This window comes from Sarcophilus harrisii, chromosome 1, assembly GCF_902635505.1.
Source record: "Sarcophilus harrisii chromosome 1, mSarHar1.11, whole genome shotgun sequence".
NCBI classification, from domain to species: Eukaryota; Metazoa; Chordata; class Mammalia; order Dasyuromorphia; family Dasyuridae; genus Sarcophilus; species Sarcophilus harrisii.
Window position 1 is genome coordinate 360,488,107 of NC_045426.1, and position 72,089 is coordinate 360,560,195.

Genomic DNA, 72,089 nt, shown 5'->3' on the forward strand with positions numbered 1-72,089 from the left:
GGATAACCTATAAACACCCAAAATAAAAAGGAAATTTAATATTGATAATATTGCAGAACCTAACAGCCTTCATAACACCATTTTTCTGAGAAACAGCCCTTAATTTCAACACAAAGTAACAGTGCTGTCCCTATAATTTTAGTCCAGAAACAACTTCTTTCCCAGTTGAGGAGAAACAAGGATTCTGAAAATCAGGGTTATGGGAGAATAAGACATGAGTTCCATGAGCTCAAAAAGAAGGCAGGGAGGGGGTGGGGCTGGGAGGCTTGCTGGAAAGAATGTTTCATCAACATATTGGGATATTACTCCTGTAATTACACCTCTTAGTGGACTTCAAGCTCTCAGCAGCTTTCACAAAGGAGATGTAGAAGGCCAAAGCTACGCTCTTATGGAAAAAAGGCAAGTAATGGCTTAAACGGTTCAGCAGCAGCCTTTATTTTGAAGTGTCATTGTAACTTAATGTCATATTACTTGTATAACAAATTCCAGAGATTTCTTTTTTTTTATTTGTTTTTAATGGTATGGCTGAACTCAGATTAAACACAATGGGAAAGAGAGGTGCAAGAGATTAGCAGTCAGGTATGATTTGTGCCCTACCAACAATGAAATTTTTTAAGTCTATCATTCTGTAACCAATTCTAGTACTAAAGAAAAGATAATGAAACATGCTTACCTCCTCTCTGTTAAGAGGTGAAGGGACTTGAAGGTAAAGAATGTTGCATTCCTCTATTAGTTGGTTTTGCTTAACTGTTTTTCTTTGGTATATTTAACCCTGTTTGCCTCATTTTCCTCATCTGAAAAATGAACTGGAGAAGGAAATGACAATCTACTTCAGTATCTTTGCCAAGAAAACCTCAAATGGGATCACGATGAGTTGGACACAACTGAAAAAGGTTCTACAACAACAAAAATGGTTCTATGTCCAGACAAGGAAGAAGGGATAAGTATATGGAGGAAAAACTATATTGTTTTAAAAAAATCTCATTAAAACTTTTTTTTAAAGACTGGTTAATGAGTTTATGTATTAAGTTTGAATAAAAGGCTTTCTGATGAAAATCTCCCATCCTTTAACTTTAATAATGGATCAAAATATCAACTGTTAGCCAGGACTAATATAATTTAATATCCTGTGACTGACTGAAAAACAAAATTCAAAGAAAGTTGCTGGGTCTATCAATCTGACATGATGTAGCCTATAAAAGGTCAAGGCAGGAGCAGAAATCTTACAAATTTGGGGATTTTAGTGTTATCTTGATCTATTCCTACCTATTTTTTCTAATCTTTGTGCTTCTCTGGTCTTCATGTCTTCTTTGAAATAACAGGAGAATTTACAGGCAGGGGGAAAAAATGAATATAGAGAAATCAAGAAAAAAACACTTCTCTTCATTCTCCTAGAATAATTCAGAGAGCAAAAGAAATCCTAAAATTTAGTTTCCCAGAGGCTAGAAGGAAGAGAAGGGAGAATTATTTCTCTATAAATTCTCTATAAATAGACAACTATGTGATTTAGTGGATAGAATATAGGGCCTAAAGTCAGGAAGTCAGGAAGCTGATTTAAAATCTAGTCTCAGTATTACCTATGTGACTCTGGACAAGTATTAACATTTATTTACTTTGAGAAGGAAATGGCAAATTACTCTGGAATTTTGCCAAGAAAACCTCATGAACAGTATTGGCATGCTATGGTCCATGGGGTCACAAAAAGTCAGACACAACTGAACAATAATAATTCATATATAATATTCCCAACTAAGGAATACAGAAAAATAATGATTTTAATATACTTGTGAATTGTCATAATAATAAGGAAAATATTTTAAGTGTGTAGAGGGAATACTTTATACTAGAGGCAGCTAGACCTACTGGATTTGAAGTCAGGAAGTACTGAGTTCAAATCCTACTAAGATGCTTATTATGTTTCCCTGGGCAAATCACTTAACCATTTGGTACCTTAGTTTCCTCATCTGTAAGATGGGGATAATAAAAAAAAAAAATAGTATTTATTTCCCGGAGTTTTTGTAAGGAACAATAAGATAATATTTTAAAGTATTTTATAAACCTTAGTGTTATAAAAATGCAAGCTTTTTTGTGTGTATATATATAACTACCAGATCTCAAACTATATTATAAAACTACATCACAATTATCAAAATTATATCACAATATGGAAATCTGCAAATATTTTCAGATAGAATTGTGTTAGTTGTTTCTACTGAGCAGTGAATATTCTTTCTCTTTCTTTTTCAAACTTTTTATCAAGAGACAACTCTCTAGATAAAGGAGGAATGGATATATTTGGAAATGATTATGATGTTAAAAAAAAAAATGTTCAAGAAAAATGGGATTTTTTAGACTGCAATATATTGGGGAGGAAAAATCTAAAACCAGTGTAAAACTATAATACTATCATGGAGATACCTGTTCCCATCATAATCATCAATTAAATTAAATTAAATAAGAAAAAATACATTCAAATTCTAATGATGTCAAACAGAATAATTCACCAGAAAAAAACAGGGAAGAGAAAAAGGATTAGTAAGTTCATTACATATGGGCAAGACTGCAGACAATTTTATTATCCTGTAGTCTTTGTGCCTCCTTAGTTGAGTTACAAAATAAGTAATACCTAAAAAGAGCAGATTCAGTTAAGTGCAATCAAGCAAGTATTTGTCTGAATGTCTATTATGTATTTGTATCATGCTTCACAATAAGGGAAGATATGAAAATATCAATGTATGTTCAAAGTTCATTCAATAAATATTTAGTAAGCATATATCATGGGATCTGAACTCTGCTAAGTGATATGAGGAGACATAAATACATATATATATATATATATATATATATATGTGTGTGTGTGTGTATATATATATACACACCTATATATATATTTGACATTCATTCAATAAACATTAAATGTCTTACATATAATGCACTGTATTAGATGCTAAAAGAGATAATTTAAAACTAAAAAAGAGAAATGGCACTTGACCTCAGTGTGCTTACTTATAGAAGAAGACTTAACCTCAGTGTGCTTACTTATAGAAGAAGAAAGACTTAAATACACAAAAAAAAAAAGAGGATAATTTAAAATAATATGTAATCAAGTCTCAAAATATGTTCATGTATGTATATATAGGTGTGTATATGAATATTGGTTCAGATCCCACCTCTGACACTCTGTGATCTTGGACAAGTCATTTTACAAGCTACTCTCTAAGACTAGAAAGTTACAGGGAAGGCAGTGATCTGCACTGAGAGAAGTTCCACCTGCCTTCAAAAAAGAAATTACAGGTCCCAATTGTATTCTAATCCCTATTCCTATTCCTATTCCTAGATATTATGTTCCAAAAGTCTTAAAGTTTTAGCTTTTGTAGGGTTTTTTTGTTGTTGTTGTTTAGGATTTAAGTTTTAGGCTTTAATAATTTTAGAAATATGCTATAAAATTACACACACACACACACACACACACACACACACACACTTACTTGACTTGAGGGGGAGGAAATGGGACATACCTGTGGCTCCAAGAAACATGTGCAGTGGCCCTATCCTGGAGGCAGATGAGCTAAACCAAGTTGAGGGTAACCTATAGGTCTCAAATCTGTGAGTTGGGGCTTTCTACCCCAACCATTGAAGACTTCCTCCAGTGGAATGGACGGATAAGAACAATTTGCTCCAACAGCCATGAAGGTAGCTGAGTGCTGATCAGACATCAAAGATACCAAGGTTATCCACTGTATCTCAACCATACCAAATATCTTTTATCTTGCCATTAGGTTTCAGACTCTGGAGGAAAAAGTGAGACTGAGGACTCTGTGCAACTCTGCTTCATTTCAATTCACTTGAAAGTCAAGATATTACCTGTAGTCAGTTAGTGGTCTTCTTAAAAAATAAAGGATAAATAATATTTTATAATCATAAAAGACTATGATGTAAAAACAAAAGACATCAATAAAAATAATTTTTAAAAAAAGTTCAAGCAGAATGTGACAGAACTAAAGCTATGCTTTAGGAAAATTCTCCAATTAGTAGTATAATCTCTATATTATAGAAGATGGTCTGAAAGAAAGCAAGACTAAAAGCAAAGAAAACAGTTATGAAGCTTTTATTTTAGAGCTCAATGTTGCAGTGGATAGAATGCCAAGAATAAGGAGTTCAAATCTGGCTTCAGACACTTCCTAGCTGTGTGATGCTGGGCAAGTCCCTTAACACTCTTTGCTCAGTTTACTCATCTGTAAAATAAGCTAGAGAAAGAAAACCCCAAATAGGATCATGAAAAGTTGGATAAGACTGAAAATAATTGAATAAAAACAAATGGAAACTGGAAAGAATTGATATGTTAGAACTTGAGGAATTAATTTCATTTGATAATAGATTAGCTATCAGGGAGGATTTGCTGCCTTTTATCCTTATATACATTAACTATTCTACTTCTTTGACCATTCTTTTTCTGTCTGTTGTTAAGCTAGTTCTTTTTATATGTCTTGGGTAGTTGGGTACTACAGTGGATAGAGCTTTGTGTATAATCAGGAAGACTTGAGTTTCAATAGAGCCTCAGATACTTATTAGCCTAATATATCATGCTTAGTCTTAATTATTTTTTTTGTTTTTTTTCCTTATAGCTTTTTATTTACAAGATAGATGCATGGGTAATTTTTCAGCATTGATCTTTGCAAAACCTTCTATTCCAACTTTCCCCCTCCTTCCTCCCCACCACCTCCTCCAGATGGCAGGTAAACCAATACATGTTAAATATGTTAAAGTATATGTTAAATACAATATATGTATATATATCCAGTTATTTTGTTGCACAAGAAAAATCGGATTTAGAAATAAGGTAAAATTAGCTAAGGAAATCAAAAATGCAGACAAAAACAGAGGGAGTGGAAACGCTATGTTATGGTTCACACTCATTTCCCAGAGTTCTTTTGCTGGGTGCAGCTGGTTCTCTTCATTATTGAACAAATGGAACTGATTTGATTCATCTCATTGTTGAAGAGAGCTACATCCATCAGAATTGATCATCATATAGTATTGTTGTTGAAGTGTATAATGATCTGGTCCTGCTCATTTCACTCAGCATCAGTTCATGTAAGTCTCTCCAGGCCTTTCTAAAATCATCCTGTTGGTCATTTCTTTTTTTTTTTTTTTTAATTATAGTAACTTTTTATTGACAGAATCCATGCCAGGCTAATTTTTTTACAACATTATCCCTTGCACTCACTTCTGTTCCGATTTTTCCCTCCCACCCTCCACCCCCCACCCCCTCCCCTAGATGGCAAGCAGTCCTATATTTGTTGAATATGTCCTAGTATATCCTAGATACAATGTATGTGTGCAGATCCAAACAGTTTTCTTGTTGCACAGGGAGAATTGGATTCAGAAGGTAGAAATAACCCGGGAAGAAAAACAAAAATGCAAACAGTTTACATTCCTTTCCCAGTGTTTTTTTCTTTGGGAGTAGCTGCTTCTGTCCATCATTGATCAATTGAAACTGAATTAGGTCTCTTTGTCAAAGAAATCCACTTCCATCAGATTACATCTTCATACAGTATCGTTGTTGACGTATATAATGATCTCTTGGTTCTGCTCATTTCACTTAGCATCCATCAGTTCATTTAAGTCTCTCCAAGCCTCTCTGTATTCATCTTGCTGGTCATTTCTTACAGAACAATAATATTCCATAACATTCATATACCACAATTTACCCAACCATTCTCCAATGGATGGGCATCCACTCAGTTTCCAGTTTCTGGCCACTACAAAGAGGGCTGCCACAAACATTCTTGCACATACAGGACCCTTTCCCTTTTTTTTTTTTTTTTTTTTTTTTAAATTTAATAGCCTTTTATTTACAGGATATATACATGGGTAACTTTACAGCATTAACAATTGCCAAACCTCTTGTTCCAATTTTTCACCTCTTACCCCCCTCCCCCTCCCCTAGATGGCAGGATGACCAGTAGATGTTAAATATATTAAAATATAACTTAGATACACAATAAGTATACATGACCAAAACATTATTTTGCTGTACAAAAAGAATCAGACTCTGAATTATTGTACAATTAGCTTGTGAAGGAAATCAAAAATGCATGTGTGCATAAATATAGGGATTGGGAATTCAATGTAATGGTTTTTAGTCATCTCCCAGAGTTCTTTTTCTGGGCATAGCTAGTTCAGTTCATTACTGCTCCATTAGAAATGATTTGGTTGATCTCGTTGCTGAGGATGGCCTGGTCCATCAGAACTGGTCATCATATAGTATTGTTGTTGAAGTATATAATGATCTCCTGGTCCTGCTCATTTCACTCAGCATCAGTTCGTGTAAGTCTCTCCAGGCCTTTCTGAAATTATCCTGTTGGTCATTTCTTACAGAACAGTAATATTCCATAATATTCATATACCACAATTTATTCAGCCATTCTCCAACTGATGGACATCCATTCAGTTTCCAGTTTTTAGCCACTACAAAAAGGGCTGCCACAAACATTCGTGCACATACAGGTCCCTTTCCCTTCTTTAAAATCTCTTTGGGATATAAGCCCGGTAGTAACACTGCTGGATCAAAGGGTATGCACAGTTTGATAACTTTTTGAGCATAGTTCCCAAATTGTTCTCCAGAATGACTGAATGTATTCACAATTCCACCAACAATGTATTGGTGTTCCTGTTTTCCCACATCCCCTCCAACATTCCACATCATCTTTCCCTATCATTCTAACCAATCTGAGAGGTATGTAGTGCTATTTCAGAGTTGTCTTAATTTGCATTTCTCTCATTAATAATAACTTGGAACATCTTTTCATATGGCTAGAAATAGTTTCAATTTATTTATCTGAAAATTGTCTGTTCATATCCTTTGACCATTTATCAATTGGAGAATGGCTTGATTTCTTATTAGAGTCAACGCTCTATATATTTTGGAAATATATCAGAACCTTTGACTGCAAAAATGTTTTCCCAGTTTATTGTATCCCTTCTAATCGTGTCTGCATTAGTTTTGTTTGTACAAAAGCTTTTTAATTTGATATCAAAATTTTCTATTTTGTGATCAATAATGATCTCTAGTTCTTTGGTCACAAATTCCTTACTCCTCCACAGGTCTAAGAAGTTAACTATCCTATGTTCTAATTTATTTATAATCTCATTCTTTATGCCTAGATCATGAACTCATTTTGAACTTATCTGGTATACAGTGTTAAGTGTGGATCAATGCCTAGTTTCTGCCAATCTAATTTCCAATTTTCCCAGCAGTTTTTATCAAATAGTGAATTCTTATCCCAAAAGCTGGGGTCTTTGGGTTTGTCAAACACTAAATTATTACAACTATTAACTATTTTGTCCTGTGAACCTAATCTATTCCACTGATCAACTAGTTTATTTCTTAGCCAATACCAAATGGTTTGGGTGACCACTGCTTTATAATATAGCTTTAGATCTGGTACAGCTAGGCCACCTTCATTTGATTTTTTTTTTTCATTAGTTCCCTTGAAAATCTTGACCTTTTGTTCTTCCAGATGAATTTTATTATTTTTTCTAGGTCATTAAAACAGTTTTGGGGAAGTTTGATTGGAATAGCACTAAATAAATAGATTAGTTTAAATAGTATTGTTATCTTTATTATATTTGCTCAACCTATCAAAGAGCACTTAATATTTTTCCAATTGGTTAGATCTGACTTTATTTGTATGGAAAGTGTTTTATAGTTTTGCTCATATAGTTCCTGATTTTTCCCTTGGCAGATAGATTCCCAAATATTTTATACTATCGACTGTTACTTTAAATGGAATTTCTCTTTGTATCTCTGTTGGATTTTGTTAGTGATATATAAGAATGCTGATGATTTATGTGGGTTTATTTTGTATCCTGCAACTTTGCTAAAGGTGTGGAGTATTTCTAATAGCTTTTTAGTAGAATCTCTGGGGTTCTCTAAGTATATCATCATATCATCTGCAAAGAATAATAATTTGGTTTCCTCATTACCTACTCTATTTCCTTTAATCTCTTTCTCAACTCTCATTCCCAAAGCTAACATTTCTAATACAATATTGAATAGTAATGGTGATAGTGGGCAACATTGTTTCACTCCTGATCTTATTGGGAATGGTTCTAGTTTATCCCCATTACATATGATGCTTATTGATGGTTTTAAATAGATACTACTGGGATAGTCTTAATAATTAAAGTCTTAGATAACAAAATCATAAAAACAAACAAAAAAGCTACTAATTTAAGCCTACTTCTTCACTTCATTCAGATTTATAATTCTGATTATCCCATTTGGAGCTTTTGAATCATTCTTGGCAATACTGGAAATTTTTCCATAGATTCTTCTGAGAATAAAAGGCTTATCCCTTCTAATAAGGAAATTGAATTTTGAAATTTACAAGCCAAATATGAGAGAAACCCCTTATTTTCCTAAAATGAATTTGAGATCTATACATTATTGACCTATATAAATGGGGCACCGTAAACTGCCATTCTGTCAAACAGTTCAAAATAATGGGTTCAGAAATGATTTGGAGCTTTAAGTCTCTCATTCTTTTTCCTCTAATTTATCCTGTTATATACATACCATCACCAGATTAGTATTCTACCCTTTTTAACCATTTATTCATCTTTCTTTCTTAGCATGGCACCCAAGGTCCTATATAATCTGGCTCTGATCTGCTAATCTAGACTCATTTCCTCTGTTTCATGGGATATTTAAACTTTTTTGTTATCATGAATCTTTGTGGCAAACTAGTGAAGCCTATGGACCCCTATTCAGAGTGATGAATATGCACAGTGATTCTCCTAATCTCCAGTGCCCAAAGGCCACGTATGTTACATTTCAGCCCTCCCTTAAAGTTCCCTGGTATCCTTTAAGGGGGGGTTAGAATTATCTGTTCTCTACAGCATTGACTCAAGCCCCCATCAACTGCGTTTCTCAATGTTAAGAGTTTCCCAAGCATCCCAGTTCTACTTAACCATTTAACAGACAGATTAGCTTTCACAAAGTAATAATTGCTTCAAAGGCATAATAAGAACAAACATACAAAGATTTCCTCTAATATCTGGGGAAGATACAGTCCTCCTTTACACCATTTCACTCTTTGGATTCTCCATTTTACTCAGTTCCCATGTACCATGGTACCACCAAATACCAATTCCAAAATCCCTCTGAGTTTATATCCTGATATTTTGCCTTTAAGGGCTTCCCTGCTAGGCTGTCAGCACTCATTTGTCCTGAGATCCTAGCTCTAGGGGGGCTGTCACTCCATGTCTGGGTATTCCACTGCCTAGAACCAAAATAGACCAAGGATTCAAACCTCATTCTCGGGGCCTAAAAAAAAAAAGGAGGAAGTCCTACCTACCCAGTTTAGTTCATGGTGCCTTTGCAATGGGTGAATAGTGTTGTAGATACTGCCAAAAAGAACATGACTCCCAATGTGGTATTTTTATAGACACATTTTGTTCCAAATGTGAAAGAGGATGTTCTCCCCATGTAGTAAGGGATGTCTTTTCTTAGAATCAGGCTCATTACCATTTCTCACATGGGTGCCTCCATCTTAGGAGACTGGAGAATGCACAAAGTACAATTATACATAAAGTATAATACATAGGATTACAAAGAAAATCAAATATATTGAAATATATTTATCAAAATGGTAAAAAAAAATAACAAATTTGTGATGTGATAATATATCTAGTGGCAGGTCTAATAGCTAACACAAGTTCAAGGTAGTGATGTATATAAATGATACTTAAAGATATCTATGACAATTGCAATACGATATGAAAATGTTATTTCTAAGGTGATAAAGTCACAGGTACTGCTAATATTACTGTGGTTTGTTGCTTATATTGAAAAATTGAAGTTAATAACTAAATTTCAATTAGAGGTTAGTGAATATATTTTTTTCTCTTGACTCCTTGACTCCCTGAAATCTATTTCTGCACACCAAGTTAAGAAATCCTGCTTGATTTAAACCCTCCACATTAGTCAAACTGGCAATCTTATTATCTTTTGAGACAGCTTTCCTACTTTTGTACCTCTATATTCACTATTTCTTGCAAGTGGACTTTTCTCTGCTGATCCAAATTTTACCCATTCTCAATGTCTAATTCACATTTTGCCTGCTTCCAGATAACCTAAGGGTACCCTATATCTTCTTCATATGAGCTCAACAGCATTACTACCTTGTATTTTCATTCAAGTGTCTACAGCATGCTACTTTGATAGGTCATTGCAGCATACAGGTATCCTTGAGTTCTGCAAGGCTATGCCAACACAATACATGCTTTATCTAGCAAGACCTATCTAAGGTAGAAAGACTTCCAGTGTCCATCTAGTAAAAATTCATAGGAGCAGCCCAGCTAAGTTTGGAGAGCTCAACCCCAGACAGGAGGTCATGAGATAAAGAATTTTTTGGGCAAAGCAACTAATGGCAGAGGGGTTACAATATACATTTATGTGGAGGGAATGTCATGCCAATAAAATCAAAGACCTTTGCAAGTACTGACCTATATATGTGTCACTAACTTGATCACAAACACCCCTTTAGACTTAACATGCTATTTCTCATGGAAGAGGTGCTCAATATATATATGTTGATGTCTCTTCAATAATGCTTGTACAAGAGACTTTCCAGGCCTGTGGTATTTTTCCTTGAGAAAATATTAAGAGATTTGATACTGAGAATCTTACTCCACAGTTTTTTAAGTATGAACATTGATTTTCATAACAGAAGCACTATTAAATGCTGAACCTTAAGTGTGCTAATATAGACATGTCAAAGTAGTTTGTCTTGCCTTATTACAAATATATTAATTATATTGGGAAATTCTGTTGCTAAATTTCATTTGTAAAATGAGGTTTTAAAACCAATCTGTATTGACCTCTTAGGATTATCATAAAACTTAAATAGGATAAGAGATATGCTCTACAAACTTTAAAGTACTGTAGACTTATTATTAATTATTATTATTATTAATATCATTATAAGAGGGAGGAAAGGGAATAAACATTTTATTAAAGACCTACTATGTGCCAGACCCTATGTAAAGTACTTTACAAATCTTACTTCATTTTCACAGCAACTCTGTAAGATAATTATTAACCCCATTTTCTAGTTGAGTTGAGGCAGACAGAGGTTAAATGATTTGCTCAGGGCCACATAGCTAGGAAGAGTCTAAGCCGGCCCGGCAGGGGTCCTCAAACTTTTTAAATAGGGGGCCAGTTCATTGTCCCTCAGACTGTTGGAGAGCCGGACTATAGTAAAAACAAAAACTTTTGTGGGTCTTTAAATAAACAAACTTCCTAGCCCTGGGTGAGGGGGATAAATGTCCTCAGCTGCCGCATCTGGCCAGCAGGCTGTAGTTTGAGGACCCCTGAAGGCTATCTTTGAACTCAGGTCTTCTTGAGAGGCCCAATTCTCTATTCATTGCCTAGCTGTCCCATGACATTTCTCTTTCTGGTTCTCCTTCTTATGTGAACTTTCCTATTCAGTTTCCAATACTAGACTATTATATACAACCTACTCAGGTATATACCTAGGCTCTGTCCTGAGCTCTATTCTTTCCATATATATATATGCCTTTTTTTCTCTGACCAAATCTGTGGTTTTATCAAGGTACGGAACTCCTGCTAAGGTAACTCAGAGCGCTGCCTGTGATCATTGGGAAGTTAAATGATTTCACCAAGATTTCACAGCCATTACATAGCAGACAGAAAACTTGAGTCAAGTTTTTTAGGGTGGCTCTATAAAGATATTTTAATTTTTTATTTCATACTTTCAAACATCAAATAAAATGATCATTTCCAAATACCACACTGCCTCTCATTTGAGAACTATTTTTAACTCTAAATTTTATTTATATGCCTTGAGTCCTATTAGATACACAAAAATCATTTTTGTGTTAATGACGCATTTTGCTTCAATACTATTACTTTCCAGTAGAATTACCAGAATTGTTTGGTACGTTAGTTTGGGGTTTGTTTTTTGGGTTTGGGTTTTGTTTTGTTTTAGGGGGTTTTTTTGGAAAAAGAAAAGATTAGATCAAGTTCAGGAGATAGACTTGCTATTCTTTGCTAGGCCTAATTCAGCAGGTGCTCAGATAGTTTAGGTTCAGTAATGGAACAAAATGAGACACTAATAAGTCAAGCAAAAGTTAACAAGATAAGATTTGTCTAGTGATAAAAGGTATGTAACAAGGATAAGCACAAAGTTAATTTAATTGAGTGAAGCTACCATTATATCTAAGCAGTTAAAGATCTTCCAGCCCCTTGAGCTCCTAATGCCACTCTGTACTCAGGCAATGAGGAAGTGACACCAGGAGTATGAGCTCTTAGTCTCCCCTTAAGCCAGCTAAGTCTTAAGGAATGTCTCAATACCTTTTAAAAAAAAAAAAAAAGATTAGCCTAACCTATAGTTTGGGATCATGAGGACAGGAGTTAAGATATAGCTCCATGTCTGAAGGATGTAGAGAAATAGTTTGAAGATATTTTTATTTTTGACTTTCAGTTGCAATGGCTACTGCTATAGAAATTGAATGTAACTTTAAGAATGATTAATGTTTATATCATTATGAGCACAATAACCTGTTTTTTTATTTCAACTTTACAAACACCAAATAAAATTATTTCCATATACAACAAGAGCCTTTTAAAAATCCCTTGATATGAATATGAATAGACTACCAGTCAACCACATTAGTTCTCTAGGGGAAAATGCACATTTTTCACCTAATTGTTCCTATGGCACTGATAGTCTCAATGTGAATCATAAAAATCTAGCCTGAGGGAATTTTTATTTTGTAATGACTTTAGCACCCATCTGATAATGAGAACCAAATGTCTTTCAGTTGTACAGAGATCTGGATAAATAAGCAGGTCACTAGTTTAAGATTAGTTTTCAGCAAACAGCAAAAATCACCTAGCCTGTATAATGAAAATTCAGAATTATTTTCTTACAAAATAAAGCAATTCATAATTGGACTAGTGTATAAACAATATCCCATGTTCATTCTTCTATAAGATATTTGTGGATGAAGGTTGGAGAATATTCTTAAGATAATAAGAAAAGCATACTTGCCAATTCTGTTATCTTGACTTCAGGAAATTCACTTTCTAGTATTATGAGACAACTCACTTTCCAAAATTAAATTATCATAGAGAAATGATTAATCCTAAGAAAATGAAAGCTCAAAGAATTAAATATTTTTACATCTCTGAATGATCTGGGAGTCATTCACATATAGGAGGTAATTGAAATCATTTGGAGAATGAACTCCCTGAGGGAATTAGTTCAGAGGGAGAAATAGGCCAGGGACTGAACCTTTAGAAAAGATTTCTAGCTAAAGAGAATCAGCCCCATCTTCTATATATACTTTCTTAGACTCTTGAGGTTCTCTTTCTTTCTGCCTCTCAAATGGCTCCTTTTCTGTTTCTTTTACTGTCAATGGTTACTTATAACTTTATATTTAGTGTATAATTACATATGTACATATTGTCTCCTCTGATAGAATATAATTTTCCCTCACAGAATATAATTTTTCTGACAGTAGAGACTGTTTCATCTTGTCTTTGTAGCTCCAGGTCGATTGTTTATTTCTCAGACTTGCTTTTCCATAGCCTAAGTCCATGCTTTGGCAACAACTGTTCCCCATGCTAGGGATATATTTTTCCTCATCTCCAACTGTAAGAATATTCAGCTTCCTTCAAGGTTCAACTGAGAGATCATCTCCTATGGGAAACCTATTTTAATCTCAAGCAACAAGCATTTGTTAAAATTCCTCCTATGTGGAAGATTAAATGTTAGTGATAGAAAGGTGAAAACATGGCTCCTGCCCTCAGGAAGCAAACATTCTAATGCCAGAGAAAACATGAAAACTATTATATACATGCATACATATGTATAGAGGGACAAAATGTGATGTGAAAGAAAAGGCATTAGCAGTACCATTACTGGGAAAGTTTTGCAGCAAGCTGGATTTGAATCTTGAAGCCAGGGAAATTGGCAAAGAGACAGTCACAGAATCCAGAAACAGTCTGGCGTAAGACCACCAAAAAAAAAAAAAAAAAGTATAGTGACACTAAATTATAGAGTACATGGAAAGGTAAAAAGGACTCACGTTGTGAAGGATTTTAAAAATAAATTTTATATTTGATCCTGGAGTAACAAAGAACCACTAGAGTTTTGGTTTTTTTTTTTTTAAATAACTTTTTATTGACAGATTACCATGCCAGGGTAATTTTTTACAACATTATCCCTTGCACTCACTTCTGTTCTGATTTTTCCCCTCCCTCCCTCCACCCTCTCCCCCAGATGGCAAGCAGTACTATACATGTTAAATAGGTTACAGTATATCCTAGATACAATATATGTGTGCAGAACTGGACAGTTCTCTTGTTGCACAGGAAGAATTGGAATCAGAAGGTATAAATAATCCGGAAAGAAAAACAAAAATGCAGTTTACATTCATTTCCCAGTGTTCTTTCTTTGGGTGTAGCTGCTTTTGTCCATCCTTGATCAATTGAAACTAAGTTAGATCTTCTCTTTTTTGAAGTAATCCACTTCCATCAGAATACATTGTTGTATTTAATCACATTTTCCAGTACCAAAGTTCATTACTGTGTTTAATCTGTTTTTCTTTGTGTGTTATTCTTTTCTATATTACTGTAGTCATGTATATGATCATCCATGTTCTGCTTTTCCCTTTATTGATACTTTATAAAAGTAGAAAAGATATTTGGAAGGTTATCTAGAGCGTCAACAAAGGCCACAGTGCTAGATTGATAGAAGGGGATAGTTGGTTTTTAGAGAAAAGAGTTGTTTTACTTTATATATTATTTGAAGTGACTGCAGAATATTCAAGTTATCTAGTTGGTAACTGGAATTCTGTGGTTCTTTTCAAACACCATGATAAATATTTGGTTGATTGATTCTGACACTTGTTGGTGGGGAGGGGATGTTTTAGAGGTCTAAAATGTTACATTATCTTTTCTGGGATCCTTTTTACTTAACTGTTTTTGTTATCAGAAGAGGGTTGACAGTATTGGAAATGATTGTGGTATTTTTCTTAAAAGCATTAATTAAATTTTAAAAAGGACTTTTAAAAATGTGAGTTTTAGGATTATATATAAAGTTTATCATAGAAATAAAAATCGCATTCATGGGAATGGATTAGATTTCAGAGGAAAGAAATGTTGCAAGAAGCCCCAGTAAGCAAAAGATATCCAGTATAGATCTTACCTTGATGCTCTCACTGAACTCAAAATGTGTCCAGAATCAGTGTGATATTCTATTTTTCATCTTGACCTACAGAATTTCCTGGCTGTGAAGAAAGAAGATATCCTTGGTTGTAGATCTAAGATCCAAACCTTGGTAAACAATGCCTTGGAGTTGAGCACTAGGAATCCTTCAGTCTGTCTACACACACACACACACACACACACACACACACATCCTTTTCTCTTAATGTGTTTGAATAGCAAGTTGCTTTTTTACATTGGTTTGAACGCTTTTCAGTAACACTGTTAGAACTAGATTAAAAAAAAGAGGAACCAAAAGTCAACTTACCATTTAATTTGATATATTTTACTGCTAACTTATGACAAAGTTCAATAGTGCAAAGACAAGGCACCCTAATTTCTAAGCCCAATGTTTTTCCTGTACCACCAATTATATGCTGGGGAATACCTGTAATTTCAGCCCAAGGAATTTTTATTTTAATGGGCAAAAAAGAAACTACTGAAAGTTTCTGAAAGAAAAATTATGTAAACACCTAGGTAGTACTTGCTCCCTGATAGCCAAACCTAAAGGAGTTTAAACTCTATTAAGATATTAATTAATGAATGGGAAAATTGTTACTAAGTACCAACCATTGTGCTTAGCATTTGGGATACAAACAGAAATGCAAAAGTAGTCTTCATTAATTTACATTTTAAACAGAAAGACTACCTAGGGGGAGTAGTGTGTGTTATGAAGGTGTCAGTTATTATCAGAACCCAATTCCTGCCTCATTAAATCACGTTAGACTTCAGTCTTGGGGTTACAGACTCAATTGCACAAGGAAGGGAGACAACAGGCGCTGGATTCCCAGGATAAATACCCATCAACAAATATTTATTTGTAGAATAAGTAGAAGTAGAATGAGGTAAGTATATAAAAAAAAAAAAAAGTGCTAGAAGGCATGATGTTCAGATTCATAAGCAGAAAGGACTAAAACAAAAACAGTAAGTTTTCACTAACTTCATACTCTAGGACTAAAAACATTCATAAAAATACTAGTTGTCAGACAATTTTCAGATGATGAAATTAAAGCCAACTATAGTCAAATGAAAAACTGCTCTAAAATCACTATTAGAGAAATGCAAATTAAAACAACTCTGAGGTACCATCTCACACCTCTCAGATTGGCTAAAATGACAGGAAAAGATGATAAATGTTGGAGGGGATATGGAGAAACTGGGACACTAATACATTGTTGATGGAGTTGCAATCTAATCAACCATTCTGGAGAGCAATTTGGACTGTGCCCAAAGGGCTATCAAAATGTGCATACTTTTCGATCCAGCAGTGTCTCTCCTGGGTATGTACCCCCCAAGGAAATCATAAAGGAGGGAAAAGGACCCACATGTGCAAAAATGTTTGTAGCAGCTCTTTTTGTGGTAGCAAACAATTGGAAAAGGAGTATATGCCCATCAATTGGGGAATGGCTAAACAAGTTGTGGTATATGAAAGTAATGGAATATTACTGTTCTTTCAAAAGAGAACAGGCTTATTATAAGAAAGGCCTGGAAAGATTTACACGAACTGATATAAGCGAAACAAGCAGAACCCAGAAATACATTGTACACGTAACAGCAAGAATATACAATAGTCAACTATGAAAGATTTGGTTCTTATCAGTGGTTCAAGTGATCCAAGGCAATTCCAATACACTGGATAGAAAATGCCATCTGCATCCAGAAAAAGAACTAGGGAGAATCAACACATGCTGTGTTCACATGTTTTTCTGTTTTTTTTTTTCCCTCTCCCATAGTTTCTCCCCTTTGTTCAGATTTGTCTTTCCCAATATGATTCATAAAGCAATGTGTATTAAAAGCAAATTAATTTTTAAAAATACTAGAGTCAGTCAAATGTTTCACAATATTACAAGAAGATTTAGTAGAGAAAAGCAATATTTCATTAAAAATTCTCTAGTTATGGATTTGGTGCACAAAAAAATTTTTTTAATTCAACATATGCATATATATTTATACTGATATTGTGCTGCACACAAAAAAAATCAAATCAAACCAGTAAAAAAAAAAAAGAGAGAACCAAAATAAAATGCAAACAACAACAAAAAGAGTGAAAATACTATGTTGTCAACCACACTCAGCTCCCACAGTCCTCTCTCTGGGTATAGATGGCTCTCTTCATCACTGAACAATTGGAATTGGTTTGAATCATCTCACTGTTGAAGAGAGCCTCACCAATCAGAATTGATCATTGCATAATAATCTTGTTGTATAATGATCTCCTGGTTTTGCTCATTTCATTTAGCATCAGTTCATGTAAATCTCTCCAGGACACTCTGAAATCCTGCTGGTCATTTCTTACAGAACAATAATATTTTATAACATTCATATACCATAATTTATTCAGCCATTCTCCAATTGATGGGCATCCATTCAGTTTCCAGTTTCTTGCCACAACCCAAAAGGGTTGCAACAAACATTTTTGCAGATATGCACAAAAACTTTCAAGAAAAAAAAAAGGAATTCCAAACATCTATATGCAATCACTCACAAAAGTATTTTCTTAAAGTTGTTTGATAAACAATGTTTAATATACTAATTTTATAATCAATTAGGAATGCTCATGAGTTGGTTTATTTATGGCACTAATAATCAAATAAGAATGTAGTAATGATACATGAAAATGCATTTTTCATTTGGGACTAAAATACCAGATTATATTGATTACACTAAAATTCTGATAAACTTTTTTTTTTTTTTAATATCCATTATATATGTCAAGAAAATGAAACTTTTTTATCCTTTATCCCTGTGAGGCCTCTTGGGAACATCTATTCTCAAAGTCTCCCTCTTTCCTCTTTCTATCCCCTTTCTTCCCCCATAAAAAAAGTCTGACAGGATTTCCTTGTTCCAATGTAGAAGAAAATGGTAACAGGCAACTTTTGTTTGGTTGTAGGAAGAACTCCCCAATGCCGAAGTGATGCTAAATAAATAACAGATGAATCAGGCAAGGGGAAGCAGTTATGCTAAAGAGTCTGGAGGTCCTGAACCCTAAACTTCTAGTTCTCAACACTGATGGAATTTCCCCTGGAACACCCTGGGAGTTGCCATAATGTTTTATTTAGTTTACTTCCTTAAACACATTTATGTTTCAGGAACTTTTCAGATTTAAGTCAGGGTTATAAATTAATTTGAGATAACAAATTCTATTGTAGAGGTAAAACAACAGATTCTCTAAATACCTATGTAAAATACACTCGGCTTATTTATCAGTATTTTAATTATTTAATCTAGTCTGCATATGCAGAATAATTACTACCTATATTTTCTTAAGGCACCAAATATTTAGTTGCGTGATATCACTTAAATTTCGAAGTGAATAAAAAAGGATTAAAAAAAGGGGGTGAGGTAAATCAATAAATATTTATACCATATGTAGGGGGAGAGGAGTGATAGCTTTTAAAAAATGACATAACACATCACCCTAGGGTTAAAAACAAAAACAAAAAACAAAAAATCACTTCTTCATTAAAGAATTAGTTGGCAGCCCAATATCACGTACAGCACTATAACTTGAGGTCCAAGGAAAGCACAATTGAAGCAGCACAAATAGACTTGTGGGGTAGAGAGCAACCTAAAAAATTCTTAAGAGTTTGGTTTTGTTTGGGGGAGAAGTTAAGGGGTAGAACTATCAAAGCAAACGCAAACCTTCCCAAAAAGTTAAGAAATTGAAAGAGTAAGTGATAAAGTACAGAGCAAAGAACATACCGGATGTAGGGGGTGGGATCAGACAAAGGAGGGTGTGAGGAAGGGGAGAGCAAGGGGTTCAGCAGACCTTGGTGCAAAACCTAACTTGTGTGGATGTAGCTAGTCGTCTGTGATTCTTGTTCTGGGATCTGGGAATTAAAAGAAGAAAATTTGTAATAACTGTATTCAAATACACTTGGTTTCCTTTGAAATCCAGTATATTTTATTTTGTTCACTTTAAAACAGCATTCTATAAAGGAGAGTCCACTAGTAGCACAGAAAAAGTTAACTGCTTTAAGGGCTAAGGGTTGTTCCCTCATCTATAAAGTAAGTGAAGTGGGCTGGTTTGGCTTTTTCCCAACTCTAAGCGCTACGATCCCATTTCTCTATTATTAAAGGCTCTGGAAAGCTGCGAAGTGCTCGGTCCGGGGACGGGAACTGACCCAGCATCTCCTCCCGGCTGCCACGGCGAGCGCAGGGGACACCGCGGCCTGCGAGGCCCGGGAGCAGCTCACCGGTACAGCCCGCCAAGGCGCCCTCCCACGGAGCCAAACCCGGGGAGAAAGGGAAGAGGAAACTTTGGGAAAGAAGGGGCCTCGCACCTCGGAGGATTAAGATAGCCCGGAGGTTCTCTCCGAGTTGAAGCCCGGGAGTGTCCGGTACCCAGGGACCTATGCCGGAGCACCATGACCAGCCCAGCGTGGGAGGGCCCGCATCCGGAGCTCCCCGAATCCCGCCTCCCGGCTCACTCCGTCTCCGCCAGGCGGGGAAATCCCGCCGCAACTGCCCGCCCCAAAGCGATAGGCTACCGGAGAGCCCAGGATCCCCTCAGTGGGGAAAGCCGCCGCCTCGGCTCTCGCCAGGGAAGCCCCACCCTCTCTCTAAGGGCCCCGCCCAAGCCCCCTCGGCGCCCTAAGGCGAGTCGACCCCACCTGACCTGCGCGTGTGAGAGGCGTGGGAAGAGGAGCAAACCCGACCCGCCCGCCCCTAGTTCAGGAAGCCCCTTCCCCTTCCCCTCCCCGCCACCCCGGCGACAGAGGGGACACTTCGTCCCTCCTCCTTTCCCCGCCCACGCCCGCTAACGTCACAAAGAGTGACGTGGAGGGAGAACAATCACAATCTTTCTCCCTATCTTAGTCGGGGGTGGAGGGCGGGGCAAGGGGAGAGAGCGGAAGGAGAAGGGTTCGGCCTTCTCGTCGAAACCCAGCCGTCCAATCAGTGAGCCCAGGGCGGGAAGGGGGTGGGGCCCCAAAAGGGGGGGTGGGGGTGGGGCAAGGGACAGGGTAAGGTTCTCCGGGCGGTGGGCGGGCGGCCGGCGCTTGAAAGCGGCCAATCAGCGCGCGCCGGCTTCATTCGGAGGGAGGCGTGGGGCGTCGCCTCCGCCGCGCGCGCCGGGGGCTGGTTGGGGCCATGAAACAAAAGAAACCCTGAGAGAGGAGCCGCAGCCGCTGCCGCCGCCCGCCTGCCCGCCCGCCCGCCGGCTACTGCCCCCACCCCCAGCCACCCCGCCTTCTCCTTCCCTCTCCTGTCCTTCCCTGCTACCGTCCCTCCTCCTCCTCCTCCTCCTCCGGTCCCCGAGCGGTGCGGACGCTCTCCGGCCGCCGCTGCCGGCTCCCCTGAGAAAAGGTGTTTGCGCTTTAAGCAGGGCCCGGGCCCGGTCGGTCATGGGGCTCGCCGCCCGCCTCGCCTGACACGGTCTCCCGCCGCCGCCATTGACAGCGCGCTGCTGCCGCCGCCGCCGCCGCCGCGATGCCGAGCGGCAGCTCCGCGGCCCTGGCCCTGGCGGCGGCCCCGGCCCCCCTGCCGCAGCCTCAGCCGCCGCCCCCGCCTCCCCCCCCGCCGCTACCGCCGCCGCCCCCCGGAGGTCCGGAGCCCGAGCGGGACGGGCTCCTGCTGCGGGAGCGCCTGGCCGCGCTAGGCCTCGACGACCCTCGCCAGGCGGACACCACCGACCCGTCGCTCCGGGCCGCGGTGGCGGCGGCTCAAGCTCAGGCCCGGAGGATGGTGGGGCTGTCCCCGGAGGAGCGGGCTCACCCCGGCCGGCCCGGGGCCCCGGAGACGGCGGAGCTGGAGCTGGAGCTAGAGGAGGAGGAGGAAGCAGAGGTGGACGGGGACCTGCTGGAGGAGGAGGAGCTGGAAGAGGAGGACGAGGAGGAGGAGGACCAGGACCGGCCGCCGCTGCTGCTGCTTTCGCCGCCCGCCGCCGCCGCCTCCCAAAGCCATCCAATTTCGGGCGGGTCCCTGGGCTCGGTGCTGCTCCCTGCCCCAGGCTTCGACGCTCGGGAGGCGGCGGCGGCGGCGGCGGCGGCCGGGGTGCTGTACGGAGGGGACGATCCCCAAGGCATGATGGCGGCGATGCTGTCCCACGCCTACGGCCCCGGCGGCTGCGGGGGGGCGGCGGCCGCAGCGGCGGCAGCGGCCGCGCTGAACGGGGAGCAGGCGGCTCTCCTCCGGAGAAAGAGCGTCAACACCACTGAGTGCGTCCCGGTGCCCAGCTCCGAGCACGTCGCCGAGATCGTCGGTCGCCAGGGTGAGTAGCGGCCGGGCCACCGGGGCGGGGTGGGGACAAAGGAGCGGGGAGCCGGGCGGGCGTGGCGAAGAGGAGGAGAAACGCTCGGGGGCCTCCCCCCTCCGAGATCCGCCGGCTCCCCCCAGAGCTTTCGGGGACGGGGAGGGTGCTCAGGTCGGGGCGCTCCGGGCTAAGATGCTCGCCTGGCCGGGGGTTTGGAGAGGAGGGGGACTTTGGGTTTAGAATGCAGATACCCCTTTTATGTTGCTTCTGCTAAAAGATATTCAACTCCCCCCCCCCCCCCCCCCCTTCCGGGAAAGCGGGATGAGTTACAACTTTGCATGTCCGTGATCGGAGGTGGTAAAAGGCCGGTTAGGTGGGAAGTGGACGCGCGGATTCGGGGAAGAGTCCGACGTGCAGATGACTGAGGTTTCCCTGAACTTCCTCGTGAAAGACCGAGCTTCACTTTTTCAGTGTTCTTTACGTAGTCTCTGCTGGCTGGGGCTTGAAAAAGCAGACGGTACGGAACGAGTTAACTTTGAGATGAAGGCAATGTTGGTGGGATACATTTTTCCCTTTTCTTCTGAAACTTGCTATTTGAGGAATTACCTCTTCCCAGATGATCTGTACAGGATACTTAAGTATGTTTCCAAAGTGCTTCGTGCAGATACACAATATCTTGGTTTGTTGTTTGTTTTTTTTGAGAACACGATTAAATATGCCTATAATGGCAACTGTAACAGATGCACTCCAGTTAACAAGAGGTTCATAAATGTGTGTATTTAAACAGAATTCTGTAAATTCTCCTTTTGCCTTCACCTCAGTACTTCACACAAACTCCTCCCACATTGTTCAAACAAAGAACCTATGTCTCACATTCCAGGAGTAGATTTGTGAAGGTAGAGGGAATGTAAGGCCTTGTGCACTTCAAAATTATGCATCTTTTTGGCAAAGAGCAGATGCTATTTGTGTAGCCTGTATGAACTGAAGAAATAGAAGTTATCCAGAGGCGCCTATCAGAGTTGGCTACATTTTTAACTAGGTGGATCTTTCGCCTTACCCACTTTTCTTGCTCTGCCTGGCTGACAGCATTGTTGGGGTCAAATGAAAAGAGATGGTGGCGCTGCAGCCCAAATGAGCTCATCTTTCCCAAGTGGTCTAAAGTACACATAAATAAGAGGTCTATTAAAATGGTGGCTTCAGATGTCAGGATTTTCTCACTTCATTCCTTTAGGATTTTAAAAGGAAAAATCATGAAATTTATAGCGATTAGGTGGGTCATTGCAAGCTTCCCTGTGATGTGGTACCATTTAGAGTTAAACTGAAAAGGAGTCCTACAGTTTTAGATTAACCAATGAGATTCTTTATTTGAAAATACTAGTCAATGATATTCCAACCCTTCTTTTTACAAAGGAGGAAACTTGAGATTTGAAGTGCCTTGTTTCTGTGTAAATTGGCAAAATCTAGATTTTTCAACCCAAAATTCACTACACTAAGGCTTTTTGTATGAAAAATTTAACATGAGGGATTGTGCTTTATTCTCAAGATTTCTGAGATGGGGGGGGAGGCTGAGAAGGAGGAAAGGAGGAACTGGGAACAATTTAGTTTCTATCCTCAGACCTTATAAAATCTATGTGAAAGAATCCATGTACTTAAATTACTACAATACAAAGCAGTATATCAGTATAAAATGGTTAGCCAGAATGGAATGAGATTTTTGAGGTAAGTTTTTAGTCAATTCACTATTGCTAAGGGTGGTGGTAGTCCCACTAGAATGTGACCTGAGTCTTAAAGGATGAGGAAAGATTTTTATATTTGGAGATAAGACAAAACAAAGATGTGAGCACATATGGCAAGAAGATGTGAAAGAATTGCAGGGTTTAATGAATATAGATATAGTTCACTTTAACTGTAAAGTAGTGCTCTTAAATCAGTTACTAATAGCTAAAGCTGGAGAAGAAGGGTAAATGCAACTGAATCATGCAACTGTCTAGATGAAGTGGGGACATTTATTATTATACAATTCCTATTAAGCAGTGGACTAAGTGCTATTTTTTCAGGATATTAGTTTGAAAGTTTTGAACAGCAGTACACTTTTTTTAAGTTTTAATAGTTGATCTCATTGACTTTCCCCTTTGTTTTAAAATATTATAAAGTTGACACTAATCAGGTTTTCATTCACAGTACTATCTAAAACCTATAAACCAAACAAACCGGAATCATTAAACCAGACTTCTCATGAGATTGAAGCTCTGTTTTGCCTCCTTTTGGGTGACAGGGTGAACAAAATTTCCAAATCAAAAGTACAGACTATAAAATTCATGGTTTGATAAAGGAATGAATACTACAATTTCAAAGTTATTGTTGAAAATTGGAGAGTGCTCCTTTCTTTAAATCTTTTTCTGGAGTATATAGTAATCAAAGCTATGGTGTTATTAACTAGGAAACAACATCATGTCTTCGGATGTAGATACAGTTTAAACTAAGTACTTGTAGTTTAATTATTTTTCCACTTAATATTGTCACACCTTTGGGGGAAATGGTAAATTTCATAGTATCAGATATCTCATTTTAGAGCAGAGATTCATTTCCCTTCTCATAGTTTATACCATTCCATTGGCATGGGCCTAATTTGGTGTTTTGTCAATGACAAGCTCCAGTAACAAAAGTATTTCTTACTAGAGGAGAAGATCTATAATGCTTTTCAAAAACATATTAACTTTGAACATTGTAGCAAACTATGGCTTTTAAGCCAGATCTGGCAAATCTGAGCTAAGGGTGGTTTTTACCTTTACCAACCACTGCCCTCTAGGGTTTATAACAATCACCTAATTTCATAAGATCATAGATTTAATCTAGATGGCATTGAGTCCAGCCAGCCTTCTCCTTTCACAAAAAGGCTGAAGTGGATTTCTTGCCTAAGGGATCATTAGCCCAGTGGAATTTGAACTCAAATCTTCCAGACTCTCAAATTCAAGGTTTTGTCTAATATCTCTCTATTTTTAAGTGACTAGAGCTAGCTTATTTGTTCTATTCTTGGAGATTGTTTTAATAGAAAAGAAATTTTGTCCTAAAGAGTATATATTCCTGCCATTTATTAATTACCAGAAGTCACCATGCTATTTGACATTGCTTAATTGCTTCTGCAAATTATGTCACAAATCGAGACATTTATGACTTCAATTAAGAAAGAGGTAGTAGAATGAAATGATAAAGAGACTTTCCATGTCTATTAGTGTCTTTGAAAAATTTAAAAAGAAAAACAAAACTTACCTCAACAGTATATGGGTGTTTGTAAATGTTTAATTGGTTTGGGAGCATTTGGGTTTTTTTCTCTCATTTTGAAATGAAAAGTAATATGGACTGTAATTAAAAGAGAGGGTAGGACTCTTATTAAATGTATAAAGGCTCTGAAATTGATTTATGAAAAAAATGTCATGGTACTTTAGTAAACTGCCCCTCTAAAATTAGTAAAATTTGTAGGCTCTTGTTAAGTATTAGTTAAACTTAAGAGTTAGTTTGACTTAAAGAGATTGTCCCTTATGCCAGTGTTCCCTTTCTTTCCTCAAATTAGGCTGATTACTTACACTACCATCCCTTATGCTTGCAGAGGGAGTTGCTGGTTTTGTTTTTGCATCCTGAATCCCTAACACTTAATCCTGTTTGTTGGATTTTGGACTATCATGAACAAGCATTTATTAAACTCCTAATTATGTATCAGATACTGTAATTTTTAAGAGAAGACCCTAGCAGCTGGAGAAAGTGGAAAAACTATGGGTGTTGAGTGAAGCCAGGGAAACTGAGGCAAGGGTTTTTTAAGCATGAGGAATAGCCATTACAAAATCATGGAAAAAAGGTAGAATAAAATGTTCTAGGAACAGCAAGTAGACCACTGTAGTTGGGTCATAATGTGTGGAGGGGGGTGTAAAGTGTTAAAAGAGAAAAGTAGCATGTTATGAATGGTAGGCAGGATTTTATGTTGGATCCAGTAGGATGCCATTGTAATTTTCTGGGTAGAGAGTAATATGGACAGTCAAATCTAATCATTTGATCAGGGAGATACAAAACTGACTGTAAGAGGACAAGTGGTAAAATTATCAACAGTAGATTTCAATTGTCAAGTAATGTTAAAATAATGGTGGTTGTTTTATCACTTAGTAAGTCAAGGTCTTGCTTAAGATACGATCAGTCATTAAACATTTTTAAGTGCCTACTTTGTGCCAGGCGCTGTGCTAATCTTGGGGTTGTGAGGGCAAAATACAGTCCCTTCCCTCAAGGAGCTCACAATCTAATGGTAGAGGCAATCGGCAAATAAATACGTACAAACAAGCTGTAAGCCGCAAGGAAAATAGGAAATAATTATCGGAGAGAAGGCATTAAAATTAAGAGGGGTAGATCAGTTTTTAGTTGGGGATTAAAAAGGAAGTCAGTAGGTGGAGATAAATAAGAAGTGCTTCCAGGCATGGGGGACAGCTAGAGAGAATGCCCAGTCTTGTCTGAGAGCAGCCTGGAAGCTTTTAGTTAGGGCTAAGAAAAAGATTGGTAAGGAGGGGGGGAGAGAAAGAGGAACTTTGCCCAAAAGAGGATTTTGTATTATTTTTATTAATGAATATAAGATATTTGTAAAGCTTGTAGATGGAAGAGAGTTCTTTAAATTCTCTTCCAACATTATATTCTACAAATGGAACATTATTTGCCTGTTGACCCACTGGTATGGTATGTGTTTGTTGCTGCTGTAGGTCTAAATAATTGTTTCAAAGTAATTACTTCAACTTTCTTCCCAATTTCCTAGGGTAATTCTAGTTAGGACTCTCTTTGTGGATCACCTTTCAATTTTTAGCATAGCTAACCTGTAGTTAATTACTACACACTATTAATAATTATCTTAGTCCACAAGATTGTCAGGGTTTAGAATTGGGAGAAACTTTAAAGTTAATCTAGACTAATCCCCTCATTTTACAAATGAGACACTTGGAACTTCCAAGTCTTCCTCAAGGACACACTAGTAATAAATTATAAAATCTCAGATCCACTCCATAACTGAACAAAAATCTTGCTCTGCAGCAAGAGTGGAATGTCCAGCCCATGGGCTATGTAAGGCCCTTGAAATTAGTTTGCTAAAGCAACCACAAGTGATGATGTACTGGAAGCTAGGTACAGTAACCTCCCACTGCTGGAGTTGTATAAAACTTGATAATTTTGCACGCCTTGTGAATGATGTTATATATCCAAGTGGCCCTTAGTTAAAAAAAAGTTCCCCACTCCTTTTCCACAGCATACCTAACAAATAGTCCTAGTCTTTGCTTGAAGATTTCCTTCCATAAAAAAAGGAAACCATTACCTCTTGAGACATCTGTTATTGAATCAACTGCAATTCACAAAAAAAAAAAAAAGTTTTTTCCTCATTGCAAGCCTAAATTTTCCTGTTTAAAATTTCTGCCTATTTGTAGATGGTCTTTCTGGGACCAAGCTATACTCTCACCAGAAGGGCCTTCACATATTTGGAAGACAGCAATCATGTTCTACTCTGCCTCTCTTCTCCAATTAACTGTAATCTTATCTTCTCCAGTTTAAATGTTCCCATTTCCTTCAACTGATCTTTGATTTGCTCTCAGGGCTCTTTGTGATCTTAGTTGTCCTCCCTTTGGCCACTGTTCCATTTGCTTTTGTGGCCTTTTCAATGGTAGTACTATAGATAGAGCTCTGGGCTTCTGGGCTGGAGTTAAAAAGATGAGTTCAAATGTGGCCTCAGACACTCAACTCTAGGTGTGTGACTCGGGGGGAAGGAGGGGAGGGCGGGGAAAATCACTGTTTGCCTCAGTTTCCTAAATTGTAAACTGGAGAATAAGCACTTAGCTCACAGGATTATGAGGATCAAATAAGGTAGTATTTATAAAAGGCTTAGTTACAGGGCCTGATGCATAGTTGATGTTTAATAAATGCTTATAGTATATTATTATTATTAATAAACTCTCCAAACTTTCCCTAGCTTGTGCATGTAAACTTACTTTAATTATTCATAGACCCCAAATTTGTGATGTATTTGAGTATTTCCTCCATTTATGCAGCCCAAACATTCGGTTTTTATCTTCATTCCTATTATCTTTTGTTTTCTTATCTTTTAAGATATTTTTGGAATTTGACTCTTGCCATCCATTGTTAACTATTTCTCCTGTATTTGTCATCTTAAAATTCCTTTTAAGTGCCCTATCATAGATGAAGATTTGAAATTTAGCACAAATTCCTGGATTAGAGTTTAAATTTCTATACCCTGTTGACCATTTTATGTGATTGGCTGAAACAATAGTTGCAGTTTTAACTCGTGTGTGTGTGTGTGTGTGTGTGTGTGTGTGTGTGTGTGTGTGTGTGTGTTTTGTGCATTTTTCACATTACTTTAAAATTTTGAAGTTTGACAAGAAAATGTGAATAGGGCTAACTTGATGGCTTGAATTACATTATCAGAAATAATCTCTGGGGAAAATGTTCTTTTAAAAACTATATCATAGTTTTTATATAACTCATTCTTAATTTAAGAGGAAGAGAAAAGAATTAAGAAGAAAGGATGACCTAATGGATAAGGACTGAAAGCAGGGAAAAGACCTGAGTTCAAGTCTAATTTTTTAGTGAATGTTGATTGATTGATTAGCCCATGCTAAGTCTTATAATTCTGTGCTAGGCCCAGCTCATTGATCTCTAGGCATATCTGAGATTTTATTTTATTTTATTTAAAGGGAATTTCCTTGAAGTTCCTTAAACACTATAAAATCATAGATTCAGTTTCTATTTCAATTTATTCACTATTGATAAAGAGTTTGTATTGTTAGTAGAAAAGATAACACTGTACTAGGTTAATTATTGATTTAAGATATTTTAGTAAGGCTTGTAGAAATCAGCTTTAAGAAATATACCTCTGGAATATATAAATTTTATCTTAATAGATCACTAGCAAACTATTGGGAAAGACCTAGTGCGAATAATTGTTTTGCAAGTGGGTGGAGATTCTATTGCCATTTCTTCCTGTCTTGTTCAGCTAATGAACAATATTATTCACAGGAGAGGAAGTGGAAAATAAAAACAATTGCATTTGAAGAGTGTTTTCTCTACCCCCTAGTTACCAGCCATCTGGAAAATTATTCAAGAAGTTCAAATGTCTGAGAATTCTTCTGTATGAGATTGGCACCTATTTGTCTACCCCCTGACCTTTCTAAGGGATATACTTCTTGGTTTGCTCTATTTAATATTAATAAAACTGTAAATCAGTAATAATTTGGGTCCACTATTATATGTATATTTTGTATATTTTTACAATTTATCACAGTGATACTGTGAACTTGAAGGAAGAACTTTGCCACAAGAAAATGCTTCCTGCGGTTTTGGAAAGTAGTGTTTGAATATGAAATATTTTGTTCTTTAAGCAAATTGAATGTTTTCTAAAAATTAATCTAATTCATTTAGTAGTTTCTGGAATGTGATTATTTTAATTTCACCAAAATATAAATCATGAACATCAAATTCCCTTCCTCTTTCTATTCTTTCATATACAATATTAGTATAGTGTAATTTACATTTAACTCCATATTCTATTAAGTTTTGCCAAATTCTCTGATGTGTTTAGCAAGTCTCCATAACTTCTCTGAGCTTCATATGGAAAGGAGAAAGTGTCTACCCCATCGATTTCAAAAGGAAGTTCTAGGGATCAGTAGAAGTGTGAAAGCACTTTTTTGCTATACAGTTGTGAGGTTGCAGCTTCTAAATTACTTAGAAGAATAAATCTGATTTTAATCACTATCCTTAATTTTTTCATCACTAAGCTGCTTGCTGCTTCATCTTTTTTCCCCTTTCCAAAATTCTGTATCATTTTCCCCCAAGCACACTTATTATCATAATTCTAGCAATTTGTCCAGCTTAATATTTGAGTAACTACTAGATATCTATCACTTTTCCTTCTGCTGTTGCCTTAGTACAGAGGGGGAAAAAATGCCCATTGTCCGGGATCTTGTAGTTTACAAGAAAACAAGAAAATGGATTGAAAGTTGATGTTCATTAAAAGAGAGGAGTCAAAACGTGGCCACCTGCAACTTCCCAAGTGTTAGCAGAACCAGATTACAAGTAATTGGAAAATCTTTTTTTTAATAAATAAGAAATGCAATAAAACATAAGAAATGTTATATTTTAAAACTATCAATATGCAATCTGCACTACAATGTAGTACTATATATAAATTTACAAAGGTACTAATCAAGAAAATTTGAACTTTTGGAAAATTTGGCTCTATGAATTCTTGAATCATCTCTTCTTCGGAATTTTAAGGAGTAGTACAGAACAATTTTCATGGCTTTTGTTTAAAATAAACTTCATTCTTGTTTATTTTTAGTGGCCATTATGTTTTTTACTTGCCTCTAGTGCTATCAATGGTTAACATAGATATGTACAAAGATTAACTCTAGTGATTTTGTGTTTGAAAATAATTTTCTAATATTATTGCTGATAATCTTAAGCATAATGATGTGAATGAGTGTACAAATGAATGCAATATTGTTATACAGTAACTTTGGTACTCTGTTAATTTAGTAATTCCAATAGGAAGGCTTCTCTTAATAGAAACTCTTTACTGGTTATTCTATGTAAATATAATAGAACTTCTTTTTAATATTCTTTAATCATGTCTTTGTGCATATCTTCTTTCTCCTTCTCTCCCCAAATAGACTTTTAGCTCCTTGAGGTGTGTTGACTATTGTTTTTAGTTCTCCAGAGTGAATTGCACAGGTAGTAAGCATTTAAATGCTTGAATTGAATTTTGTTGAATGCTAACATTGGAGTGAGTATAGAGAGAATGTATTTCTGTATCTTCGAATTTGTGCTGTTATAAGAATAATAGGAAATAACTTGGATACATATACATATATGGCCATATATGGCATATGGTCTAATCTGAAGTAAAGCTGAAAACCAACCAATAAAGATAAAACTATATAGTGGACTTTTTTTTTTTATAATTGAATCTTATTGTAGTAAGAATTTGAGAAATATTAATTAATTGACATCTGAGAGTAGGGGGAAGATTTAAATAAGCCTACAAAAAAAGTTATCCATTTTTACAATTATTTTTCTCTTCCTTTAGCTCATTTTTCTAGTTGTTTGTTTTGCTTTTTAACCTGGTCAAGATATTTTTGGTATAATGGAAAAGACTAAAATGTCTTCTTACCTGCCCTTTTCTACCTAATCAAATGAGATCATATTGCAATGTAAATGCATTGCCTTAATGATGAAAATAAATGGTAAGAGATCATTTCTTTTTATATTGCTAGATTGTTTTTATGCTGTCTAAAGGAATAGGAATAGAGACTAATTTTGTTGACATAGGAAACTCCTTTTACCAATGTCAGTCTGTACCTTTTTCTGCATTTTATAATTTCAGAGAATTGACTGCCTATAGCATTGAGGTTAAGTGTCTTGTCTACAATTACAGCTAGTATGGGTCTAAGACTTAGGACAGATAATTGCTCATTAGAATTTCAAGTGTTACTTTCAGATAGTAATTTGATCCAACAAGTATTTTTTAAATGGCTGTTATGAAGCCAACATTGTGACAGACTGGGGATACAAAGACATAGTATAGTCCCTGTCCTTCAAGAAACCTGGTATGCATATATATGTGTGTAATAGAATAAACATTTTTTAAAAGTTTGGTATGTCAGATTTTGGGGGCTAAAAGAAACAACATGGTAATTTATATGCTTTTTTTTTTTTTAATTAATGTTTATTTGGAATCTTAAATTTCTAAGCAAGGGGATTGAAATGGTTTGAGATTATTGAGGTAAGTCAGATTGTCTACTGTTGAAAGTGATATTTCTGTAAAATTGCATTTTATATATATATAAACAAAAAGGCATAAAAATACATTTTTATCTACTGTGGTTAAGCATACATTTTATAGGTTAGAATAGTAAAACCACTGGCTACATCTCAGAAGTTAAACAAAGATCAGCATAAAATGTTTGCAAAATGAAATAGTACTTTTCCCTTAATTTTCATTTATTAATTTGAATAGTTAGTGCTCCATTCAACCTATTTATTAGATTCTTTGTACTTTCTACATAGATTGAAATTGATTTCAGATAAGATGGTAGCTAGGTCCCCCAACATTCTGGGCATTGAAGTAAAAACAAATAATATTTTGCCCTGATTCTCTCCTAGAAATAAACTTCCTTGCACCTTATTTGAAACTCTGGGATATCTTTTAATTGCCATCTTGATTCAAAACCGAAGGAATTTCATCCACTCCGGAAGAATATATCATTTCAGAGCCACAACTTTGTTATTTTCTTCTTTTAATGTATGTTTATACAGTATCTAATAAAACTGAGTCCAATTTATTTCCTCAGAAGATGTTGGCGGATTCCTTGTGTTTCTATGGTGTTTTTTCGAAACACAATTACACTTATTTTCACATTAGCCTCACAGTAAATTTATGACTTAGATAAGGCAAGTTGTTGGTTGTATCCCATGTTACAGATGAATTACCTAAACTTATTTGATAGGTGATTGGCAAAGACAAATCAAATTTGGTCTGTTGTTGCTAACCCTTTGTTCTTTGAACTAGACAGACAATACTGATAATCTCTAATGTGATAACTGAAAAATACTTAATTCTTAAAATTTTAATTTAAGAAAATTGTGTTTTTATATATTTTTTTAAAGCATGGTTTACTAAATTAGAAAACTATTCTAAATTGGGCTTACTCTTTTGGGATGACATAGGGTGAGAGATACTGAGTATCTCTCACTTAAACTTCCAATTAGGTCCCAACTATTCAGTGAGTTTTGTTTTGTATCATAAATTGTTTTGTGAGTTTTTATTTTTTCCCAAAAAGATTGGGGAAAGGGAATATAATGAGAAATTGTCTCAACTAATTCACATTTGTTAGATCACACAAACTTGCAAAAAAATTTTTGGTCTTTTTAATAAAAATTATGAGGGAATAAGTTCAGAAATTCTGCTAGTCTAAATTTCCACTCTTATACAATAGATACTATGTATGAGTTGAAGAGCCAGGAATAAGAGTGGTGGGCCTGAAATCAAGAAGACTCATTCTTCCTGAGTTTAGATTTCATATACTTACTGTGTTATGCTGGACCAAGTTGCTTAACCTCAGTTCCCTCATCTATAAAATGATCTGGAGAAGGAAATGGCAAATTATTTCACTATCATTGCCATGAAATTTCCAAATGGGTTTACAAAGAGGACATAACTGAAAACCAGCTAAACAAAATGAGAAGATGAAGACCTGTTCTTTTTTTAACAAGGGAAAACAGTTTGCCTGGACAACCTAATTCATTGTTGGTAATGCTTAAAGCAAGTGCTAAAGGTATTATCTATGTGTAGATGAAAAGAGGTGAATTACTGACAGTATAGAGGGAATAAAGTTCATAGCCTCTTAGAACATCGGTTAGCAAATTCATGAATCGGCCTCTTTTTTACAATTTTATGTTGTCAAATATTTAATTTCTTTTGTGCTACTTCTATTAACTAAATTAAAATATTTGTAAAGAAAACTTTGTTAGCTTTTTGGTTATTGTCAGTTTTTCAGATTCATATCGTTTATCATATAGGATATTCTAATTTTAAACGCAGATTCGCTATCAAAGATCAATTTGCTAGCGTTTACTAAGCAGCTATCACTGTGGGTGATGAATTTGTGATGAATTTTATGGATAGAAAAAAAAGAACAAAAAATTGTAGAGGAGAGACATCATGCAAAAAATGAATATACAACTAGATATATAAAAAATAAGTTGAAGGTAATCATTTAAAAGGATAGGGGGATTCTGAAAAGCCTTCTTGCTGAATGTGAGATTTTGGGCAGAACCTAAAAGAAAGCCAGAAAAGCCAAGAGGTGGCAATGCTGTCAGAAAATTCCAGGTTTGTGGGATTGGATAATCAAAAAGTCCAGAGTCAGGAATTTGTCTTGTGATAGGAATATTAGTAATTATGGTGGGGAGACGAGGATCTATAGGAGTTAATAAACATTAAGTGCCTACTCTGTTCCAAGCCTGGAGCTTTGGGATCTAAAGAAAGGTATTTAGACCTTGCCCTCAAGGTGTTTACTATTTTTTGGGAGAGAAGAAGAGGGGAAAAGTAGGAAGGTGAAAGGTTACTTGAAGATGGGGTTGGGAGACTTTATGGTCCTGATGTGGGAAATGATCTGAGAAAGTGATAGTTTTCCAGAATTTTTTTCATATTGCAAAAAGAGTTTCTGGAAATGATGAAGTCCATCACTCCTACATCCCACAAAAGAGGGGCTTACAACCCTTTGGGAGCCATAAATTTGGGAAACAATCCTCTAGCACTATATGCTAATAATAGGTTAACTTGCTTATAGCTATACCCAGAAGTTCAAATAGTGATTGTGTTTGCTTCCATTTGTGAATTTTGGGGGCAGGGGGTGGATTTTGTTCTTAAGTATTGTAAAAGGTGGCACTGAAGACTTAGAAGTAAACATAGTATTTCCACTACATTTGTGAAGTAGCATTTTAATGATAAATCACTTACTCTCTGCCTTTCCACTTTGTAAGTGGGAAAACAGTTAACCTATGATAAACTGTTCAAAGTAGCTAGTTTGTTAGGAAGTGCCATTTTAGTATGTAATAGCACATAGTATTGAAAGCAATTGTACAATTATTTTCTAGTTTTTCCCCCAACTTTTCTATTGTATTAGTTGAATTTAAGATTTTCAGAGAATAATCCTTATATAAACATACTTATTCACTAAGGCATTAGTCAAATTTTGAGGCATTTTGACATTCTGTGCTAAATACACATTTGACTTTAAAATTCTGTTTGTTTTTTTAACTCCTTTATATTGTAAGATGTCGGTGGATTTGTCAGTTGCCAGTTTTACAATTTGGAGGCAGCTGGTAGTACCGTGATAGAGAACTAAAGAGTCAAGGAGATGGGAGTTCAAATTTGGCCATAAACATTTATTAGCTATGTAAAGCTGGAAAATCATTTTATCTCTTTTACCTTAGTTTCCTTAGCTATAAAATGGGAATAATAATAAATAGAAACTATTTTTTGAGGTTATTGTAAGACTAAATGAGTGGGTTGTGTTTTGTGGTTCCTTGTTTGTATGTTTGTTTTTGCTTGAGAGCAGGAACTGCCTTTCTTTTTATCCCTAGGGTTTAAGCACATTGTGCCTGGCACATCAGCTGGTCCTTATTGACTTGATAACTCTCCTAAGAATCCCTATCACTTGTGTTGTTCTTTAGAAACTTTAGTGATTTTCCCCCCATTATCTTTAGAATTGTTTTTCTTAGTCTGATTTCCATCCTATCTTTTCAAGTCAATTATGAAAGTACACTTTGTCTCACACTGTGCTGTTGAAAAATGACTACTTACTGTGCTCCTGAACACCATTTCCATTTTCTACCTCTGTAGTTTCAGTGGCTATCCACTGAAATCACTTAGCAAAAGTTTCTACTTGGTGCCAGACATTGTGTTGACTGACACAACGGTGTCATACAGTGGTGGGTACAAAGAAAGTCCCACCTCCGCCCAAAAAAATCTAATCCTGCTTTTTAAGGAGCTTACAATGTAGGGTAGGCACATGCAAACAGCTATGAACAAACATGATATATGCAGGATAAATTAGAGATAATAGGAGAGAGCAGGATAAATTAAAGACAGTGGAAGACTGGAAAAGTAGGAAAGGATCTGTCTTATTTTTCTGAGTCTATAGAAGATAAGATACTTTTTGCTACTGTTTCTCCACAGAAGCTGTTTCCCAGCATGATAAATGCAGGGAGTAGTCTGAAAGCATTGCTATTCCAAAAGTTTTTAGGGTCAGGCTCCTGAGTTGTCTACTTGGTCGGGGGGAGGAGGGGGAGGCAGTATTAGATGCATTGGTACTATGACTTGCCTGGCACATTCTGTCTCTTCCTGAGGGTGTTTAAATATAGAGCAGCAGCCCTGCAGTCATGAGGACCCGAGTTCAAATTTGGGCTCAGATACTTAACACTTCCTAGCTGTGTGACTCTGGGCAAGTCACTTAACCCTAATTGCCTTAGGAAAAAGAAAATCCTTTCCCTAGAATCAAGATTTATACAGCCTTTACAGTAGTAAAGTATTAAAAAAAAGTATTAAAGTAGTAAAAGTATTCCTGGTTTTGTTGCTGTGTCATCTTTTGGGCTAACTAACACCCAGAAATAAGAAAAGTCAAGTCTAAAGCTCAGCAAGTACCCAGAGTATTCCAAAAGAAGTTAAAAGACAAGGCTGAGACTTAGATCTTACTTGATCTAGTGCTATCTCAACTTCCATATACTTCACTCAATATAAAAGCTATAAATCAAGCTCCCTTGATGTTTTTACTCTGTTTTCTTGTCTGCTTTTCCTTGATTGATAACCTTATCCAGTTAACCTAATTGTCACACACACACACACGCGCGCACACACACACACACACACACACACAACATTCCTACAAACTATCTACCTTTATTACTTTCTAAGCTTTACAAAAAACTTAGAGATTTACTAGGCACAAGATCACCAGTTACTTTTTTCCCTTAATCTTTTTGCTATTTTATTGCTCCTGTACACAAGAAATTTTTATCTTATATAAGACAGAATTCAGTAACTCCCCCGGTAATATAAAAATTGGTTTTCTATATATCAAATGTGGTAAACATTTTTTTTAATCATCAAAAGTGTTGACCTTGAAAAAAGGTGAGATGGAGCAAGGAAAGGAAATTAAACATTAGACGTTCCATGAAGCAAAAAAAAAAAAGGAAAAAATAATAACCAAAATTTTTTTTCTAGAAATGAATTTAATCACTTAAAATTGTGTTGAATTAGTATAAGTATTAAAAGTGCCATTCCTTTTATGCTGACATTGTGTAAGATTCTGTTATGAAATTTTGAATGATCTGCTTCTCTGAATCTGTTATGTTATTATGGCCTGAATGAATCAGTCTGTGTGCTTTTCATGATCCAGCTTTCTGACCTTGGAATTCAGTGAGTATTATCATAAAGTCCTTATTAAAGATATACAGAAGGCTGTTTAATATTGATTACAGATTCTCTCTTCTTTACCCCTAGTTTGAGCTGGATGCAGAATAAAAAGTAAAACACTATGCCTTTCAGATCTGATGGTGGTATAATAGAAATTTGATAAAATATTTGCTATGCACTTCTTTAGTCTTTGTTTTCACTTTGGGGGGGAGAGGGCACTGCAGTTTTGGTATATAAGAATTGGGATAGAACACATAACTAAAATAATTCACTCCTTTCCTCAATCTATCTTCCACATATATATCTGAAAATCTCAACCCCTTGCTTATAAAAAGTAGAGTGGCTCCTTATTGCCTTTCAGATAAGGAACAAACTTCTGTTTTTGGTTAAAGTCCTTCATACTTTGGCTCCAACCTCTTTCCAGACTTTTCTCATATCCCACTCTCCCTTCACACCCACTTTGTGCTCCAACCAAATAACCCTACTGACCACTCACCAAATAACATGATATTCACATGTTATCTTTTTTTTGCACAGATCCCAACTCCCCAAAATGTTCTCTTTCTTTGCCTTTTCTTACCAGAATCTCTCACTTTAAAGCTAAACTCAGACCTTGATCTTTTTAGTTCTATGTGTTCTTTGGCTTTCTGCCTACAAAACTACTTTGTATTTATTTTATGTATTTGTAGCTAGTACTTACATGCACATTTTCTACTAGGAAAATTTGTAAGATCCTTGAATGGTGTTAGGGAACTACAGAAAAGGTTGTGGGTTTTTTGTTTTGTTTCTGTTTTGTCTTTGTATTCTCCATGTGCTAGACACAGAATCAAATAAATTCTTATTGAATTGAAAGAAACATATTGTAATTATAAGTTGTTAACTTAGTTTTCCTATCTGTAACAGTGTTTGTCGTGTCTTGTTATTGACATTGTATTCATAAAACAAAATGAATTTTTTAAAGAGCAAGACCTAGGAAAATCTTTCACAAATTATTGACCTTGAATTAATTAGCATCTCTACTTTAAAATCTATAGTGTATGAGTATTTCAAAGAACCATGTACTCAAGCCACTTAGGCTATGTCTTCTTTATAACATTTACAGTTTTCAAGTAGTTTTTGGATCAACATTCTATAAATTACTGTATTAGAGATATTACTAGAATTGTAGAGTTTTTAGCCAACATAAACTGTAACAGGATAAACTCTTGGGTGATCCAGATTGTCAGTTTGGACCGGGGGGGGTGGGGGGGGGGTGGTGGAAGCCACTCATGTTCTCTCTTATATCAATGATTGTTATTATAATTCTAACTGCTGAGTCCAAGAATGTTATGTTCATAATGGTTACACATACCTTATTATTTAATTATGGGTATTTTCCTAAAAGTTGACCCTCTCCTAGCACCCTTAGTTTTGAAGTGCTATTCATCATTCTCACAAGAATCTATTTCTGCTTGGACAAGGTCTCTAATAGTCAGTCATCTATTCCTGAACATGAGAGCCATTCTCCAATCCTGTTTCTCTAATTTCTTATCTATATTTCTAGAATAGTTGATAGAAAAAGGCATTTTGTTTTTTATTTCTGCTATTTAGTTAAAATAGGTATTAGTTACTAAATGATTCCTTGATTTCTGGTAATTTTCTAGTATTCAAAATAGGAAAATATTAACAGTTTTCATTCCCATACAAGTCATTTATCATTACAAAACATTGAAAAAAGTGTTAAATCTTGGATACCCTCCCCCTTCCACTAAAGGCTCTTCTTTTCTTCTTTCTCTAACAGGTTGTAAAATTAAAGCACTAAGGGCCAAGACAAATACATATATCAAAACACCTGTTCGTGGTGAAGAACCTATTTTTGTTGTCACTGGACGGAAAGAAGATGTAGCCATGGCTAAAAGGGAAATTCTCTCAGCTGCTGAGCACTTCTCCATGATTCGAGCATCTCGTAACAAAAATGGTCCTGCACTGGGGGGGTTGCCATGCACACCCAACTTGCCAGGTCAGACCACAGTCCAAGTCAGGGTACCTTACCGTGTTGTAGGACTGGTGGTTGGACCCAAAGGAGCAACAATTAAAAGGATTCAGCAGCAGACCCACACATATATAGTTACTCCAAGCAGAGATAAGGAGCCTGTCTTTGAGGTGACAGGTATGCCTGAAAATGTAGACCGAGCACGTGAAGAAATAGAAATGCATATTGCCATGCGTACTGGAAACTACATTGAGCTAAATGAAGAAAATGATTTCCATTACAATGGTACAGATGTGAGCTTTGAAGGGGGAACCCTTAGCTCAGCATGGCTTTCTTCCAATCCAGTTCCTCCTAGCCGCACCAGAATGATATCCAATTATCGAAATGATAGCTCCAGTTCTTTGGGAAGTGGTTCTACCGATTCTTACTTTGGAAGCAATAGGTTGGCTGACTTCAGTCCAACAAGCCCATTCAGCACAGGAAATTTTTGGTTTGGAGAAACACTACCATCTGTGGGCTCAGAAGATCTTGCAGTTGATTCTCCTGCCTTTGACTCTTTACCAACATCCTCCCAAACTATCTGGACTCCTTTTGAACCAGTTAACCCACTCTCTGGTTTTGGTGGTGACCCTTCTGGTAACATGAAGACTCAGCGTAGAGGAAGTCAGCCATCAACTCCTCGACTCTCTCCCACATTTCCTGAAGGCATAGAACATCCACTTGCTCGGAGGGTTAGGAGTGACCCACCTAGTACAGGCAACCATGTTGGCCTTCCAATATATATCCCTGCTTTTTCTAATGGTACCAACAGTTACTCCTCTTCCAATGGTGGTTCCACATCTAGTTCACCTCCAGAATCAAGACGAAAGCACGACTGTGTGATTTGCTTTGAGAATGAAGTTATTGCTGCCCTAGTTCCATGTGGCCACAACCTCTTCTGCATGGAATGTGCCAACAAGATCTGTGAAAAGAGAACGCCATCATGTCCAGTTTGCCAGACAGCTGTTACTCAGGCAATCCAAATTCACTCTTAAATATATATATATACATAATATTATATCTCTATATGGACTCTTAAAAGCATGGGTATAATGGTACCCCCAGTAAACTTCCTAATGAATTCTTATGACTGTTATCAGGCTTTATTGGGATTAGGCTAAAGTTGTTAGTAAACTTGTATTTTCTAAAAGGCTGCTATGGTAACACTAACTAGGTGGTCTCTGTCTACTAGTTTGGTTTTAATTACTGTTCTAATAAACAGAGACATAGCTCACATAAGATTGATTAAAAGTTGAGTTCAACTCAGCTTTCATAACATGGAGATGATAGGCTTTTATAGGCCTATGAGAGAAGTTGTGACTTCCAATATTTGAAGGCGATAAGTCCCGTAGCCTAACCATATTAAAAGTTTATGGAGGGTACTTGGCATTATTGATCTATCAGACACTTCCAGTGCTGCCTTCTTTACACTGCCAGTTTTGAAAAACAGGTTTTTTATTTTACAACAACTTATGCCTAATTCTGCAGGATTGCAAGTAACTTTTTAATGCATAGTTTTGACTTATTGGAATGGATAGGGCTGGTGGCAGTTGAATAGATCACTGTTAATAATTTGGGAAGAAAACTGCTACATCGACCTTCATCTCGCCCAGAGTTTTTGTGGATGGTGTGATCAGAGGATCAAGAATGGATTTGTCTCAATTGTGAATTCCTACCCATTGTTTCTCTTAATGTAATGGAAAAATCTATTTGGATTTTTCTCATTTCACTAAGAGCTTTGGGATGCACATATTTTGGCTAATAGTGAGGATGCTAACATTCCATTCATTAGTCCGATCAAGCTATTAATTACTTTTAGAGAGTATATAGATCTAAATGTGAAACATTTTTATGTTCAATCCATATTTGTCTTGCACATTATAAATATATTTTATTTTTAGTAATCAAAAGGGGAGGGGAGGGAATGGGAGGGATAACAATGCCCTAAGCATAATATACAAAAAGCAGCTGTGACAATAACCTGCAATCAGTTTACTTCATTTCAAAACTTATTTCCAATCATAAGGAAAGATTTATTTAAAATGAGCTTTTACATTTCAACCTGTGGATGTCTTTAACTTCATCATCCTCAGTACAACCCCAAATCTGTGTTGGCATCAAAAAGGACAAAACGGTATCCCAACGAATTTTTCTACTAATTATTTTTGAAGCATTATTTTCCCAAGACACAAAAGAGCTTTTTTTCTCAGTATAACAAAAAAAAAATTGAAATCCTATGTGTATTGAACTAGTAAATAAACAAATTTTATTTTTTATTTCCACTTGAAGAGTTACATTTCGTATAAAAGTTTACAAATAACGGTTTTTATTTTGATTTTTTTCAGTATAAAAGTTGCCTTGATGGCATATTATGATGTAATGCATACCTTTAATGCTAATTGCTTGTAGGATAGTTAAATGTCAGTATTGAAGCCTAATCTTTAGCTGCCGTCTTGTAGATATGAACGAATGTTCACCAAGCATGTATTTTGTATTTTATTGCATCGTACACTGCAACTAATAAGCCAAGGAATCGACATATATTAGGTGCGTGTACCATTTCTATAAACTACAAACTAAGAATGATAAAACTATCAATATAGTTTAGTATTTGCTAATTTTACTACACTTTTTTGTTATGTATATGTAGGGAAGTCATAGGGATTATAAATTCAATTTGAGTAAAGTTTAAAAACCATATATTTTATGATAAAGGGCCTTTAACTGAAGATGGCCAAAGCACTGATATTATATATTTGCTGTAAAGAGAATTATAAGAGTTTTATTTTTCTGATATTAAAAGTTACTTAATAAAGACTTGTTTCCATTAACTTGAATGTATCTCCTTGCTGTTTTCATCTTGTCATTGGCAATTTGAAGTAGCATGACACATTTCCAAATGTAAATTTTCTTTTATGGGTTTTTTTTTTTAATTTAAAAAAGATTTCAAGACATTTGTACCATAGCTGTTATTTTTAGTGTACAATAGTGGTGCTATACCTTTTCTTTACTGATAACAAAATTTGACTATTATTTTTATTGCCATTCTGGAGGAATTTTTAGTGTTAGGTGACCAATTTTTAAGACCATTTAATTACATTTTTGAATGATAGTTGTTTTTGCCCAGTTGTTGAGAAAGTTATCTATCCTTGTTTACACCTCTTTCAAGCTACTATTCAGTAAAATCCCCAAATTAAATAAAAACTACTTAATTTGCTTTGCACCCACAAGGGTTTTTGACTGAAAAGCACTCTTACAGTAAAAATGATCTGGTAATATTGAGAAGAATTGCTGCATTATTTTTAGAGGCAAAAGAAAAGGGGATTTCAAAACTTAAATATTCATTTTAGAAGAAACAACTTTGAATATGGAAATTGTTATCATTGTATAACTGCCATAAAGTTATTTTATAACAGAATTTGACAAATGCTCTTTAGTGTATGCTAGAATACAGAACATATATATATATATATATATATATATATACCTAGAATATGTGGATAGAGTAGACTAAAACCAGCCAGTGCTAGTTTTGCTATTTTAGAATTACTTGAGAGTCATAATATTTACATAATTTCCGGATGGTTTTCTAATATTTTCACACCAATTTAGATAGTGTATTTTTAAAGTCCTTTTTCATTTTATTAGCTTCTATTTGCTACATAGTCAATATTTCATTGTCTTTCTATGAACTTTAAATTTTTATTCTGGTACCTTTCATATTATAACTAGAAAATTTAGTAAGTCTGATCTTGCCTTTCATAGGGATAGGGAGCCATTTTGAGATTCTGTCAGGTACTATGCCTCATCCTTTCATAAGGTTGAGGATCCTAAACTACCACTTAAAGGTAATTAAATTAAATTAAATTAAAGGTAATTAGCAATGTAAGCAAAAGCTGACCAAACTTCAAAATACAGAGAACTTTGCTTCCCTTTCCACAATGCAGGAGGGATGGATGCCATTGTAATAAATATGATCTAGAAATTTTACTTTTGCCATCTAAAAAAAGGGTTGATTTTCCTAAAACTATAACAACTTGCTCTCATATAATGGCTTACTATTTTGCATTCATTTTTTTGTTACATTCTCACAGTCCTGTCAAGTGAGTAAGGCCACTTATTTCCATCCTACAATTGGGAAATTGGGGCTTATCATGTGGCTTATCCAAGGTCACACAGCTAAGTAAAGAGCTGGAATTTGAAACCACCTCTCTCCAGTATACTACACTTCAAAGATTAGAACCTATCAATAATGCAAGAAAGAATCCAAGTAAGACAGGTGATTATTAAAAGTAATAATTTTAAGTCCTTAAGGTTTGTGAATGTAGGTGAACCAAATTTTGATTATGATATTTGACTTAATGGTTTTGGTTTTTCCTTAAATGTATCTCACGAACTGGGAGGCTTTGTAACCTGATACCTAAAATAAGTAAAATAAAAAGCAACTTTTTTTTTTTTTTTTTTTTGCTCTTCGTTAACTCCAATCTTTAAAATTAAAATACTCCTAACTCTTAAAAGAGAGCATTTACTTTGTGACACACATTGTTCTGTAATAATATCTAAAAGTTTTTAACATTTTGGATATATTTAGTACATTAAGATTTTTTAAAAGTTTGCTCTTTACAATATTCTTGTGCAGTGGTGTAAATGTTTAGCTCCCAGGGAAGTTTAAGTTACTTGCTTGTGATCATACAGTTCATGTAGGAGCAAGCCAAAATTTGAACCTGACTACCAAGTCCAGGCCATTCCCATTGTACCACATTGCCCGTCAATTTGGAGCTGCATTAAAAATTTAATTCCAATCAAAAGTAAAATTATGAAGCAAATTAGTTGAGAAATAAACTTATTAAGAATGTAAAGATTAATAACAATGAGGATTGGGTTTATATCATCCCCCGACAAAGACTACACAGCTTGGCATGTTTGCATGAACTTTAAAGCCTATTAAATTTCGCAAAGGATGGGAAAATCTAATTACATCTCTCCTTACAATCTGCACATTCCACAGAAAAAACTTTTCCAGTTTGGAAGTGCACTCAAATCAGGGTTCTACTTTTGACTTTTTCTCCAAAAGGTAGGAAATACCAAGGCATTCAGTACAAAACTGGAATAGAGTAGGGGGTTTGAGTCACTCATGAATCATCTATGCTGAAGTGTGGAAACTAGAGTACTCTTCGAAAAACATGGGTTTTCTGTAGTTTCCAGAATGGGGCTAAGGAGGAAAGAATAGCTGATGAGCTTATCAAATGTTTTGCAAATACCAGGTGTAAATCACGTCTTTTAAAATAAGCTTTTAAAAAAATCCATTAAATGATCAAGATTTAATGCCTAAAATAAAACTTTTAACATTGCAATAAGGAATAAACACTGGGAACAAGTCGTAAAGCAAAATTTCCATATCAAGGAGTATTATGTATTGTTGGTAAGGACACACCTACCTTGAAGTAGAATAGTTAAAGAGTGCTTTGGCTTTTTATGCTAGGGTGGACAGGCTGGTAATACTATGCTTTGAAGCATTTGATATTCCTTTCTTTGACTATGGTGCATATGATCCTGGGTGGGGTGCTCCAGTAGTGGAGACACATAAGTAAACCAGTGATGTTAAGAATATTAAATTTTTCTTTGCTTAGGGATTGTGTGGAGAAAATATTATTGTATATACTGATGCCATGGATTATTTATGAACTGGAATAGTCCATAATTAACTGGTTTAATTTGTCCTAATGAGGTAGCTTCTGACATATTTCTTAAATTCAGATAGTATCAAAAAAAAATTTTGTCAAAAGGTTAGATGAAAGTTTTCCTGGGTTTGCTTCAAGGTATTATACAAGCTATGCTCTATAGGAGTTTTTATCTTCTGGATGCTGAAAGAAAATCCACCTTGGTATTTTAAAACCTGTTTTGTCTTCAAAATGATTGTCCGAGAAAGATATGGAAACTCAAGATAAACTCTTAACGTATGATCTTTAAGCACAAAGTTTCTCTCTCTCTGGGAAGTTGTTTTTTAAATGAATAAAATAATATTACTAATTACCCCCCCCAAAAAAAAAAATTTAGAGGTATACAAAACCCCCCTCCCTTACAGTTACCTGGGAAATGGTAAAGACTTGCTCTAGATCGTTATCAAGCACATGTCACAAGACTTAAAACTCAACTTGTCTTAGGGGAATGGCCAGCCCTCTAGTCATTTGATTTGCATCTCATGGATTTTTTAAAAATTTGAACTGCATTCCCAGGGCTAAATGAGAATTGATGTTATAGTAGCTTCTGTACATAGCATTTCATAGTTTCAAAAAAATGCTTTCTTCAGTTCTTTGAGGTATGAGTATTACCATTTTTAAAGTTGAAGAAACAAGTCTAAACTGTTCAGAACATTTTTGTCTTTGTATTCAGAGAACCTGACATATGTTAGATGTTTAATTCTTAAGTGATTCATAAGTTGTTTAGGGAAACAGCTAAGTGTTGACCCAGAATTTCAACTAAATTGTTGAGACTTAGAAGTCCAGTTATTTTTACAGAAGTATGCCTGATTTTTAAATATTCCAAAAGACTTTGCAAACTCCTTGAGATAGAGGTAACAGTGGTTTTTAATTTGAAGGCAGGGGAAGAGTTTAGGGTTGGGTTTTTTTTGTTTTGTTTTGTTTTGTTTTGTTTTTTGATCCTGTATCTTCTAGTACTTTGCATATGGTTGATAATTAACATTAGAAAAAACGTGGTTCAATTGATGCAAAAGGAAAATTTTTTTTTCATATTAACTTTCATATTAACATTATAAGACTAAAAAAAAGATGCATTATGTTAAATCAATTTAGCTTGATGTCCTACAAGTTATGCCTAAATTCTGCCTTTCTAGGAGTTAATAATGCTTTTTTTTTTATTAAGTTTAGACTTTCTTGGGTTTTCACAGCACTTTTGACTTTTTGTTTAAACAGCCTATGAATTGGGATCAGTTCAGGGAGGGAGGGACACAGTTTAGGTGGGTAACTTTTTTTTTTTTTTAAACTAATAATTTTCTGGTTTTTGGAGCCATTAATTTAGAGCTCAAAGGGACTTCTAAATCCAATGTCCCATTTACTACTTCTCCTTTTGTTAAGTGCTCTTTTAAAAAATAACCTTGGAAACAGGTTTCATTCCACATAATTGTTCCACCCTCTTAAGAGGATAGGTAGAGTGGAGAGAGATGTTCTATTGCCTCTTTTTTTTTTTTTTTTTAAAAGAGAGATTTTATTCTTAGGCAGAATTTAAAATGGAGAGGAAAGGTCTAAGAATCAACCTTAATGCACACTGCTGCCAATGCTATGCTAAAGTTTTCCATTTCACCAAACTACCTTAGGCATCTCATTTGTATAATTTTTTGTTTGTTTAAACATTTATGCTTTTTAATATCTTTTACACCACTAAGACTCTTCACATATTCCTCTCTCCCTCCATAAAGCCCTGTTACAACAAAAACAATCGTTTTCCCCATTTTTCTCTTAATCCTCGTTTATCTTAGGATCAGACAATAGTTTTATAACTATAGTTCAGCCATTCTCCCATTTAAGTATTCCTGTGTTTACAGGGTTTTTTGTTTTGTTTTGCTATTATAAAAAAATGCTGCTTTGACTTTTTGGAATATGTGAAATTGGAGTGTTTGTCATTTTACCTCCATTAGGTTAAATGTAGTCATGGGTCTATACACATATACATAAATTAGGAATTAGCAAATTTTCTTTTATTAGACCATATTACAATTATGTGCCTGATTTCCCATAGTCCCTTCAACATTGGCCTTTCTTTTTCTTTATCTTTTCCAGGTTATGAGATGAAATCGGAGTTTTAATTTTCCCAATTCTTTTACTATGAGTTTGATAGTTTGCATTTCTTTTAAAACTTAAATTTTTTTGGCCAATTATCCAATAAACAGTTCCTCTTAAGTGGAGGAAGATTCTATTTTACAAAATTACCCTTTACACTTAAATATTGAAATTAGCTGAATTTCTGTTTTACCCTCTAATTCAAGCAGACCTCTTAGGAAAATTTTGTTCAAAATGTTATGGCCCAGTGTCTTTATTTCCTTTTGATCATATATTAACAAGGAAAATTTCTTGGCAAATATTAATGGTAAGAGTAAAAGAGATGAGGTTGCAACACCAATCTCCTGATTCCATCTTGTAGTTCATGTTGTACATATGATACATTAGAGGTGGGGGTGTCTAGTGGAAAGAATAGTATATGCAGAGTTGGGAGAATTGTGAGTTTAAATTCCACCTCTAGCACTTGCTGTCTTTGTAAATAAATATGGTCAAATCTCAACCTCTCTGAGCTTCCATTTGTTCAATAAAATATGGGTTATAATAACTGTCGAACATAACACAGGGTTGAGGATCAAATGAGATAATGGTTGTAAGCTGTTTACTATACAAGTCAATGGCAGCTATTACACCACACTCCCTCCTTGAAAAGAGCCATTCTTTCTGTAGTGTATGTGGAAATGTTTAAATATACAGGAATTGAGTGCTTTCTTCCTTGGTTTTTTTCTGAGAAGGAATTGTTGGGAAAATTTGTCTAGGGACCTAAACCTCCATTTCCTTTCAGCGCTGAGATTGTGTAATCTTAGGGAAGGATTACAGTGTAAATTTTATAGTATTAGGTTCTATGTGTGTAGATCTAAGAGAGTGGGATTTGCTAAATTCAAGCCCCAGTATATGGTTATAAAAGATTTATTTTGATTACAAAAAAGCTCTTGTGCTATCTAATAAAATAAATGCTACCAAGCATATTTTGCTTTAATTTGGAGTGCCATTTAAGCAGTAAATCCTGCCTAAAAGAATTTATAATTTATAAATGATGATAATTCAGCCAGTAATTAATATATATATTTTATCCTCATAAAGAAATAATCAGGTCAGTTACTTGTCCTACACAGAAGAGTTTTGCCACATTTAAAATGGTTCCTTTTTTTTTTTTTTTTTTTTTATTACAAATGGACCTGATGATATGAAGTATCTTTAGTGTTTCAATTAGGTCCTCTAATGATTTTTCCATTAACTCTTTAACTCTTGTCAAGATATATAATCTCTCTGGGCCCTAATTTCTTGGTTGTGAGAAGATAGCCTAAATGATCATAGTAGTTTAAGCTAAAAGGAAACTTAGATAGTATGATGCTGTTTAAGAGTGCTAAATTTGAAGTCAGATCTAGGTTTGACCCACAAAAGTGTGTAAAATCTTTTACATTGAGGATTTCTTAGAGTCAAGATGGCAAAGCAGTAAATCACTATAACTCCCATAATCATCTCCAAATAACCACAAAAAAGCACCCTAAAACAAATTCTGGAAGAGCAGAACTAACAAAGACAGGCGAAAACAATCTTTTAGCCCAAGGAACTTGGAAGATTGGTAGGAAAGATCTATTTCATTTGGGTAAAAGAAGAATGCAGTTCAGGACAGGAAGCCAGCCAACAATCCCCACTTTAGCAAACCAGCAGTAGATAGTAGATCTTGAGCACTGGTGAAGTAGGCGAAAGCAACACCAATACTACTCACATGCTTCATCTTACATAGTCTGGGAAATCAGACTTGAACTCCAAGAATCTCTGCTTCACCATAGCCCTTAGCAAACAAACAGTCTCTCAGCAGCCAGACCACTTCATTCTGCAGTACAGCCCCAGGGAAATTCACAAATCTCCACTGCCTTCACACCAGGCACCAGCACTAGAACCCTGGCTCAGCATTAGATAAACTGCCAAAACCCTACAAACTCCAGCAGCACCAGCCACCACCCTTTCCCCATCTCCTTAGTGCAGCACCAGATATGAAGATCCCCCTTGGGCCTCAAAACATCAGTCAATCACTAGATGAACAGGGTCTGCAGCTCCTGGAACAAGAAGCCTGAGAATAGTGCTCCTTTTACTTTAAGAACAGAGCTCAAGTTTAAAAGAAAAAGTCCAAAAAAAAAAAAAAAAAAAGAGCAAAAAACAATGACAAAAGAATCTGATCATAGAAAGTTATAAGTGACAGAGAAAATAGTCTGAAACTTAGAAGAGATCAAAACAAAAAAAAAAGAAAAAAGTGACAGAGAAAATCGAGTCTGAAAGAAGAGATCAAAACACCAAAAAGAAAAAAAAAAAAGAAAAAGTAATTTCAGGTTCAGAACTTAGAAGAACTCAAAAAAGGTTCTTAAAAGTCATGCGAGAGGTAGGAAAAAATTGGGAAAATAAGTTGATGCAAGATAATTAAGAAAAGTCAACAGATTAGGAAAAACAACTGCTTAAAAATTAGAATTTGCCAAATGGAAAAGGAGATACAAAAATTAACTGAAGAAAACCACTTTAAAGATTATAAATGGACAAATGAAAAAGAACAAAAGCCTAATTAAAGAAAATGCCTTAAAAGTTAGAATTGGACAAATAGAAACTAATGAGATTGAGACATCAAGAATCATCAAATTCAAAAGAATGGAAGAAAATGTGAACTACTTTGTGGGAAAAACAACAGACTTGAAAAATAGATCGAGGAGAGGCAATATCAGAATCATTGGGATTATCGGAAAACCTTAATCAAAAAGATGACCTGGACAGCATCTATCAGGAAATTATTAAGAAAACTGCTCTAATGTCCTGGAACCAGAGGACAAAATAGGCATTGAAACAATCTACTGATCAACTCAGGAAAGAAGTTCCAAAATAAAAACTCCAAGGAACATTATAGCCAAATTTCAGATCAGGTCAAAGTACAAATAACAGCAAATGGCTAGAAAGAAGCAATTTAAATATCAGAGAGCTACAATCAGAGTACATAAGACTTAGCAAAGGAGTGGAAGTCATGGAACATGCATTCCAGAAGGATCAGTTGAATATAGAAATCTATTGTAATGGACAAGAAAGTGGAAGGGAAGGAAATTAATTGGGGAGTGGGGAAGAGAATGACAGAAGAGAGGGCAGACTAAGGAAGGTGGCAGACAGAAATAAAACATTGTCAAGGAGTGAAAGAATGAAAGGAAAGAAGGGACAAACAGGAGAGAAAATACTAAAGAAACTGTGAATGGGATAAACTTCCCATAAAACTGAAATTGATAGCAGGATCAGAAAACAATCCTACAAAAAGGTGTGTGAAGAAAAAACACTTGAAGTAGAGACGGAGTAAAGGTAAAGGATTGAAGAGAAGCTGTTATACTTAAGCTAAAATTTTAAAGAGGGGAGTAGCAATTCTGATCTCAGACAAAGCAAAGCAAAAATCTAAAGGAAATATGTTGCTATAAAGGGATAAACAATGAAGTAATAGCAATACTAAGATAGTCTATTTGTCAGATCCATAGAGAAAGGAAGTATAACTAAATAAGAGAGCAAGTATTATGAAGCATAAAATAGATAATTTTGATTATACTAAATTTGAAGTTTTGTACAAAATCAATGCTATCAAGATTAGAAAGCAGACATCTAAAACAATCTTTACAATGAGTGTTTCTGATGAAGACCTATTTTTCAAATTCATAGAGAACCGAGTCCAATTTATAAAACTACAAACCCTTTCCCAATTGATTAAAAGTCAAAGGATATCAATAGGCAATTTTCAGATGAAATCAAAACTAACTATGGGCATATGAAGAAATACTCTAAATCACTTGTGGTTAGAGAAGTGCAAATTAGAACAACTCTGAGATATCACCTTATATCTATATACTGACTAACCACAAAAAAAAAAAAGGAAATGAGAAATAATTGGAGAGATGTGGGAGAAATGAAGCATTCATGCATTGTTGGTAAAGTGCTGAACTGATCTAACCATTTTGGAGAGCAACTTAGAATTATGCCCAAAGGGCAACCAAATTCTGTATAGTCTGATCTAGCAATACTACTACTAGACCTGTATCCCAGAGATATGAAAAGAAGAAAAAGACCTACATATACAAAAATATTAACAGTAACCCTTTTTTGTGATGACAAAATCCTGGAAATTGAGAGGGTGCCCATCAATTGGAGAATGGCTAAATATGAATGTAATGGAATACTGTTGTACAATAAGAAATGAACAGGCAGATTTCAGAAAAACCTGCAAAGACTTGTATGAACTGATGCAAAAGTGAAATGAACAGAACCAGGAAAACATTTTGCACAGTATCAGCAATATTGTATGATGATAAACTATGTCTTGGATCTTTTCAGTTCAATGAGTCAAAAAAAGTACAAAGGAAAATGCTATCCACATCCAGATAAAGAACTTTATGGACTTGGAATTCAGATTGAAGCATATTTTTTTTAGTTAACTTTATTCTTTTTGTGTTTTTTCTTCTTGATCTTTCACAACTGTGACTAAACTGGAAATACTTTTTACATGATTGATTGGTGGTTGTCCTTCATTTTCGAAGATGAGCAAAATGACATTGTTAAAATCGAGTTAGAGTGTGTCTGACTGGCTTTTTAGACCTATATAAGCTCATAATTCTCTGTCACAAGTCAAATACAAATAGTCCATATGAACATTTGGTTAGCTACTCTCATTTTTCATATTTTACATTTCCTTTGGGCTAATTCAATTCTGCTTTGCTCACAGAGCATACTTTCTAAAGTTCTTAAGAAATATTTTGAAAGTGCCCTTGTAGCGCTGTTTCTGACCACCTTGTGAGCTCTTGCCCTGTGTGAGTTCTCCACAAGATAATTTTTGGGGCAAGTGTATATTTGGCATTAAAACAATATGGCTAGCCCAACAGAGTTGTGCTCTCTGCCGTAGAGTTGGAATGCTTGGCAGTTTCGTTCAAGAAAGGACCTCAGTGTCTGGTATTTTATCCTGCCAAGTGGTCTTCAAAATCTGACAATTCAAATGGAAGTGATTCAGTTTCCTGGCATGGCATTGGTATACTATCCAGGTTTCACAGGTATATGATAGTGAGATCAGCACAGCAGCTCTGTAGACCTTCAGTTTGGTAGTAGTATAATACCTCTCCTCTCCTATACTTTCCTTCTAAGCCTCCCAAACACTGAGCTAGCTCTGGCAATGTGTGTATTAATCTCATTACCAATGTGGACATTGCTGGAAAGCATACTGTCAATGTAAGTGAACTTATCTACATTCAAAACTCCACCATTTACTGTAACTGATGATTCCACATATGGATAGTGTGGTGCAGGCTGAGGACCTGTTTTCTTGGTGTTAATTGTTAAGCCAAAATTAGCACAAGTCCCAGAGAATTGATCCATACTTTGTTGCATTTCTGCTTTCAAAGGCTACATTGAGTGCACAATCATCTGCAAACAAAAAATCATACACCCTCCCCTTTGGTTTTGGCTTTGTAGCCTTTTCAAATTGAAAATTTTACCATCAATGTGGTTGACTTTGATTCCATGTTTATCCTCATTTGACAACGTGGCCATTGTGGAATTTGACATACTTACTCTACTGATGAATTTTTCTGGGCAATCAAATTTTGACATAATTTTCCATAAGCCCTTATGACTGATAGTATTAAAAGCCTTAGATCTACAGATGTTGTATATAGACCTCTCTTCTGCTCCTGGAATTTTTCCTGGAGTTGTCAGGCAGCGAACACTATATTGACTGTTCCTCAGTCCCTTCTGAAGTCACATTGGCATTCAGGTAGATGACCTTTTTCTGGTTGTATTGTTAGCCTACTAGGAGTCTGGCAAAAATTGTGCCAGTAACAACTAAGAGACAGACCCAATCCTGTTCCCTTTACTTTTATAAAGATGGACAATCTTTAGGAGTTCACATCTTTGAACTCCTGGGGCATAACTACTACTTGCCAAGTAATTTGGAAATTTTTAGTCAGCTTTTGTATGAGCAATGGACCCCCCCCTTGAATATCTCAGCTGGAATAGAATCAGCACCCAGTGCTTTACCACATGAAAGTAGCCTAATGGTATTCAAAACCTTTTCTTCAATTAGAACTTCAGCTAGGGGGTGACTAATTCCAATTTGAAGTAAATGATGAATAGCTTCAGCATTGATTGATGATAGTCTGTTGAGAACACTATGGAAGTGTTCAGTCCATCTCTCCAGGATCATGTCCTTATCCGTGTGGCATCATCAGTCCTGAGTAGTTGAGATAGATGCACCATATGTCTTTGGTCCATAAATAGGCGTCAGGGCATCATAACACTTTGGATTTTTACTATCAGTATAAAACTGAATTTCATCTGCCTTTTTACTGAACCAAGAATCCTGCATCTCTCTTAGGTTTCAATTATACTTTTGATGGAATTGAATGCTATCTTCTTACAGATGGATGAACTATCTTGCTGGTACAGCCTTATTTTTCATTTAGCAGCTTCTAAATTTTCCCATTTTCTTCAAATCAGTCTTGATGTTTGCACATGATCTGACCCAGATGAACAAATACAATGCTGTACACCAAATCTCTGAAAGCTGCCCACTCCTTCTCTGCTCCATTGTCACCAACTGTGTCTTGGATCAAATTACTCTCCAAGTTGGTATCAAATTGTTCCCTTTTAGAAGAACACTCTAATCTATTGACATTTATTCTTCTAGTCCTCTTTTTGCCTTGGAGCTCCCATTTTTGTTGAATGCAAATATTCAGCTAGGAAAGGATAAGTATTATCCATTTAGCACTCTACACCACACATTACCTTAGTCACTCTCACATCCTGTCTATCTCTTCTTACAATCACATAGTCTATTAAATGTCAATGTTGGCTGCTAGGGTACATACACGAAGTTTTATTGCAGGTCATGAGATGCACAAGTCTTCAATAGTAAATTACCATTGCTGTTACTGTTTACAATTCCATTCCTCCCAAGGATTCCCTGCCATGTCTGGCAGTTTGAGCCTACTAGGGGATTAAGGTAACCCAGAATTATAAATTTGTCCTTTTTTGGCACATTAATATCAAGGGTCTCCGGGTCTTCATAAAATTCTTTGACCTTATCAGGATTCATCATGGGAACATAGACACTAATGGTGGCAAGGTGTTTTCCTGCAAGTGGCAATGACATTGTTATGAACCAATTATTCACTCCTTTTGAAAGGCAAATGAGCTTGTTTACTAGATTAGTTTTCATTGCAAAACAACGCTGTCTTTCACTGGAACCACTCCAGAAAACTCTGTATCCAGCTTTTACATCAGTAACCCCTGTTTCACTCAGGATTGCTATTTGGATGGGATACCTCTCATATACTCTCATGATAAGAACTGTTCTTTCAGATCTACTAGATTTTGTGTTGTCTATAAATGTATGCACATTTTAGTGTCTTAACTAATGGGATTCCCACCTGCAACACTAATCAGGCTAGTATTAAGTAAACACAATTTTTAGGGCACCTTTTCTAGCTTCTCTTATATGTGGAAGTGAGCAATGCAATTCTAAAAAGACTGTTCAGACAGACACCCAGGGGCTGCCGGATCCCACTGCTATCATTTTCTTTAAATTTCCTTGACACCTTCAAGATGTCACCATCTTTCTACTTAACCTCAGGTTTGCAACAGTTCTGGCATCATTCTTGCCTCTTTTCCCCCATCATGCATTTCCAATCCATTGCTAAAGCTTATTGATTCCATCTCCATAATCGCTGGCCCCTCCTCTGTATATCAGTCCAATTACTACCAACTTCATTTTTATTCAATAGTCTCCTAATTGAAGCTTCTTCTAATCTATTTAATCTGCCCTTCATGGAGCTGGCAAATTGATATTACTAAAGGGCAGATATGACCATTTTAACTCTTCTATTCAAAAAATCTTCACTGGTTCCATATTTCCTCTAGGATAAAATGCAAAGTCCTTAGCCTTAGACCTAAGAACCTTTACAATATAGTCTCTACTTAGCTTTCAATCTTATATTACTATCATTCTTATCTTCTCCATTATAGGCATACTGGCCTGCTAAGTATTTCTTACACATGATATATCTCTGACCTTCCTGCCTCTGTTCAGGTAGTGTCTTCCCTGCTCACTTTCCCCCTCACCCTGAATTCAAATCTGGCCTCAAATACTTAGTAGCAGTGACCCTGGACAAGTCACCTAACCCTGTTTGCTTCAGTTTCTTATCTAACAAGCTGAAGAAGAAAATGGCAACCCCTAATGGCGTCACAAAGAATCAGCACACAACTGCACAACAGCAAACTCTCTCCATTACCCTGTGCTGCTTGCATTTAAGGAACCCTGATACTCAGTATTCAGTGAAGTAAACAAAACTCAAAAAACTATGCATGGTGACTACAATTATATCATTTAAAAGAATAAAAAAAACCTGTTGTAATTATGGTTAAACTTGACCCCTGAGAAGAGTGAAGGAACTGTCTATAGGTAGACATTGCACAGATTGTCAAGTAACATCAATATATTTGTCAGTTTTGCCATTTTTTCCCCTCTTCTAAAATCTTTGTTAGGATAGGAGAGTATATATTCAGATATAATTTGCAAGAACAAAAGATCTTTTGAAACAATAAAAAGGAACAAATATGTAAAAGGAGAGAAAGGATCCTGGCTCTAAGAAACTGCTCTTCTTCATGTACTCATCCTGATAATCAGGATTAGATGTCAGGGTTACATGGTTATGAATTTACTTGCTACTAAAAGCCAGTCATGACCATGTTGACTGGTTACTTTTTAGTCAACTTTTCAATCTATTATACTATATGATCTTCAAGCATGAAGAAATTTTGGCAAATCTCACAATATAGGGTCTGCAGTATACCCTGATCCATAGCATCAGACTAGTGTAGTACAAAGAGTGCTTCACATAGGGAAAGGATGGAGCTAAATTTGAATCCTGCCTCTGAAACAAGCTCTGTCTGGGCCTTAGTTTCTCCATCTGTAAAATAAGGATTATACTTGTATTTCACAGTGAAGTTGTAAGGCTCAAATGGGATCCTTTGTAAATCTCAAAATGTAACATGAATGTCTATTATCATAAAATAGTTTTCTCATTCTAGTAAACCCATCAAATAAGGAAATGCAGCTATTCTTTTTATGACTTGCTTTTTAGGAAGCTATGCTGTTACTTAGTAATCACTGTTTCTCTTTCACACATCATCCTTTTTATAATTTTTTCCAGGAATTGAAACTTAGTGAATTTACCAGCTTAAAGATTTCACCCACCTCCCTCTTTGGGAAATTGGAACATTTGCTTTTCTTTAGTCATATACCATCTCCAATTGTGCATGATCTTATATCATGCAAAAATGTTTTGCTCCATTTTTTTAAATACTGTAACCCTTCTCCGCTTCCTTCCAGAGAGCCATCCCTTGTGTATGTAATGTAGCTGTATATACATGTGTGAATATAGTTGTTCCCCACATGTTCACCAGGCTTTTATCCAAGGTGTTGAGTTACAACTGAGATGAAAGCTGGCAAGGAAGATAGAAATCATTGGTGTATAATAATCCTAGAATACGTTAGGATTATGACTGCCCCAGGAAAAGAGTTTTCCTCTACTCATCCCAAAGACTAGATCATAAACCTCACAAGAGGCATTAGGGTAGAATGAAAGTATAATTTGGCCAGGGCAGGGATGGGTGGAGATCACCTGGCCATGAATAGCTGTTGCTATGACTGACTTTTTAAGAGAGAATGAGAATAAGAGGATGGAGATTATAAACTGCTGCTTCTCTACTGGGACCCCAATGTTGAAATTCTCATTTTACCATCTTTTACTTAGTGCCAGCTCTCTCACATAGTCTATTTCCTGTTCCTTGTTTCTTTCAAACAGTCTGTTCTATCTCTGTCTTGGCCAAGTACTCTCAAAAAAACCAGTTTGTCTAATTTATCATATTGGGGAGGAGGGGTCCTTGTGGGGATAAAAGGAAACCATCCAGGATCAGCTATGATTGCTCTGAGACACATAAGAAAATTTTCTTTCTAAATTGTAGGGATGTCCAACTTGAACTTTGACAAATGTTTCTTTATTGAAAGCATACTATAAATCTCCTCCAAAACAAAGAATTTCAAATTAATCTGAACCTAGATAGTAAATGAATTAAGTAGTGGTATTTGATGGGAAAGAAATTTGGCAAGGAGAAGCTTTCTTTTGAAACTCCTCTAAGGAACTCAACCTCTAGAAAAACATTCTATTTTTCTTTCTCAAGAAGGTTAAAAAGACCTTCATCCTCTATCCCTGTAATCCCCCAAAATAGAGGGTGCTGATGAGAGACAAATCATACTCTCTAGGACCTCTGAGGAGAGAGAAAAGAGGGGATCTGCCTACATACGAGTAGGGATTATAAGGAGGAAGCAGATAGTTTTGGTTTTTTTTTCTTCAGCTAAACATCTCCAATTCCCAGCCATTGTTAAAGAAGAAAAAAGATATCATTTTAAGATCAATTTTGAACAACCAAGCCATTTTGATTATTATAAATATCCAAATTAGCTACAAAGGACCAATGAAGGAAGATGCTATCTACATCCAGAAACATAATTGATAAATAGAAATATACATAGTATGAGCTGACATATTTATACATCATTGTGTCTAATTGGGGATGGAGGGGGGGGAAGGTATATGATAACTTTAGTATATTTAAAAGGAAAAACAAGTTATATATTATAGATTGGTAGTTTCATGTACAGTTCTTTTCTATTCTACTTTGATATGGAAATGTTTGTATTATTTCTTAAATTCAAAATAAAAATGTTTTTAAAAACTTTTTTTTTTCATTTTTATGCCATTCTTTATTCTGTCTTGACTAGAGAAGTTTTCACACTCAGCAGATGTGACAATTAATAGATGTCAGTATGGAATATGGAATTTTCCATTTTCTTCTTTTTTAACTATTTTTTTAATGGTGACTTTCTTGCCCCAAATAAGGTGTCTAATGTCTTGAACTATACTTTAATGGATCTAAGATCTAACTTAGGAAGAACTGAAATCAAATCCAGCCTCAAATTTTTACTTAGCTGTGTGACCCTGAACAAATCTACTTGTTATTCTGCTTGCCTCAGTTTCCTCATGTGAAAATCAGAATAATATCTTCCTTCTACCTCTCAGGGTTATTGTGACCTCATAATGAATATTTATAGTTTTGTGAACCTAAAAGTGCTATATATGTAGTAGCTATTATCATCATCTTACTGTATTTTTATTTCACATATTGTTGTGGTAAGAGAATTTATCACTATATGGCATAATTTTGCTTCATGGGTTTTCATGGCCAAAGAATTCATCAAGATTTGCCAGCTTACTTGCCATGAAACTTTTTATAACAAAAGACATACACACAGTTTTTGACACACAGTAAGCACTTTATTGACTAACCTGACTGATCATACTTAGAAGCTGGCCCTCAGGAAATAAACAGTCTGTTTACTCAAAGCCTTTGAGAGAACTAGTAAACCTGTTGAGGCTTGTGCTCCTTTGGCAAAATCTTCCCTTCCCAGGTCTATGACCTCCACTTGGTGGTGATGTCAAAGAAAACTTTGATCTATCTCAAAGAGATGCAGAGATTCTTGCAAAATAATATGGAGCTTTTCTTAACCAGATTCTGAGCTAGAAGCAGACTTTCATTTCCCTTGTATGATTTGGTTATGGAGGTGACCCTGAGTTTTAAAGGTCATAGGGCAAGAGTGCAATTTTGGACACATCATTCCTTCAAGTAAAGTGTATATTGAAGAACCTACTACCCATCTAAATAAATTGGAAGAAGTTTAGCCTAAGACATTTAGCCATTCATTTCGTTGCTTATTTATCCATTTGTAACATAACAGCTCCTAAAGAGTATTTCCCAAGAATGACAAGGTTAGGATATATATCAGTAAAAGGAATACTCGGCAGATTGTCATAAGCCCTTAAAGGAAACTGCCTGAATCCCTATGTAGCACATCTCCTTGTGCTTAGTTTCTTTTGAGGTTTTAAGAAACAGCATTCTTTTTTTAAAAATAAATTTTCATTGATGTATTTTGTTTTTACACTTCCCCCTCCCAATCATTCTTTAAACAAAAATATTTTTTGAAGAAAAAGAATACAATTTAGTAAAACTAACAAACATAATGAAAAAAGTCTGACTTTGTAATATTTTGCCTACCTTCTTTTAAAGTGGTGGATGGGGGTGCCTTCTCCTATCTATTTTTTGGGACTAATCTTAACCATTTTAATTTCATTATACTGGGCTTCAATTGTTTTATTGTAATCATGTGCATTGTTTTCTTTCTTCTGTTACTTTACCTTTCATCATTCTGATGATTCTAGGTATTCATTATACTCATCATTTCATAAAATAAAATAATATTCCATTCCATTTTTGTACCTAGTAGTAAGTATTCCTATTGAGGATATAACCTTTATTCTTATTAACAATTCCAGGACTGAGTGCTTGTTATAGGTCTAAGATTATATATGACATTTACAGTTGAATAGTAGGACAGGAGTTTGTCATCTTCAGCTGCTGAGAAATAAGTCAGTAGAGAAAGAATGTAAGGAGTGAGGGAACCTTAAAAAAAAAGACAAGGTAATTGGGAAGATAGGGGATATTTTCCTTAGTAATAGGAAAGTTAGAAGGAGAAAGAGATTAAAGTGGTAGAGGGGAAGAGGGGAAAATGAGTTTGTTTTTGAGCAAGCTAGGTTTAAAATGTTTATAGAACATCCAGTTCAAGATGTGAAATAGGCAAAGCTAGTGATACTGAAGGTCATGAAAATCATCACCATAGAGATGATAATAGATACCATGGAAACTGATGGGGTTTCTCTGAAGGAAGAAAAAAGTTTTTTTAATGTTTCTTTTTAATTTAATAATTTATTTTTCCCCAATTACATGTAAAAACAATTTTTTACATTTGTTATTGTTTTTTAAGTTTTAAGTTCCAAATTCTATACTTTCTTCTCTCATCTTCTCCCTCCTTAAGACAATAACCAATTTAATTAACATAGGTTGTATGTGTGCAATCAAGTATAACTTTAATGTTTCTTGAAAAGGCTAAGTGGTCCATCAGCAACTCAACTTGTTCCCTTCCCCTCCCCCAATTATAGATCCCACTATAAGAAAAGGATTTGGAATGCCAACTTATTGACGGGCTGCTAAGCATGAATTCTCTATTATCTGTTTATCATGAATATGATATTTGACATAGCACCACACATGATTCATTTGATTATAGATTCTAAAGCTGGAAGGAACTCTAGAGATTCTTCAGTCCAGGAGTTCCTAACCTGGGACTCATCATCTTTTTAAAAAATCATAACTACCTTTCAAGACAACTAATTTCTTCCTACATATTTCATTCTATGCATTTAAAAACATTATTCTGAAGAGTTTGTAGGCTTCATCCAACTTTCCAAGGGGTCTGTGGCACAAAAAAAAAGCTAAAATCTTTTGCTCCAATCCAATTCTGTAGAGGAGATCCAGAGAAATGATGGGATTTGCCCAAGTCATACAGGTAGCAAGTAGAAGATCTAGGATTGGAATCAAGATCCTAAACTCCAGAAACAGCTTTTTCTTTTTTTTTTTTTTTTCAGTTTCAATAGTATTTTATTTTTCCAAATACATTTTTTTATTATAACTTTTTATTGATAGTACATATGCATGGGTAATTTTTTACAACATTATCCCTTGCACTCACTTCTGTTCTGATTTTTCCCTTCCCTCCCTCCACCCCCTCCCCTAGATGGCAGGTAGTCTTATGCACGTTAAATGTTATAGTATAACCTAGATACAATATATGTGTGCAGAACTTAACAGTTCTCTTGTTGCACAGGGAGAATTGGATTCAGAAGGTAAAAATAATCTGGGAAGAAAAACAAAAATGCAGACGGTTTACACTGATTTCCCAGTGTTTCTTCTCTGGGTGTAGCTGCTTCTGTCCATCATTGATCAATTGGAACTGAGTTAGATCTCTTTGTTGAAGATATCCACTTCCATCAGAATACATCCTCATACAGTATCATTGTTGAAGTATATAATGATCTCCTGGTTCTGCTCATTTCACTTAGCATCAGTTCATGTAAGTCTCTCCAAACCTCTCTGTACTCATCCTGCTGGTCATTTCTTACAGAACAATAATATTCCATAACATTCATATACCACAATTTATTCAGCCATTCTCCAATTGAGGGGCATCCATTCATTTTCCAGTTTCTAGCCACTACAAAAAGGGGTGCTGCAAACATTTTGCACATGTGGGTCCCTTTCCCTCCTTTAGTGTTTCTTTGGGATATAAGCCCAGTAGTATCACTGCTGGATCAAAGCACTGCTGGATGCATAGTTTGATAACTTTTTGAACATAGTTCCAAATAGAATGGCTGGATATATTCACAATTGCACCAACAATGTATTAGTGTCCCTGTTTTCCCACATCCCCTCCAACATTCTGCATTATTTTTCCCTATCATTCTAGGCAATCTGACAAGTATGTAGTGGTATCTCAGAGTTGTCTTAATTTGAATTTCTCTGATTAATAATGACTTGGAGCATCTTTTCATATTACTAGAAATAGTTTCAATTTCTTCATCTGAGAATTGCCTGTTCATATCCTTTGACCATTTATCAATTGGAGAATGGCTTGATTTCTTATAAATTGGAGTCAATTCTCTATATATTTTGGAAATGAGGCCTTTATCAGAATCTTTAACTGTTAAAATGTTTTCCCAGTTTGTTGCTTCCCTTCTAATTTTGTTTGCATTAGTTTTCTTTGTACAAACCTGTACAAATTAAACAAAGTTTAATTTGATATAATCAAAATTTTCTATTTTGTGATCAATAATGATCTCTAGTTTTTCTTTGGTCACAAATTCCTTCCTCCTCCACAAGTCTGAGAGGTAAACTATCCTATGTTCCTCTAATTTATTTATAATCTCGTTCTTTATGCCTAAATCATGGACCCATTTTGATCTTATCTTGGTATATGTTAAGTGTGGGTCCATGCCTAATTTCTGCCATACTAATTTCTAGTTCAAAAACAGTTTTTTCTGCTATAATAAGCTGGTAAATGTATCCCTTGTAATTTCAGAATGTAGTTAGTCATCACAGGATCATGACAATTCAAACATATCCAGCTTTGACTTAAGTTAAGGTGATAGTTGCCAAGAAGAGCAATACCACCAATCCCAAGCTCCAAAGCTTGCCCCTCAATTCAATTCCACAAACACTGATTAAACAGTATACTATGTGCAAGGCATTAGGGGCTCAAAGATTTAAAAAGCAGCTTAATACTCAACAACCTTATTTCATGGAGTCTATATAAGATGTACAATTAAGCATTATATAAAGTCAAGTGGGTTAGGGGCAAAGTGCTCTCAGAAAATTGAAGGAAGGGAATATTTTCAGCTGAGAGGATCAAGGAATGCTTCATGGAGAAGGTGGCAGTAGAGCTGAGCCTTAAAAGAAGAGAAGGATCTCAACCCGAAAACAGCTAGTAGTATACTTTTGCTATGCTATATTATAAAAGGAATCGGGATAAAATGAGATAGCATGTATTAAGTTCTTTGAAAGTCTTTTAAAATGCCAGTTATTATCATTATCTTTTAAATTTGGCATAGTACTTTATAAATATTATTTCATTGTTATCATCACTACAATTCTGGGAAGTAGGTGGTATTATTATGCCTGTTTTATATGTGAGGAAACTAAAGCACAGAGACTGAGTGACTTACCCACAGTCACACAGTAAGTGTCTAAGGACACTTAAGGACTTAAGAATATAAACTCATGAATTCCTGGTTCCAAATTCAATCCTATATTCACTGTGCCTCCTAACTGAATGGGTGCATCCTCAGTCAAACTGAAACCTGTTGAAGACCTTAGTTTAAAAAGATCAAGATTTCCCATTGCATCCAGAGCCATCTTCTGTCATCCTAATCCACATCTGGCCAATGGTCCCAGACAACTTTAGAAGGGAAAGTGAGGCAGGGGACCTTGCCCAGCCCTCACTCACTTAAACCCAAATCACCTGCATGTCATGGCATCATCTCCCTGATGTCATGATCCTCTTTGAGAACTAAGGACAAACAACAATCTAGCCTCTTAACTACCTATTATATAGGCATTTGGAACTGTGATTTTATTAAATTAGAGAAGTTACTCTATCAGCTCAAGTCTCTGCCCCTTAATTTACAATATTTAGTCTTGTTGCCTGAGGCACTAAGAAATTAAGAGACATGCTGAGCGTCACTCAGATAGCATATGTCAAATAGAACACAGGTTCATGAAGGAGAAGAATGTGAAATGAGACTTTGACCTAAACTCTTCCCCTCTTTGGGTTTTAGTTTGCTTAAATTAACTGATTGAACTGGATAATCTCTTATTTTACTTTTTGTTCTTGAACACCTAAACCCCTCCTCCCTTTTCAAGACTGCATTCTGACTTTTTCCTGAGTCCCAGGTATCACAAAGCATCTTATTAAACTCTCACAAGGAGATTCCACTGGCACTCTCTCCCAATTGTATTTGCCTTTTTTTTCCCCAAGTTCTTAAAATTCGCACAAGGATGTGATCTTAAGTATCAGCAACTGAGAATTGTAGGCAGGGGATTGCTAATCAAATTAGACTCAGGATGAGATCTTGGCCTCCTTTTAACTCTTTTAAAAACAAGTTTCTCATGTGGAAATATGTTTAGAAGAATTGCATATGTTCAACCTATATTGGATTACTTGCTGTCTAGGGGAGAAAGAGGAAGAAGAGAGGAAGGGAGAAAAAAATGGAACACAAGGTTTTGCAGGGTGAATATTAAAAACTATCTTTGCCTGTATTTTGAAAAATAAAAAGCTAATAAAAAATTTCTCACTTTTTTAGAAAACTTTCTTTTACCACCACCAACCACTACCAAGACTCTGCATTTCCACCTTGTTTTCTAAATCTTTTTTTTTTTTTTCACTTTCCTTGCTTAGGGAGTAAGATCAGACAAAACCTTTATAGCTTTGTGATTGGCCCAAAACTGTCAGAAATCAAGTCAACAAACATTTATTAAGCACCTGCTCTGTGCTAGATTTACAAAGAAAAGCAAACACAGTCTCTGTCCCTACAGTGGTTATAAGCAAATAGGGAAGAACACAGATATCTGTGTATGAGTAAAATACATAGTAGTAAACATTTATCAAACATCTACTATGTATCAGCCATTGGGCTAAATGCTGGAGATACAAAGACATACAAAAGATGATCCCTGCTCTCAAAGAACTCACAATCTAATGGGGGAGAGAACCAGCCAAGAACTGTACCAACAAGATAAGTAAAGATAAGTCAGTAAATAAGCTCCTACTGTGTTTCAGGCACACTGTGTACAGGATCATCAACAGAGGGAAGGGGCTAGAGTTAAGAAGGATGGAAATAGGCTTCCTACAGAAAATAGAATTTTAGCTGAACTTTGAAGGAAGTCAGGAAGTGGAGATGAAGAGGAAGAGAATTCATGTATGAGTAACAGCCATCCAGAGATGGAATATCTATTTTCTTTAAGGAATATAAAAAAGACTGACATCACTGGATTTCTAGATGTGTGCTGTATTGGGGAGGGGTGGAAGGTTTAAGGTGTAAGAATACTGGAAAGGGCAGTTTATGAAAGACTTTGAAAAGCAAACCATATTTGAGGTTTTCTTGTCAAAGATACTAGAGTAATTTCCATTTCCTTCTCCAGCTCATTTTTACAGATGAGCAAACTGAGGCAAACAGGGTTATGTGACTTGCCTAGAGTGACATAGCTAGTCAGTGCCTGAGGCTAGATTTGAATTCGGGAAGATGAGTCATAGAGGGAGAGCACTGAAGGGCCTGGAAAGCTATTTGTAGAAAGCAGGAGTTTACCTGAGACTTCAAGGAAGCCAGGAAACAGACAATTCCAGGCATGTAGAAGGAAGGATGTGATCTGGAGCAGTAAGTTTCTTTGAGCCTCAGTTTGCTCGCATGTTAAAAATGCGGATAAAAATACCCATTTACCTCAATTTTAAATAGATTATGCCTCCTGCTCCTTTGTCACTGCTATATTATTCTATAATAATTGCTATGTTATTATTCATGCCAGAGGCACACAATGCAGCCTAGAGGAATGTAATTCAATCAGAATAATAATTACTCACATTTTTGTAGATTTCCCCAGCACTTTACTCAAAGGATTTTATATTTTTCAGGCTTTATACTTTTCACAGTACTTTAATAGCTCTTGTATCACTTGAGGTTCAAAGCAGGTCAAGACGACAAAAATCAGCATTTTAAGATTTTATTTTATCAAACGAGGCCTGCACAGTTAGCTAGTGGAAGAAAGCCAGACTTGCTCTCAGTTCCCAGCCCTCTGTGGAAGCCTATATAAAAGTAACTTATTTTGATGCTGACTGAATTCCATTCCTCCAAGGGAGCGTTCAGTGCTCCTAGCATGAAGTGACAAAGAAGCAAGCTGGATTGGAATGGGCCAAGCTAGAGCCCCACATAAGCAGAGCATTCAAAAACAAAACAAAACAACAAAAAAAGTAATGATGCAATTTGCTGCAACCCTGTTGTCTTTCTCAGCTCAGCTCTTGCCTGGGTGTGGGCTTGAGTTTCTTCCAGAACACAGATGTGCCATTAGTGGAGCGTAAGTAAACAATCTGAGAGGTATTTCTGTGTGTGCATTGGGCAAATTCCAGGGAAGGGTTGCAACCCAGGAAGCAAACAGCTTGTTGTCCAAGATCAAGTGTAGGAGGCATCCTAATTAAGCATCTTCAGGTGCCTTGTTGAGTCAGCAGCTTCTAGCACATGATGAACCTGTCATGGGAAGGAAGCTCCTTCCCCAGAGATCTTTGCAAGAAGACAATAGATTTGGGTGGTGGGTCTAACTGTTGAATAGAGGAGCATAGAACCTTGTACAATCTTAATAGAGTGGTTATATTTGCACTGGTATTGAGCTTTACTCACATACTATGTACATTTTAATTTTTTAAAATTTTGAATTTAACAATCATCAACAAATGTTTCAATATAGAAATTTGTGGGCCAGATTATTGATGGAACTGAGGCTCAAATTTATCCCTGATACTCTCACTTTACCATTCAGACTTAAACTTAATTGCTGGCTACTAAATCAGTTATGGTTACCTTCCTCCTTCTCCACCCCTTATCCTACCCATTATGGAGAACAGGGCCAACCCACTGGGTAAGTATAAAAGGATTTTTAGAAGTTTGGCAAAGCCCAAAGAATCTCCTTGATGGCTATTTTTAAAAATATTCTTTCCAATTTTTATTTGTTTTTATCTCTAAGAATGCTATTTAATCACCTTGCAAACTGCTTCTACCTGATGGTATTGGAATATGATTTTAGTATAAGGACTGTTTGAATCCTTGGCTTCTGAGTGATCCAATATATTAGGTACAAAATACAGCTAGGTCCATATTAGTACAAACAATGAATCTTGTGAAGTGACTGCATTATTTAAATTTACACTGCATATTGAGCTGGATCCAGTTACTATATCTTACATATTTTATAATGTCAAATAGGGTTCATTCAAAAACTGCTACTACTTTTTGGAATATCTCACTTGGATTAATTAGAACATGGCTATAAGCTAACCCATCACTCACAAGAAAGAATAAGAGGATTTTATGTGAAACTGTAAGCTTCTGTTATGTATGGATTGTTTGAACAAAATCAATATTAAATTTGAAAAGGTAGTAAACAGACTGGGTGTGGCAGCCCTGGACTCTCTTAAGCTGAGACTAGAACATTTCTAACTCTAGAATTTTGAGCAGCAGTGGGCTAAAATGGTCAGGTGTCAGCATTAAGTTTGGCATCAAAATGTTAATTGGTCTGTGTGTAAAAAAAAAAAGTGATGGCTCTGATTTTTTTTTTTGACAGGTTCATTAAGCTGATAGGTCATAAAAATGAAAGTATATTTAGATTTCAGCAAAGCATTTGACAGTTGACTCAAGAAAAAGTCAACTAGCTCAGGTCAGAAACCCAGCAGATCAAAGGGTATGATCTGAGTGAGCCCAACTCTATGTAGCTTCCAATATTTCAATATCATCTATATATGGATAATTCTCAGACCTGCTTGCTTAGCCCTAATATCTCTCCAGGCCTCCAACCTCACATCTCTATGTATTAGACATCTTTAACTGGATGTCTCAGAGATGTCTTAAACTGAAGTTGTTCAAAACTGAAATCATTATCTTCTCTTCTCGATCTCCACCTCCAATCATCTCTTTTACAATTTAGGACACTAAACTATCCTCCGACTCAGCACATTTACAATGTCATCCTCAATTCCTTATTCTCCCCTCCCTCAACTCCTATCCAGTCAGTTGTCAAATCCTTTTGTTTCTACCTTATTAATCTCTGATAAATGTCCCCTTCTTAATTCTGATACTATAACCACTTTATAGTGTGATGTCATTACCTCACCCCTGAGCAATTGCCATGCCCCTTCATTTTCCAAAGAAACTCTGAGACCCCAAAAGATCAAGTGTTTTGGAGGCAGGATTTGAAACCAGGTCTTCTGACTCCAGACTCTGCTTTCTTTCCATTCTATCATGCTACCTCCTTCATCATGTGATATTCAACATTCTTAAATAAGTAAAGCATAGAACACTTGCTTAAATCAAATTTTCAATGAACCCCAAGCTGAGAGACAGATAGAGACAGAGACAGACAGACAGAAAGAGACAGAAAAAAGATAATAGATAAAAGACAGATAATAAAATACACTGGCAAAATCAAATAAAAAAGATATCAAGTTAGAGGATGGGGCAAATCTAAAAGTATAAAATTTTCTGTGGATAAATATAAAATCCTTCATTTTGGTTCAAAAAAATCATCTAGCACAGAATGAAGCCACCAGTTTCTATTTAAAAAAAAAACCAAAAAACAACAACCTAGGGGCTTTAGGGGATTACAGGCTCAGTATGAGTCAATATGATATGGCAGCCAAAAATCTTAGTTCAATTCTAGACCATATCAAGAAAGAAAAAATAAGGGCTAAGTGTGTTTGAATCCATAGACTACATTAATAAAAATCACATTCACATTGTATTTCGTACTTTACTCATAACTACATACAGGACTTCATTTGATTTTCTAACTACTCCATAAAGTATATAATACATATTTTTTAATATCCATTTTATAGATGAGACTTAAAAATGTTAAAGGATTCAGCTACCTGAATTTTTATCACTTAACCCCTATTATTGAATGAACTTGAAGGGATTTTTGAAAACATGTAATCAAACTTTATCCTTTGGCAGATGAGTAAAGGCACATAAAAATGAAGTGAATTGTCAAGTGCATATACCTAGTAAATATTGACTTAATATTAATAGACTTTTGTTCACTGTAATGGAAAGAGAGGTGACTTGAATTCTGCCTCCCTCTCTCCCACCGATGTAACCATGAAAAGTAAAGGGATAGTATTAATGTTAAAGTACAAAGACACATCTAAACCTCATACATTTACTGTGTGAAAAGTTCTCTTAATTGAATTGGAAAGGGGGCTGGCCATTGACAGAGAAAAAATAAACCATGTCCTTCATGATCTTTAGAAAACAAACCTGTCAATCCTGAGACACTTTGATTGTTCAACATTTCAGTCCAAGATGTTAAAAAGCATGCAGGGAGCAGCTTTATGACTGTGATCCCCTGTATCTCTACCAAGCTTTAGCCATCTATTTATTACTCAACCAAGAGGAGACATTGTACTCACATGGGAGCAAGTCAAAGAATAGGTCAGTGTAATGCAGAAAGTAGAGGCACACATTCTCCAGATACCTAAATACCGGCAGAATTTAAGGCAGGGGGCAGTTACATGGTAGTCCTCTGGCAGCATAGAAGAGAGCTATGAATTCAAGATTTTAGTTGAGCCTTCTGCTAATAGGTCGCAATGTGAAAACTCCCTGAGACAGGAAAGATCATGGCATGAGGTGCTTTGTCTACATATGTTCCCTTTTGTTTTTACTCTTGTAAAATTTATGCCTCCTTTCTGATGAATATTGTATTTATCAGTGGAGGAGAGAAGCTATACGTTTATGAGAGGAAGGTTTTACTGCTTTTGTTCTTATATCTTTTGTTTGAACTAATTGAGTTCAGTGTAAACTTCAGATGTAGCTGACTTCAGTGTAAATCTCCAAGTAAGATTTGACTGGACCTTCGGAGTACACATAGAACCTCGAGGTAGTAACTGTCCAATGGGGGCTCCAATTCATTAGCATAAGTAGAAATTGAGGGAGAAGTAATTCTCATAGTGGGTACAACACTAGGAATGTTTAAGGTGACAGCACAGGAAAATACTATTGGTTAACACCTATAAAGAGGTAATTTTGCATTAAGTATTTTTTTAATACCTAGAAAGGGAGATATAGGCCATAGAGCAGTGCATGAAGACTGTCTTTGGATTGTGATAACTCGATGGTTGGTTAGACATAGAATTAATAAGAGGAACCTCAAGGTTTTTATTTTCCCTGGGATGAAGACGAATAATCCAGTCAGAATATAAAATTGATCAGAAGATTGTGATCAGCCTGTTAGGGATGGATTCCCTTAGGAAGCTCATAGGTGGCAAGGCAAACCAGAAGAGAAGAGGAACTAGAATTCATCAGTTTTTTCATCAGCAGCAAATGTCCCTTTTCAAACAACTAATATTGAATTCATGTATTATGAGTGGCTCTGATACGTTCACATATTTACCTATATTCTATTTTGTTTGTGAAATGAGTTTTTTATGAAGAATGTTTTACTGTTCCTAAAAACAGAAATCAATATAAATGAAATAATAATAATTAAAAAAAAAAAAAACATGAACAAATTAGGAACCTCATGAAAGAGGCCATGGAACTCTTTAAGTGCTGTACATGGCCCTAAAGGAGGATGATAGTGTGCCTTTAGGGTTCCAAGAAACCCCAAAGAATTTATTTGTTTATTGTTGATATGCATCCAAACAGCACAATTTATGTCAGACTAATAGTTAACTATGTTCACTTTTGGGGAAACCTGGCTAATCTGTCTGTCTAAATCTGTCTCTCTGCATTTCTAATTGTCTCTTTCTAATAGCTTTCTCTAAATTATGTTCTGTGCACCCAGCAAGAGATTCTGGGGATAGTATCCTCTGCCTCCTTCTCCACCACTGCTCTCCAGGGTTTCTGGGTCAATTGTTCCAAGTCTCTGTGTTGTCTCACCCTAGCATATATGGACTGGCAGCCAGTCTTCCTGCATAAATAATTCAGGAAGGTTTGTTGGGTTCTTTCCCCAGGATTCTGAGTCAAGGCTTCCAAGATCTTTTCCTGGGTATTGTGTTGTTTGGGACAGGTTTTGTTTCCGAACTTTCCTTTTTTCTTTCAGAAACCCAGGTAAGGGGAGTCATAAGGAAGCTGGAAAAAGGAAACAAATGGAGGATGAAAGTAACCTGTTCTCTGATAAGCTAGAGTGCTTGAAATCACCCCAGCACGGAGTATTCAATTATGTCAGTCATGGATAACAGGGACCTTTTCATAGTTACCTTGAGACCACTTTTCTCCATCACTGGAATGCAGACAGAATGCAAGGTCCAGAAACATCAGTCCACAAACATTTAGTAAACATTCATTATATACCAAGTATAAAACTGAATCTTTTTCCCCTAAGAAATTTGTAGTCTAGTTAATAGCAACTAAGACAAACACTTAAAGAAACCAAGGACAATAGCTCTCTTGGCTCATCTTTCTAAATCTGGGCCATGAATGCCTTGGGAAGATGCATGTGAAATATCAAGATCTTGAACTATTGCTCAAGAAACTTGCTCAGAAAGATTGCACACAGTTTAACTGTGAAGTAGCAAAGTTAGAAGGAAAACTTTAGACTTCTGATTGCTGTGTTATACCTGAAACTACAGGGCATGTTTGTTGGCAGAAAGGGCTCCTCAGAGGTGGCCAGCTTGACTTAGCTAAAGATTACTTATGGCTACAAGTAGGGCATCTACCCATCCTGAGCCCAGTGATCAGAGGAAAGAGGGTTTATGAGATGGCAGAGTAACTTGATTCTCTTCACCTGCCTCAGCCCATGACTACCAAGGGCAACCTATGGACCATGTTTAGTATCTCTTTGTTGGACACTTATTTGTTTTCAGATTTATTGCATGATACTCCCTTTCACTGTAGTGTCTTTATCTCGGTTGATAACTATAGGTTATCCCCTATAACTCTTCCTTTTAGAATTCCTAGCTTCCACCAAGAAACTTCAATATGCAATTCAAACTCCCTCTTCCATATGATCTTTCTTGATCTTGCTGCTAGTGCCACCTCTAGGCACCAATATTTATTTTGTATATGTCTCTTATTTATATGTATGTTGTTTATATGAATATGTAATATATAAAACATGTTGATGTATTTATGAATATATTATATAAATGTATGTATAGCTAGAATTTATATGGTGCTTCAAGGTTTGCAAAGCATTTTCTATATGATATACACCTACATAAGTGTGTATGATGCTATTATTATCTTCATTTTACAGATGAAACTGAGAGGTTTTAAATAACTAGCCCAGGGTTATAAAATTAACATTTGAGGCAGGATTTGAATTCAAGTCTTTCTGCCTTTAATTCCAGCACTCTATTCACTGTACTATCTTCCCTCAAGAGAATATAAGTTCCTTCAGGCTTCATTTTTGTCCCAGCACCTACCCTAGTCCCTAACATGTATTAGGTATTTAATAAATACTTATTGAATTTAATTGAAAGAGCCATTTCAAAAATCCAGGTAAGCAAGGCTCAGGCTACAGGGTGACAGATGACCCATACAAATCCTCTGTGCTTAGCACCTCCTTGAGTCCAGCAAGCAAAACTTGGGAGCCTAAGGCTTCTGAGACTGTAATTGGGACCACCCTTACCAGCAGTCAGCTGCCTGTGGGGGATAACTTTTACTGAATTTAGGAGGAGGGACCTCTGGGGGACCTCGAGCAGATCCCTCTTCCTACTAAAAAATATTTTCCTCACTAAAACCTCACCATTAGAGATTATTAATTCCTTTGGGTCTTTAAAGGCTTGAGTCCCTGGTGAAAATGCAGATACATCTGGAAGAGAAAATCTTTTAATGGACTAAGGCTGGCAGCCAATTGCAAAGAGACCTTGAAAAAATGAGGTCTGGAGAGGGAAGCAATAGTGACCTACTTCCCACCAAAGGACACAAAACTTTGGGTTCAAATTTAAGCTCTGCCACTTTCTATCCTTGTGACCTTGAACTAGATACTTGTCCTCTCTTTACCTGCTTCCTCATCTATAAAATAAGAGGGTTCTATTAGTTTTAGATAGCATCTTAGGTCTCTTCTAGATCAAAATCTATGATCCTGTATTACTAAATAATTTAGTAAGATCCCACCCCTTATTCAGTTAAGTGCTGAAAGAGCTTTGAGTGATTCTTTAAGTCATTCCAGATGCTTAGGAGCAGGGTTACCTCCAAGCAAAATAGTGATTTTGACAAGAATTTGTCAGCCAGCATCCACTGCCCTCATACTTTTCCCTAACTTTTTGTGGATCTGTTCTCCCACTAGTCAAGTTGTAGAATGATTTTTCTTCAAAGATGCTGTGGATACCTATTTCTTAAAGCCACTCAGAGTTTTCTAAATTCAGAAAGAAGAATGCAAGGGGATAGGGTAAAGGGAGAGAATAAGGGAGGGATTTTTAGAGGGGACAGTAAGTTAAGAAATAGGAGGGCAAGACAGCAGTAGAAGCAAAGCAGATGAGTGAGGAGGGAAAAGGTAAATAAGGTGAA

The 72,089-nt window shown here is 36.1% G+C and overlaps 1 protein-coding gene across 1 annotated transcript; it reads left to right on the top strand.

Annotated features, from left to right (window-relative positions):
• The first annotated feature begins 20,731 nt into the window (after positions 1–20,731).
• Positions 20,732–48,638, top strand: MEX3C (mex-3 RNA binding family member C). The gene is made up of 2 exons (XM_031945948.1): positions 20,732–21,512; positions 38,282–48,638. The coding sequence occupies exons 1-2, from the start codon at positions 20,732–20,734 to the stop codon at positions 39,505–39,507; spliced, it is 2,007 nt and encodes a 668-aa protein (XP_031801808.1). The 3' UTR covers positions 39,508–48,638.
• The last annotated feature ends 23,451 nt before the right edge of the window (positions 48,639–72,089 follow it).

What these genes read in the sequence shown, in the direction of transcription:
- MEX3C (XM_031945948.1), top strand. Translation starts at nt 20,732, where the DNA reads ATGCCGAGCGGCAGCTCCGCGGCCCTGGCCCTGGCGGCGGCCCCGGCC. An exon ending in CGAGATCGTCGGTCGCCAGG is followed by an intron (nt 21,513 to 38,281) that starts GTGAGTAGCGGC and finishes TTTCTCTAACAG; the next exon opens with GTTGTAAAATTAAAGCACTA.